Source organism: Motacilla alba, chromosome 24 (genome assembly GCF_015832195.1).
Source record: "Motacilla alba alba isolate MOTALB_02 chromosome 24, Motacilla_alba_V1.0_pri, whole genome shotgun sequence".
Lineage (NCBI taxonomy): Eukaryota > Metazoa > Chordata > Aves > Passeriformes > Motacillidae > Motacilla > Motacilla alba.
The window spans coordinates 5581036-5636996 of NC_052039.1; the positions used below are offsets into that span (position 1 = coordinate 5581036).

The 55961-nt window shown below is 49.8% G+C and overlaps 2 protein-coding genes across 4 annotated transcripts; one reads left to right on the forward strand and one right to left on the reverse strand.

Annotated features, from left to right (window-relative positions):
• Positions 1-1657: 1657 nt before the first annotated feature.
• Positions 1658-11504, forward strand: COLCA2 (colorectal cancer associated 2). The gene is made up of 7 exons (XM_038161233.1): positions 1658-1690; positions 4490-4572; positions 7100-7246; positions 7868-7937; positions 8799-8865; positions 10213-10439; positions 10890-11504. The coding sequence occupies exons 1-7, from the start codon at positions 1658-1660 to the stop codon at positions 11211-11213; spliced, it is 951 nt and encodes a 316-aa protein (XP_038017161.1). The 3' UTR covers positions 11214-11504.
• A 4192-nt stretch (positions 11505-15696) lies between these two features.
• On the reverse strand, positions 15697-42527 carry POU2AF1 (POU class 2 homeobox associating factor 1). Of its 3 annotated transcripts, none has more exons than XM_038161656.1 (12): positions 42095-42527; positions 32535-32662; positions 31563-31605; positions 31213-31484; positions 29604-29875; positions 26174-26279; positions 24892-25038; positions 22546-22597; positions 21501-21667; positions 20875-20991; positions 16751-16915; positions 15697-16549 (listed from the first exon to the last, which is right to left on the reverse strand). In XM_038161656.1, the coding sequence occupies exons 1-12, from the start codon at positions 42108-42110 to the stop codon at positions 16478-16480; spliced, it is 1557 nt and encodes a 518-aa protein (XP_038017584.1). In that variant the 5' UTR covers positions 42111-42527; the 3' UTR covers positions 15697-16477. The 3 variants fall into 3 exon arrangements, with proteins under 3 accessions (XP_038017584.1, XP_038017585.1, XP_038017586.1); XM_038161657.1 differs by lacking the exon at positions 42095-42527 and adding an exon at positions 41602-42066; XM_038161658.1 differs by lacking the exons at positions 15697-16549; positions 16751-16915; positions 20875-20991; ... (2 more) ...; positions 24892-25038; positions 26174-26279 and having other exon boundaries at positions 27739-29875; positions 42095-42508.
• Between the last annotated feature and the right edge of the window lie 13434 nt (positions 42528-55961).

Here is a 55961-nt window from a genome sequence, read left to right on the forward strand (position 1 = left end):
CCCTTTGGGCATTCCCAGGGATAGATATTCCATTGCCTCCAGGACAGCCTTTTGTTCCTAAGCGTTTTCCTTGCCTTCTCTCCCCGTTTCCCTGCAGAGAGAGCCCTGGGAGCAGCCCTCACCCGAGAGCCTCGGCCAGCCTGACAGCGCCTGCTCAGAGCCCCTGCAGGCGCTCCCTGCCACCTCCAGCTGCCTCTCCCTGCCCGAACCCGGAGCTGCTTCCCCGTTCCGAGGCTCAGGTTGGACCCCAACCCTCCCTGGAGCCCAGCCCTACCCTCTGCACCCCCTTGAAGACGCCCACTACTCCCCCAGCTACGCGGCCACCTCGCCCTACAGCTTGTCCCCGTTCATGGCCGCGGGCAGCGAGCCCTCCAGGATGAGCCACCTGTGCCCTGAGCAGCCCTCAGAGCCACCACACCTCCCCGAGCACTCTGCCTGGGCCAAAGAGGACGGAAGTGCCCTCTGGGGGACTTATGAAGGCAGGAGAACTTACTGAGCAGACAGAAGAGCTGGAGGAAAGAAAACCAGACCGTTATAAAGCAAATTTTACTCTCCTTCCTAAAACTGCTCCTTCAAGCGTGATGCTTGGTGCTCTGGTTAGAAACACAATCACTGGACACACCACATTTAGCTCAGGGTGCTGCCTTCTGATGCCTCCAGAAAGGGATTTCTCCCAGCCCCATAAGTAAAATACTCAGCCTGAAAAACCTCTGTGCTCTGCAGGTCTTCCCTTCCAACAAGGATCCCTCCTCAGGGGGCTGTTCCAGCCTAAATGGTCTGGGGGCTCTGTAGGGTGTGGGCACTGCCCTGCCTGCTGACCCGTGCCCGAGGAAGCCTCGCCACCCCTTCAGGGCACCAAAAGCTGACACCCCTTTTGCTCTGAATGAGCACACAGCAGATCCACAGCCACCTGGTGGGCTGCTCGGGGGGCATCCAGGTGGGCTGGCAGTGCCAACGGGACTGGTGGCTATCTCTGGGGGCATCCAGGTGGGCTGGCAGTGCCCATGGGACCGGTATCCAGCCCCTGGGGCACCCAGGTGGGCTGGCAGTGCCAACGGGACCGGTATCCAGCCCCGGGGCATCCAGATGGGCTGGCAGTGCCCATGGGGGGGACTGGTATCCAGCCCCAGAGGCACCCAGGTGGGCTGGCAGTGCCAGCAGCACAGGTAGCCAGCCTCGGGGGCACCCAGGTGGGCTGGCAGTGCCCATGGGACAAATATCCAGCCCCGGGGGCACCCAGGTGGGCTGGCAGTGCCAGCAGCACAGGTATCCAGCCCCAGGGGCACCCAGGTGGGCTGGCAGTGCCCATGGGACCAATATCCAGCCCCAGGGGCACCCAGGTGGGCTGGCAGTGCCCATGGGACCAATATCCAGCCTCAGGGGCACCCAGGTGGGCTGGCAGTGCCCATGGGACCGGTATCCAGCCCCGGGGGCACCCAGGTGGGCTGGCAGTGCCAGTAGCCCCGGTAGCCAGCCCCGGGGGCACCCAGGTGGGCTGGCAGTGCCCATGGGACCGGTATCCAGCCCTGGGTGCATCCAGGTGGGCTGGCAGTGCCAGCAGCACAGGTAGCCAGCCCCGGGGGCACCCAGGTGGGCTGGCAGTGCCAGCAGCACAGGTAGCCAGCCTCGGGGGCATCCAGGTGGGCTGGCAGTGCCCATGGAACCGGTAGCCAGCCCCGAGGGCACCCAGGTGGGCTGGCAGTGCCAGCAGCCCCGGTAGCCAGCCCCGTGGCCACTAGAGGTAGCTCTGCACCCACGAACGCCGCCGTGGAGCCCTCCCGGAGCAGCACGTCCTGCTCTGTCCCCCTTTGGCCCGGCTCGCCCCCAGCAGCAGCAGCAGGCTCTGGAGCCTTCCAGCCCCAGGGAATGTGTGGGGAGGAGGCACTTTAAATGGATGAGGTTCTTTCAACCCCTCCTCGCCTTTCCTCCTCAAATCCTGGGGCATTCGAAGCTTTCCCAGCCCCTTCCACTCCCACGGGTGGCAGCTGTGGAGCCTCTGCCCAGCCAGACCTGTTCCCCCCTCACCTCAGTGTGTGCAGCTCTCCTGGCCCAAACCTGAGCTGTCCCCCCTCACCTCAGGGTGTGTGCAGCTCTCCTGGCCCAAACCTGAGCTGTTCCCCCCTCACCTCAGGGTTTGCAGCTCTCCTGGCCCAAACCTGAGCTGTTCCCCCCTCACCTCAGGGTGTGTGCAGCTCTCCTGGCCCAAACCTGAGCTGTCCCCCCTCACCTCAGGGTGTGTGCAGCTCTCCTGGCCCAAACCTGAGCTGTTCCTCCATCACCTCAGGTGTGTGCAGCTCTCCTGGCCCAAACCTGAGCTGTTCCTCCATCACCTCAGGGTGTGTGCAGCTCTCCTGGCCCAAACCTGAGCTGTTCCTCCCTCACCTCAGGGTGTGTGCAGCTCTCCTGGCCCAAACCTGAGCTGTTCCTCCATCACCTCAGGGTTTGCAGCTCTCCTGGCCCAAACCTGAGCTGTTCCCCCCTCACCTCAGGGTGTGTGCAGCTCTCCTGACCCAAACCTGAGCTGTTCCTCCATCACCTCAGGGTTTGCAGCTCTCCTGGCCCACACCCAGCCCTGCTGCCCCGAACCTGAGCCCAGCTTGAGCCTTTTCCACTCTGCAGCTGACAGCACTGCTGGGCTGAGCCCCAGTGCCCATCTGAACAGGGCCACCAGGCCAGGGTGGCTGTGCTGCCCTCAGGCCCTGGGGGAGAAGCAGGGACAGGGTTTTGAGCTGACTTTAAGGTGTTGGACTCTGCATTCAGCAGGGTTTGCCTCATCCTGGAGAGGCTCTGCAGCCCAGGCCCTGCAGGAGCAGCCAGAGCTGCCCTTCCATCCTGCTCAGTTCTCAGCCTGTAGAGTGCCAGTGGCTGGAAAATGTTAAATTTGTCACCTGTGGAGGTGTCACAGCCAGGCTGAGCCCCAGTGCCCATCTGAGCTGCTCCTTCTGCCAGGGGCTGAAGGCCAGGCCCTGAACCAGGCCAGGGCGGCTGTGCTGCCCTCAGACCCTGGGGGAGAAGCAGGGACAGGGTTTGAGCTGATTTTAAGGGGTTTGACCCACTCAGGCATTCACTCCTAACCCAAGCAGGGTTTTCATCATCCTGGAAAGGCTCTGCAGCCCAGGAACAGCCAGAACTCTGCTGCCTCGTGGTTCCTGAGGGCATCCAGCTCCCCCAGGCTGGAGCTGGGCAGCCTGCAGGCTCTGCTCTCTGCTTTCAGGGGTAAACAACCATCACGCCAGCTCCCTGCAGCCTGCACCCACCCACAGCAGCGCCAGGAGGGAGCAGCTCCACTAAGGGAAGGGTTTCAGATCCCAAATTCCTCAGTGAGACCCCCTCCCTGCCCTGCAGAGCCCATTCCTTTGTGCTCGGGGCAGGTGGGCTCCTCTCCTGGTGGGACGTGTCCCTATAAAGCTGTCCCAGGCAAGGCTTGGCCTACCAGGAGCTGCAGGGGCACATTTCAGAGCCAGGAATGGCCTCCCTCCCTGCAGAAATCAAGTGTTATTTGTTCAACTTAAAGGGAAAAAAAAAAAAAAAGGATTCGGCTGTGACGACAGCCAGCCTGAGCTGCTGGTAGATGATTAACAGCCTGGCCTGCTCTCTGCCTCACTCCCTGCCCGTGGCTGAGGCTGTGGTCCCCAGGGAAAAGCTTAAAGGCAGGCTAAAAACCCAGTTCCAGCTCTGCTGGGAAGGGGTGGTCACCCCAAAAGTCTGAGCCACACGCTGAACCCCACAGCTGCAGCTCCCAGGGCAGGCCAGCACTGAGCCTTGTGGGGAAAAGGCCGATTTGTGCAGCGCAGGCAAAGAGCCTGAACTGGGGGAAAGCACAAATAAACTCCAGCGTGAGCCCAGCATCCAGGCAGAGGGAGGGAATGCTGGGGGGAGAAGTGGGGCTCAGGTAACTTCAGCCACCTGGGTGCCCAGGGCACCCTCTTTGTTAGGCCACACCTGCTCGCTGCCATTTTGGCCCCAAAACCTCAGAATTTGGCCTTAAAACGTGAAAAAATGCGCAAAAAACAAGTGGGGCCCTTGCAGAGTGCTCAGTGCAGGTAGCAAATGAAATATGAGAGGGCTGGAGGCCAGCCTGTGCATCTGAGGGGAAAACACCGAGCTGCTTTGGAGGCATCTGCTTCATTCTGGGAAAGATGGATAAAACCCTGCAAATGTCCCAAAAGCAAAGGGTGGGGAGGGCGACCCCAGCAAATCCTATTCCCCCAGAGCCTCTGCTAGATGGGGATGTGCTCGGTTTCACCAAAAGATAGCCCATTTTGTGGAGCCTTTGAATATTCAAATTGAAAGTATCGCGCAATCATTGATTGTCAAATCATTGGTTTCTAGAGGTTTTAAATACTTGGCATTAGGAGAGAAAAACTCAAACTTATACCCGTAGGGATAAAACAATAATATTGTCGGGATCCACCTGCCATTGCCACCAGGCAGGCAGGTCCCTTCACCCCCAAATTTCAAGCCTGACTCCTCTTGCCCCCTTGGCCAGCTTGTGGGGCCGGGGCCGGGGCCACCCCTGCTGCTGCACCGGGCACCTGGCGAGGCGCTGCCCGCTCCGGCTCGGCATGTCCGGTAAGCCCCGCTCTGTCCCCCCGCCGGCCCCCGCACCCCGCTTTGGGGCCGTTTCGGGGTTCGCCGGGGTCACTCCGCCGGCGAGGCGATGCCGCCTGCCAAGGCAGGAGGGAGCGGGGAGGGCGGGGAGGAGGGAGGGAGGAGGCACGGCAGGATCGGCTGCTGCCCGCCGGGTGCCAGCGCGGCCGGCTCGGGACGGGGCTCCGCGGGCACCGCCGGCCACCGAGCGGGGCTTCTGCCGGGCCGGCTGCGCTGCCACCCCCGCCCGGGGGGGCACAGGGGACCCCGCACATCTGTGTGCCCACCCCGCGCCTCTGGGTGCCTTCTCTGCATCTGTGCCCACCCCACACCTCTGGGTGCCTTCTCTGCATCTGTGCCCTCCCTGCATCGCTGTGTGCCCACCCTGCACCTCTGTGCCCTCCCTGCACCTCTGGGTGCCTTCTCTGCATGTGTGCCCACCCCGCACCTCTGGGTGCTTTCTCTGCATCTGTGCCCTCCCTGCACCCCTGGGTGCCCACCCTGCACCTCTGTGCCCTCCCTGCACCTCTGGGTGCCCACCCTGCACCTCTAGGTGCCTTCTATGCATCTGTGCCCTCCCTGCATCTCTGGGTGCTTTCTCTGCATCCCTGGGTGCCCACCCTGCACCTCTGTGCCCTCCCTGCACCTCTGGGTGCTTTCTCTGCATCTGTGCTCCCCCTGCATCCCTGGGTGCCCACCCCACATCCCTGGGTGCCCACCCTGCACATCTGTGCCCTCCCTACATCTCGCTGTGCCCACCCTGCGCACTCTGCCCCAGCCACGCTGCCCCTGAATCCCACCCCCACTCCCCGACCCCGAATCCACCCCCTGTCCTCGTCAGCCTACTCCCAGCCCACCCTCAGCAGCCTTTCCCTCCATGCCCAGCACCATCACTGTGCCCCTGGACCCCCAGCCCCATCACCCTGCTCCTTGACCCCTAGAACCCTCACTCTGCCCCTTTACTCCCCAACCCACTCTGGCCATCCTCCTCCCTGACCCCCAGTCCATCACCCTGCCCTCGACCCCAACCCCACCCTGTCCTTGCCACCCTGCTCCTGATTCCCCACCTGCCCTGCCCACCCTGTGCCCACCTTTGGCCCCAGAGCCATCACTCTGCTCCGTGCCCACCCTGCGCCCACCTTTGGCCCCAGAGCCATCACTCTGCTCCGTGCCCACCCTGTGCCCACCTTTGGCCCCAGAGCCATCACTCTGCTCCGTGCCCACCCTGTGCCCTTGGCCCTCCCACCTCAGAGCCCTCCCCGGCTGCAGGGAGCTCTGCTAACCGGGGTGTTCTCCTTCCATCTCACCCTTCCCTCCCCTCATTTCCCCCAGCTTTCGCTTGTTGAACAGAAACAGAACACCAAAACACGAGATGAATAATCCCCAGCTGGGCCCAGCTCTGCAAACCGCCCCGAGGGCAGCCCTGTCACTCTCTGGAGGGCCCCGGGTGCCTGTCCCAGCTTGTCCTCCCCCAGAGCAGCCCGGGGACGCTGGCAGGGCTGGCAGAGGTTACAGCCCAAGGGGACAGTGGCTGCAGAGCAGGATTCCCTGGCGGTGTGGGCAGACCCTGCAAACCCAGCGTCGTTTCTGTGCCAGGATCTCCTGGCGCTGTGCAGCTGCCTTGGAGAAGGAGTTCCGTGCCCAGAGGTGGCACTGGAAGGCCGGGTTTAGCTCTGGCACAGCTCTTCTCCCGCTGGGAGGTTATTTTTGGTGCCTCCTTCAGGGCTGTCTGCTCCCCGCTCTGGCATTTTCTTGAGTGTAGAGACCAGTCTGGGTGTGTTTCCTTTTATTGTGAGATTTCAATTAAAACACCAGCAGAAAGTGAGGACAGGAACAACTGCCAGAGGATCTGAGGGTTTTACCATGACTGCAATAAGTGAAAGTGGTTTTTCAGAAGAAGTAAATTATTTTATCATTTCCTGTCCTAAAAATCCCTCATTAGGTAGTGACTGGGTGTTTGCTGGCTGGTTTTGGCTGGATCAAACACACCCTAAATTCTTGTTTGAAATAAATAGGGGCTGTACATGAGCAGAATAAAGAGATAATCTAGGCTTTGCAAGAAAGCAGCCTTTTTATTCGTGTTTTGTTGAGCTCTCTGAATAACCACCCACATATTTCCATTGTTTTATTCCTGGGCTTCATCTGCCAGATGAAACACTTCCCACATTTATTTTCAGGTCCTGAGAGAGGCAAATATGTCAGGAATTTAAATGAGTCCAACAGCAGCACCAGATGGAGCTTGGTATTGGGAAAGCTGGAAGGGGGGCAGGGGAAGAAGGAGATAGATAAGAATAAACATGTGGTTTTTAAATATTATCAACAGCAAGATTTTCATGAGTGTCTGCTTGTCCCAAGCTGGAATAGCAGGTGTTAAAGAGACCCGTGAGTGTGACTGCAAACAGAGACTAAAAATTTGTTCATGTTAAGCCTAAAACTGTTCTCCACATAGAGCACACCTGAAAACCTGCTGGATTTGCTGTTTGCTCTGAGATTCTCCCTCCCTGCAAAGTGTTTTTCCACAAATTCTTCCAGGAAAGCCCAAGGTGTACCAAGGTGTGAGGGTGAAGATCACAGTCAAGGAGCTGCTGCAGCAGAGGAGAGCGCGACAAGCAGCCACTGGCTCGGCAGTGAGTAAAAATATTGTGCTGTTTGCTTCGTACCTTCTCTTTTAATGGTATTTTTTTTGCCAGGACTGTAATCTCTAGGCCAAAATCTGAGTGTAACAGGCTGGTGAGGATGGGGGAAAGGGACAATCAGTCAGAGTAGCTGCAGCAGGGACCTAAAGGAGGGAGAATCTGAGGAACACAGGGACAAAGCAGAGCTGCTGCTCCAGAAAAGTCACTCCTTCCGGGATGGAAGGCACACCTGGGCAGCCCCATCCGTTCTGGAGGAGGGGCTGGAGCTCTGTACACACACACACACATGTTCACATTCCCTCTCATTCCCTCTTCCAGCCTTTGTGGGATTCCTCCAGCTCCAGCCACTCAGGGGATTTGCATAAAGAGCTTGGCAAATCATTATTTCTTCCTGGTTCATGACATTGCAGCTCTTGGAGCCTTTCAGATTTCAGCTTCTGCGCTTTGTTGCAGCTGATTGCACAAAAATCAGCCTGAGATCCAGGGGCAGAGAGAGGTCTGGGTGAAGAGAATTGTCAGGTTTCGGAAACGCTGGGTCTCTGCTCCCCTGCAGCCCCAACAGCAGCAGCTTCTTCATCACAGCCAGGTGTCCCAGGGCTGCGTGGAACCGGTTTTCACTTCCCACCAGCACTTCACACAAGCCCTGTGGTGCCCACACAGGAAAAAGTGAAAAGTGGCTGTGGGGGAAGTCACCTCGGTGACCTGCACAAGGTATGGCCCGCCCCTAAAGCCCCGAGGCTTTGGGCTGGCAGGATGTGCGCTGAGAAAAGCTCAACCTGGGGACTCCATCTCTGCCTTGTCACGTCTGCACCAGGGACAAAAAGGCACCCTCAGCCCACAAGAGCCACTGTTGAAGGGATTAAAGGCACGGGATGTGCCAGGAAGCTGTTGCCAGGGAAATGAGCTGCTCACTGGAGAGCATCTTGAATAAAGGAAATGAAGTGAAGGGCTGTACGAGTTAAAACTGAGGGAAAAACCCCACCAGCATTGGTACTTGCAGAGTAAAATCCTGGCCCCCAAGCAGCAAAACTCCCGTTGCTTTTGGGGTGGATTTCTTCCTTCCAGCAGCTCAGGTTCCCAGAGGTGGTTGATCTGTCTTGCTTCAGCTTCCAGCATTCCTTAAAAAACGAAGCTGTCCCTTTTCAGGGAGCAGTGCCAGAGCTGCTTCTCAACCGACATCAATCCAGTCTGATGGGACACCTGCGGCGCTCTTTAGTAAATTACTCCTTCCCAGTAATATCCATCCCTAGGAATTCCTCGGGATTCCCTCCACGTTGGAATTCACGCTCCTGGAAATCAACACACGTTAGTTTCAGAGGCAGCTCTGCAGGATCGGGAGTGCAGCAAAAAGAGCCCCTCAGCACGGAGCTGATTCAGGGGCTTCACCCCGGGTGGGTGCTGTGCCCAGCAAAAATCCCATTATGCACATTCATCTAATGCTCTGTCAATGCCAGGGAGGTTTTCCCAGCCACAGCTAGGAGGGAAATAAGGTTTATTTAAAGAGTTTTCTCTGAAATCCAGACTCACCTTGCTCTGTGCTGCCGCTCCTCTCCTTCCCTTCTCTTTGCTCAGGTTCCCTGGGACAGCAGCAGCAGCAGCAGCATCCAGTTTGCAGAGTCTGTGTCTCCGCCTCACCCAGGTTGGTACCAAGCCCATCCACGCGGCCCTTCCCGCCCCATTCCCGATTTTTCCCACAGCCCCGAGCCTTCCCAGCCCTGGTTTGAGGCCGGCAGAGCCCGCGGTGCGGCCGATCAGCCCCTGCAGGGATGCAGGCGAGGAGCTGAGAGCGCTCAGGGCTCTCCTTCCCGAGGTTATCCTTCCCCTTCGGGAAGGGATGTTCATCCCGAGGGAATAGCATCGCCTTCCCCAGGCTGTGGGGGCCACTGGGGGTCAGAGAGCCCTGGAGCCTCTGGCTGGCTCTGTTCTGTCCTCCCTCTCCTGCCAGCATCCACAGGAGTGAGAGAAATACCAGATTTTCAACACCGCCAAGAGTTTCCTCCTCCTGCCTGTGAATATCCAAGGAAAAGGGGGAAGGGGTGAGGGGAGGGGAGGGGCACTTTGGGCTCGCAGATCCTTCAATTATCCCCAGGCAAAGCACAGGGGAAAGGCTGGGCAGGTGTGAGTGCACACATTGCATGGACAAGGAAATTGTTCAATCATCGATAGCTGGGAATCCATTTGCTTATGTTAATAAAGAAACGTGAGACACGCCAAAGCTGACATACCAAAGCCTTTTCAGGCTGGAAGGTCTCCATCAGTTTATGTATTTAGGGTGTTTCTCACTCCCCACAGCCAGCTAAACACTGCCACCTTTGACCCTGCAATGTGCATTTCAGACCTGTGCCCTTCACGTGGACGGGGCTCAAACCGTGTTTGAGCTTGGTGTGAAAAGATAATAATTCTGCAAAGCCAGACCTGCTGGGAGCTTTCCAGAAACTCACCCTTTGGCCAGCACCCCTACGTGGTCACAATGCTGCACCAGCCCTGCCTTGCTCCATTTGTTCTGCTCCTGTCTGGCTGTTTGGAGGATAAAAAAGCAAATTATCCCCCTGTCATCCCCTTTTTCCTGCAGGTGTAGCTGCCCCAGGTCTGGAGATGAGGCAGAGGCACATCTGCCAGGCTGGGAAGCACAAGTCACTGCCTGGCACCTTCTGGGGCTGCAAACAGGGCACAGAAGGGAGGCCAGAGGGTCAAGAGTCTGGGGGAGTTTCCAGCTGGATCCCTGTCCAAAGTGCCTGGGGCCAGAAGAGTTTCCAGCAATTAAAGAGCTTTCTAGCTGAGGGGGCTGCATTCCCTGAGTTATCCACATGCTTTTGAGCATCTCCCTCGTGGTTTCTGCTTCCCTACAAACTTCACCTTGCCCTCGAGAGGCCTGTTTAATGCCTAAATTCACAGGGCAACTGAGCCTAGGAGAGCACTGAAACCTGCCCTTTGTGAGGACAGACGCTGATTAATTTGCTGCTGTCTGCTTTCCTTTCTCTCCTAGAGCCTTTTGAAGCAGAAGCCATCCCTCCTGTGCCCAGCTGCTGCCCGTCCTGGCAGTTTTCCAGCTGCCTGTCCTGTGAGGAAAGCCCTGGATACCTGGAGCAGCTGATCGATTCCTGCCTGCAGGCAGATGCACCCTCTGAGCCAGCCTTCGGTGCCTTCCAGCCATCCCCACACTACACCCCTGACACCTTCCAGCCAGTCCAGCTCTGCTTCAACCAGGGCCTGGTGAGCTTTGGGACCCAGGGGAGCAGCCCCAGCTGTCCCCAAGGGGAGAGGAGTCACCTCCTGGGGCAGAACAGCAGCAATGTGGGAATCCGGCTGCTCCCAGGAGCCTGGGATGCTCATGGGCTCTGAATGCTTTCCCATGGGGAGCCCCAAATAAACTGGGAGAGGCTGCAGGATGGGGAATGTCCCTTCTTTTCCCCTGGGGAGCCCCAAGTAAACTGGGAGAGGCTGCAGGATGGGGGATGTCCCTTCTAGAGGTCCTGCAGATTTTGTGCAAATTGCAGCGCAGCTCCTGCTAGGGATTGTCCCTACTAAACAGAAACTGCCTTTGGGTTTAGACCTCCAGGATCTCCCTGGGCAGCCAGGTGAGAAAGGCAACAGCACAGGAATTCAGGCTGCTGGCCACATTTCCCTGAAATCTCCTTTTTTTTTCCCTTTTTCTCTCTCAAGCTCCAGGCTGCCAGCTCGCCCAGCTCAGCCGACCTGCCCAGCCCGTGGAACTCCAGCTGCTCTCCCCCTCAGCTCTCTCCCCTCACCCCGCTGACCCCCAGCCCACCCTACAGCTGCCCCATGGAGGAGTGGCCCTGCCACCCCCCGTGTCCCCTGCCCAGCCCTGCCTGCTGCTGCACAGCCTGTGGCTCGCAGAGCAGGGACAGCAGGGGCCAGCAGTGCCTCCCCTGTTCCAGCACGGACTGCACGGAATTCCTGCCGCCCCTGGCCGTGGCCGAGGACTTCTTCAGGAGGGACAGGAGCTGCGACATCTGCTACAGCTAATGGGGGCTGTGGTTTCACACATCCACTCTAGCCAAATCAGATTAAATTGCCCATGAACTATGCAAAGTTGTGCTGCCTAACACAGTCCAGTTTATTCTTCACTACTTACACGTTTTTTACACGATGCTGTCACTACATTGATCTACGGTCGGGGGGTTTTGTTGGTGGTCTGGTGGTTTGGTGGGGTTTTTTCCCTGTTTTTTTTTTTCATTGTTGCTGTTTTTGTAAAATAAATCTGAAGCTGCCTTATCAAGCACTTGTTAAACCAGCTCTTTTTGATACAAATAAATCATTCGGTGCAAATGCTGAAGCCTGGTCATTTTTCACGTGCTAAAGGTCGGTGCTTTTCTCTTCTGCTGCTGACCCTGCTCTCACAGAGGTGAGGATGAGATTTTGAGCAGCCTATTCAGTGACACAAAAGCTCTCACTCACCCCTTCCAGCAGATAAAAGGTCCCTCTTTAATCCAGCACCCAGCTTTTCCCAGAGAACCCCATGCATCACCCAGCTCTGAGCTAGAGCTGCAGCTCCCCACCCTCTGCTGTTGGTGACATTTCCCGGTGGTTCTGGCAGAGAAGAAAAGCTGTTTGCCACACCAGGGGTTAGCCCTGGCTCCTCAGAGGTAAAATCCAGAGCCAAACTTCTCAGGCTGCAGCTCAGCACCAGCTTCCCGGGGAGGCAGAGTCTCAGTGAGAGGCTGATGTTATTCAGCAGCCCTTGGTCAGGTTTGGGCTGTTGATAAAAGGTTTTCAGCATGATCAGCTGAACAGCAGCTAAATGATTTAATTTTTTAAAAGGGAAATTGTAATTCCTGAGGATTTCCTGCTGCTGGCATAAACCCAGACCTTCCTAACATTTTGTCTCGCCTCCTCTTGGTGAGGCAAACTCAGTTTCTCAGCTGAGCACCCAGACTGGGAAGAAAGAAAGGAGCATCTCTCCATATTAAATTCCACAAAAAAGAGAAATATGTGAAGAGAAATATGAATTCTACCCAGCTGTTTGCTCACCTCATCCAGACACTTCCACGTTGAACTGAAAACCTTTCCAGTTCCTTTACCTTATGTAAGGTACCAGGGTTTTTTTTTTACCAAAAAATGCTTTAAAAATATTCAAATAATATCTCCCCTTCTCCCCTGATTAATCTCAGCATTGGCCCAAGTAATAAATGCATGAGGTCACATAAATATAGATATTATTATTATTATTATTATATAAATTATAAAGAACTGTAACTTTGCAGCAGTTAAAGGCGTCATCACCCCTGCGCAGGGACACCCCACCAAGTGTCATTTTAGTAGTGCTGGCAGCTGCTTCAGCCCCTGAGGGATATTTTGGGGCACTGAAGGGCTGAAGTTCTGCCCCAGAGCTCAGCCAGTGCCAGCTACTCCTGCCTGCTGCCTCAGGAGCGGGCACGCCTCGAGCCACACGTCAGAACCCCTTATCAGCAACAAGAAAAAGCCAGAAAATAAGGCTGAGGCAAGAAACTGGAGGCTTCTAGAGGAAATGAGGTGCCCACATCCTCCCCATGGCTTGGCAAGGTGGGCATGAGCTTAGCAGAGCCAGGGAGATGCTCTCAGGGAGTGAAAGGGCACCATGAGATGATAAATAAGGGTTTAAGGATGCTCAGTAACACATCTTGCAGCAGCAGCCGAAGCGTGCACAGCAAGGAGGGCAAGTGTTGGAGTCTGACAGGATGTCTCTGACCTCCAGCCGAGGTGGATGTGGAATTCTGACAGGTTATTAGCAATAATTATTAATATCTTGTGGTGTGGATCCTCCCCAGGACTGCTCTGTGCAGGGGCTGGCGTTGTGCCCATCCCTGATCCCACTGCTGGGCACAGCCAGGTAACAACATCAGCCCTAAAACCACCCTAAATCCCATCCCTATCCTCTGATGATGCCTGATCCAGGCAAAAAAAAACCCTCCTCAGTGGAGGAGACAAAGATATTTCCAGCAAAACGTTCCTAAACTCCAAATCCCCCAGGCTGCATCAGCTTCCCTCACAGAAGCAGCTCCATTTCCATCCCTTACAGCTCCTTCCTCGCTCCCTGCTGCTCCTTCTCCAGTGGTTTTGCAATCCCACCGGTGCCAGACTGGAAACACGTTTGAGATGTCCCCACCTCGCTGTCAACAGCCCCAGGGACACGCTCAGGACAAGCAGAAGCTTGCTGGCTGTTGACACAAGGCCTTGTTGACACAAGAAAGGGGAAAAAAACACAACAGAGGAGCCATTCAAAGGTTGATGGTGAGTTTTCTGGCTGTGAGAAAGGTATTATTTCCCTCCTTTATGCCTCCCAAAAGTCAAAAGGAGTAAAAGGAAATACCTAAACCGGAGCTGGCTCTGCTGAAAGGCTGGCATTTCATCAGTGCCTGCCAGGTGAAGCCCTGCCTGCCTCTCTAAACACAAACCCGAGGATCATCTCGTGCTTACAAAGCCACGAATAACCCCAGGAGTCACCCACAGTTACAGGGAAGAGAAAAAGGTTCTTATTTTCAGCTTCTCTAGCAGAGAATTTGATCTAAAAGTTTCACTTGCCAACCGACTGACAGCTTTTCTACGGTGCCACTTCAGAACGTTTGTTTGGTGATAAGGAGCCTTTGTTATTAACAACTTATCCAAAGCCACAGGTAGGAAGAGATAAACTGTGCAAATAAAGGGATATCACACGCTGCCAGCAAGGCTGAGCTTTGAGAAGTTACATTTCCCCTGAAAGAGCAATAAAAAAATTGAGGGGTGAGCTGTGAACTGCTTAAATCAGTGAAATTCACCCCGGTAGAGAAGACACTCAGGACAGGTTGGAGATTTAAAAGTGATTTTCTTCGCAGCCAGGCCAGGAATTGGGAAAGGAAAAGGGAAAATTGTTTTCCACACGGGGGGAAGCAGCAGCTTCCAACAGGCTGGTGGCTGCAGTCCAAAGCCAACGGGAGCAGCCTGTGGATTGTGGCTGCTTTCAGAGCAGGCCTCTACTGGCTGAGCTTTGGGAAGCTGAGCACGGAATCCTGGGGCTGCCATGGGCTCTTCCCACTGCAAACCTCATCCATCAGCTCCCAGCAGCACCAGCTGCCAGGGGGATGCTCTAATTCCTCCCCTAAAAGGATATTTCCCCTGATATCCTGGAGACGGTGATGATTCCACACTCCCATTGACACTGCTTTGTATGAAACACCCAAGGGATGACACAATAAAGAGAAAAGCCACTCAAGGAAAGAAAGCTCCTGTATTTTTTTCACTGCCAAAGGATTTCGGTCACCTCACACACATTTCAAGGTGGCAGAAAGCTTTTTACATTTTCACTTGCCACGTGCTGCTCGCAGTTTGACAGTTCTGCTGCTGAAGGTTCCAGAAATTGATATTTTATCCATCATTTTGCCTTGACACACAGTGCTAACTCCCTGACAGAGTTCTCACTCCGTTCAGGGCTCCCTGTAACATCCTTCCAAGTGAGACAGCACAGGCTTTTGCTGGCCTGTGCTCAGATACATGAAAATTTATGCAAACACATGCAAATACACGTCTGCTTCTCTGTCAGCAGGATTGTAGGTACGTGTGGTGAGAGGCAATGGCCCAACAGCGGAGAGGAGGGCTGGAAAATCGAGATCTCTGCATTTCTTAAGAGCTTTTGTTCCTGTCAGTTGTTTAAACACTCCAGGCCTGCCAGTGCCTCGGGAAATCCCAGTGAGGCAGCAGCCAGTGGGTGCTCAAGGAAGTGGCTGCAGTGATTGAAGAGCTCTGCCCTTCATCTCTCTGCTCATCCCGCTGAGAACAGCGCCTGTGCACACCGAGAGCCAGCAAAATACAAAATACAGCTCAGAGCGAGCCCCGGGACGGGCAGCCCCTGCCAAAGCACGGCCCTGCAGAGCCGCTGATTGCACAGCAATCCACAAACCGTTTCACTGAAACGCTAAAAAGAATCTGCTGAGCCCTCTCAGGTGGGAAAGGAGCAGGAGAGCACTCCTGGCACACGCCCCACTCCTGGCACACGCCCACACGGGTTTGCTGCCCCAAAAGCTCTTGGAGAGCCAAAGGATTCTCTGTGTCCCACACAGGTGAGGCGAGCTCCCACCTGAGGGCTCCCAGAGCTGTTCTGTGCCACCAGAGCTGGAGACCGGGATGGGATGGGATGGGATTGATGGGATGGGATTGATGGGATTGATGGAATGGGATGGGATGGGATTGATGGGATGGGATTGATGGGATTGATGGAATGGGATGGGATGGGATTGCACTGGATGGGACTGATGGGATAGAATAGGATGGGATGGGATGGGATTGATGGGATGGGATTGATGGGATGGGATGGGATGGGATGGGATGGGATGGGATGGGATGGAATGGAATGGGATGGGATGGGATGGGATGGGATGGGATGGGATGGGATGGGATGGGATGGGATGGGATGGGATGGGATGGGATGGGATGGAATGGGATTGATGGGATAGGACAGGACGGGATGCGACGGGACGGGATGGGATTGCATGGGATGGGATGGGATTGCATGGGATTGCACTGGATGGGATTGCATTGCATTGGATGGGACTGCATTGCACTGGAAGTCTCCCCTCAGGAGGCACACCGAGCTGCCCCATGTCCTTGTTCTTCCAGCAGCTGTTTCTTCCCTTGGGCTGGCCGTGGGGAGCTGCTCCAGAGCCCTCCCAGCGTGCTGAGGATGGGCATTCCAGCTTGCAGGACCCTCCCCTGGGGCTCTTGGCTTTGGATGTCCATCCCCTCGGGTGAAATCCAGCCAGGGCCGACTCAAGTTCTCCATCCAGGTTTCCCCCTCAGGATCCTGCATTCCCAGGGGAGCAGGGTCAGTGGGAGCTGCACATCACGGAGGCTGCAGCATTCCCAGCAGTCCCGGTGCACAGGCCCGGCCACAGGCACAGTTTGGGGCTGCCTCAAGCAGCATTTCTCAACCTTTTACAGCCAAACTGTCACCCTGTGCTCTGTCACCTCCGGGGGTTTCAAAGCTTGGCTGTGCTTTGAACTTATTTGGAATATTTACTTATTTCTCTAGCAGCTCCTTGATTTGCTCACCTCCTTGCTGGAGGTTTACTTGCATTCTCTGATACCAAAATCGAGTTTTCAACCATTTGAAAGCTCATCTTCTGCTGTCTGGCGTGCTGCTCATGGCCACAGGCTGAGAACCACTGCCACCCCAGCCTGGCTGAAGCCTGGAGGAGCAGGGATGTGCTGCAGAGCCCCCCTCTCAGTTTTTACAGGAGGCAGAAGCTGGAGTCGAGGCTGTTCCATAAACTGCAGAGAAATCAGGATCTGGCATTTCTGTGGCAGGAGTTGAAGGCAGGCGTGACTTTCCCTTTCTTCAGCAAATTCCTGACCTGCCAAAAAATGTGGAATTTCAGGAAGCACCATCTGAGCCACCCGAAACACTCACACACACACGATTATTTACAGGTCCATGTGCAACTAAATAAACATCCAAACTCATCAGGAATATTTTTATATTCACAAGCACAAAACCCAGCTGCCCCTGGGGCGTGCAGGTGAGTCAGGGGAGAGCAGCAGCGTGGATCCCATACCTGCTCCCCAGCTTTTCCAGGAGGGGCCATGTGGATTGGCTGGTCATTGTCCAGATTCCTGATGCTGGGGTCTGCCCCGTGCTCCAGGAGCAGCTGGATGATTTCCTCCTGGTTCTTGTCACCAGGCAAAGCAGCTGCCATGTGCAGGGCTGTGTTGCCATGGGCCTAAAGCAGGGGGAAGGGAAAAAAAGGAGTAAAAAACCCAGATAAACTCCCTGGGGAGCTGTGCCATCTCCCCAGAATCATCCTAGAAATGAGAGAAGAATCCTCATGGGGTTTGTCATCAGGAGCTGGGGGAGGATCTCTGCTCTGTTTCTCCCAGGCAGGTTTGTGGATTTGGGTTTTTTTTTTTTTCTTTGCTAGAGCATCACAAACTGGGGGGCTTTGATAGCCCTGAAGCAGGAACATTCCCTGGTGGCTGAGATTCCCCTTAAATCATACCCTGGTTGCTCTGAAATCACTCCCCAAATCACAGCCTCATGTGTGATTGCTCTGAAATCCCCCTAAAACTGCTCTGAAATCCCATCAGAATCCCAGCCTCATGTGTGATTGCTCTGAAATTTCCTCCCTAAATCTGCTCTGAAATCACCCCTAAATCCTACCCTGGTTTTTCTTAAATCCCCCCTTAAACCTGCTCTGAAATCACCCCTTAAATCACATTCTCATGTGTGATTGCTCTGAAATCCCCCTAAAACTGAAATCACCCCTTAAATCATACCCTCATGGAGGCAGAGACCTGGGGAGTTAGTGGGAAAACAGAAAGCTGTAACAGGCATGGAACTATTTCCCCGGGGAGCATTAAATTGGATTATAGACACCAAACACACCCCACTGCTGCCCACCACACAAAGCTCCACACCACCAGTCCCACTTGTGCTCCACAAATCCCCCCTTTCCCAACACTTCCAAGTGCCAGGAAGATTCCAATTCCCAAATTCAGGCACGGCTCGCCTCCAGGGACAGGACTGGCACAGGAGGGACAGAGCTGGCTGCCAAGCCAGGCATGGATGGAGGGGGCTGCAGAAGCTCTGGTGCCACCAGACCGTGCAGAAATCTGTGCCCTGTCTGGTCAGGTATGACTGGTAACGGTTGGAAATGAGAAAAAAGCTGATAAACAAAAGCACAAGGTGAGGTATTTTTAGGCTGCAAGAGTCTCATTGAGGCAGCTGCTTGTTTTTTGGGTTTTATTTTTCTCCTCTCAGAAACAATCGTGGGTTTGTCCTGGCATTGGGATGGTTGGGCACAAATTGCAGCCCGTGTTAATGTTGCAGTGGTTCAAATGTGAAAGGAAAAATGTGATTTTTCAGCTCCTGTTAACCACTGAGACATCAGGGAGAGCTGAAGCAGAAAACAAAATTGCAAAAAAAATTAACAGTTTTTCTCAGACAAGGCATGTTTTACAAGCCCTGAACAAGCAGATCCTTGTCAAGTTTATTATCCCAGAAATTCAAGGGATGGTTACAAGCTGTTTACAGGATTTCTTGTTAAAATGAAAAAATCTGCACTTGAGAGCTTCCAAATCCAGGCATGGGCTGAGATAATGAGGCAATCTGATAAGGCCTGACCTCGAAGCCTCAGGCTGACTTTAATAGGTCTCACTGGAGACAAAGTGGGCTCCAGGACTCCTCCAGATGGAAAACACCTCCAAGGCTTCAATATTTTTCTCACTGCGAAAATGCCATGGAGACAGATTTGGAGTGAGACAAGCACAAGCAGTGGGTGAGCCAGGGAAACCTAAACGCTGCTGTTTCCTTGGCTTCTTCAGGCTTTGAAGAGCTAAAAATCCAGGATTTCTCCCTGCCCCAGACAGCTCAGCAACAAGACTGAAGACTCCGAGTGATCCTATCACAGGAGGAAGCTCTCCCAGGATTGTGATCAAGAGACAACAGAGACTGCCACGGACAGGCTCTCGCCTGCCTGAAGGGTCTTTAAAGATACAGATGGAATGCATGAAAAGCCCTTCACAGGACAGAAAAACACCAGCCCGGCGCCATCACCCACAAACACAACCCAAAATAGGTTTTCTCCAGTCCAACAGAGATCTGGAGGGGTAAAAAAAATAAAGTGAAGCTGCCCTTTGTCTGCCTTGGTGAGCAAAGGATTGACAGAGAAACCCAGTTCCCCCCTGAGGGACACAAACTCTGGGGGGCAAGGCTGAGGCTGCAGGTGCTGCAGTGAAACAGGGACCCCCAGCCTTGTCCCCTCCTCAAAGGAGAAGGGCAGGGCACCCAGAATCATCCCCACAGCCCTGCTGAGAGGGGCAGCCTGTCCCAGAGCTCTGCCTGCTGGGCAGTGATGGCTCAGCTGAGGCTCCCGGGAATGTCAGGATCTCTGTTTGGGCAGTGACAGCTCAGCTGAGGCTCCCAGGAATGTCAGGATCTTGGTTTGGGCAGTGATGGCTCAGCTGAGGCTCCCAGGAATGTCAGGATCTCTCTTTGGGCAGTGATGGCTCAGCTGAGGCTCCCAGGAATGTCAGGATTTTGGTTGGAGCAGTGATGGCTCAGCTGAGGCTCCCAGGAATGTCAGGATCTCTCTTTGGGCAGTGATGGCTCAGCTGAGGCTCCCAGGAATGTCAGGATTTGGTTTGGGCAGTGATGGCTCAGCTGAGGCTCCCAGGAATGTCAGGATCTCTGTTTGGGCAGTGATGGCTCAGCTGAGGCTCCCGGGAATGTCAGGATTTGGTTTGGGCAGTGATGGCTCAGCTGAGGCTCCCAGGAATGTCAGGATCTCTGTTTGGGCAGTGATGGCTCAGCTGAGGCTCCCAGGAATGTCAGGATTTGGTTTGGGCAGTGATGGCTCAGCTGAGGCTCCCAGGAATGTCAGGATTTGGTTTGGGCAGTGATGGCTCAGCTGAGGCTCCCAGGAATGTCAGGATTTGGTTTGGGCAGTGATGGCTCAGCTGAGGCTCCCAGGAATGTCAGGATTTGGTTTGGGCAGTGATGGCTCAGCTGAGGCTCCCAGGAATGTCAGGATTTGGTTTGGGCAGTGATGGCTCAGCTGAGGCTCCCAGGAATGTCAGGATCTTGGTTTGGCAGTGACAGCTCAGCTGAGGCTCCCGGGAATGTCAGGATCTCTGTTTGGGCAGTGATGGCTCAGCTGAGGCTCCCGGGAATGTCAGGATCTCTGTTTGGGCAGTGACAGCTCAGCTGAGGCTCCCAGGAATGTCAGGATCTTTCTTTGGGCAGTGATGGCTCAGCTGAGGCTCCCAGGAATGTCAGGATCTTTCTTTGGGCAGTGATGGCTCAGCTGAGGCTCCCAGGAATGTCAGGATTTGGTTTGGGCAGTGATGGCTCAGCTGAGGCTCCCAGGAAGGTCAGGATCTTGGTTTGGGCAGTGATGGCTCAGCTGAGGCTCCCAGGAATGTCAGGATCTTGGTTTGGGCAGTGATGGCTCAGCTGAGGCTCCCAGGAATGTCAGGATCTTGGTTTGGGCAGTGATGGCTCAGCTGAGGCTCCCAGGAATGTCAGGATCTCTGTTTGGGCAGTGATGGCTCAGCTGAGGCTCCCAGGAAGGTCAGGATCTTGGTTTGGGCAGTGATGGCTCAGCTGAGGCTCCCAGGAATGTCAGGATTTGGTTTGGAAGGAGGGTGGAGCTGCTCAGGATCTGCTCCCAGGTGAGCTTGGGGCAGCACTGGGGGAGGTTTCCAGCTTGCTTCACCCAACCTAGGGATGGCTGTGCCAGAAAATCTGCAAATAATGTCTAAGGCAGAAAGAATGCCCAATTCCCGTGACAGAAGCAGGGACTTTGTCCTTCCTGTGGTGCCACATCTGACAGCAGAGATGGATTGATACCTGGCTGCCCTCAAGTGCCACCTCTCAGTGTCATGCTGCTGTCAGACCTTGCATCACTGCAGGGCTGTTTGCTCAATCCTCAGCCTAATCTGAAGTTCGTGTTTCTCCTCAAGCAACCACTTCCCATGTTCTTCCTCCTCCCTGCTTATCTCCTCCTCATTCTCTCCTCTCCTGTGGGAGAGGGCCCCGCTTTTCATGACAGAGCTCAAGCCAGGTGCTGCTTTCCTGTGAGCTGTTTACTGGAAAACGCACTTTGGGGTTGAACAGAAGTTCAGATTAGCAACTTTTGCCCTTTTCCCTCTGTAAAAAAACCCTGTTGTTGATAAAAGTTACCTTGCTGTTGACAAAATCCTTGCACTTGAAAGCGTTCAGCTCCAGGAAGTACCTGAGCAGGGAGACATTCCCGTCCTGCACTGTGTAATGAAGAACTGTCTTGTTGCTTTTCACATCCTATTCAAAAACACACAAAAAGAACATAAAAAACCCAAGCCAAATAAGAAATGTTCTGCAGGACAAGCTGGAGAGATCCCACAAAGCCACCAGAGGAAAGCCAGGCCAGCTGAGCAGCTGATGGGGAGCATCTCCTCCCTCCAGGGACCCTCTGAGTGTCCAGGAACTCCAAAAGGCAGCGCCTGTTGGAGAATATTTTCTTCTTGACTTAGAGATGGGGTGATTGAGAGGTGTTTTAAAAGCTTTTATTTGATTTTTAGTCTTATGAGAAGGGTGAGATAACACAGATGTTATCATTTATGTTATTACAATTAGAAGCTAACTATTTTTAAAATTATAATAGCAACAATAATCATATACCAAGCACCCAACCCTGCCAGCAGTCCCTTGGAAGGAGAACAGGCTTGGCCCTCGTGCCAGCAGCTCATTCCTTCTCCAGTGCTGTGTTTTGAGCAGCAGAGGGGGGAGAATTCCCAGACAAACCCAGGGATGACTGAGCCCCTCCTCACCAGGCTGTAGATGGAGGCTCCGGTCTGCACCAGGAGATGGATGCAGCATTCCAGCTCCCTGCTCTGCTGCTGCAGCTCCCTGTGCTGCTCCTGGGACACTGCCTGGCTGCCCTGGTCCCTCAGCAGGGTGTTGTGGGCCAGGACAGCGCAGTGGAGAGGGGTATGGCCTGGAAAAGAAACATGGCATGGAGGTGAGGACAGTGCCAGGAAAACGGTGACGTGCAGAGAGGAGGCAGGGCTGGCACAGAGAGCATTCATTCCATCACTCATTCCATCACTCATTCCATCACTCATTCCTTCACTCATTCCTTCACTCATTCCATCACTCATTCCTTCACTCATTCCATCACTCATTCCATCACTCATTCCTTCACTCATTCCATCACTCATTCCTTCACTCATTCCTTCACTCATTCCATCACTCATTCCTTCACTCATTCCTTCACTCATTCCATCACTCATTCCTTCACTCATTCCTTCACTCATTCCTTCACTCATTCCATCACTCATTCCATCACTCATTCCATCACTCATTCCATCACTCATTCCTTCACTCATTCCATCACTCATTCCTTCACTCATTCCATCACTCATTCCTTCACTCATTCCTTCACTCATTCCATCACTCATTCCTTCACTCATTCCATCACTCATTCCATCACTCATTCCTTCACTCATTCCATCACTCATTCCTTCACTCATTCCATCACTCATTCCTTCACTCATTCCTTCACTCATTCCTTCACTCATTCCATCACTCATCCAATCTGTGCAGGTGTTGAGGCACAAGCCCTTCCCAGCTTTCTTCCCTGGCTCTCTGGACATTTTTGGGGCATTCCAGCATGTTCCTAGCTCCAATTGAATCCCCCCTGAGCCATCAGCACCTCTGAATTTCGTGGCATTTGAGCGCCCAGACACAGCTCTGTCTGCCCCAGGCTCTCTCTCTGAGCCTGCTCTGGCCTCCCAGCACCCCCCAAAACCCAGCGAGCATCAGGCAGTGAAATATCCAACACAGGTTTTCACACCACTGTGCAAAGCTTTTTACCTTCAAAATCCTTCAACTCCAGATCCAGAGGGAAACCCAGGGACAGGATGACCTGGAGGCAACAGAGAAATGCAGAGTTTTAGCTCAGCAGAACACTAAAATCAGCCAAAACTAACAAAATGTAAAACCAAACGCCATCAGATAAGGATAATTCAACCCCAAACCAAGCCATTCTTTGACACTGGATTCCAGTGCTGTGAATGCTCATTCGAGGTGATCCCATTCCCTGGTTTCCCAACTCCCACCTAATTATCCTTCCAGGACAGTAAAACTCAGTCTCTGCCCTCAGCTCAGGAGTGCCAGACTCCTCACTTTCACCCTGGATTAGGCAAAGCCACCAGTGACACCAGGACGTGTTTATTCCGAGTGATCCTTGACAAGGACAAATGAAAATCTCTCCTTGACAGGTGTAGCCAAAGTTTATGGCCTAAACCTCTGCCAGCACGGACAGTTCTCAGGCTGGATTTATTTACTTTTTGTTTTCAGTGTGCAGCAGTGTGTGAAGTCAAAGCCTCAGCTTGTGGCAGTGAGGCTGCAGAAACACCAGGAATTGTGATCTGGAGATGAGAATTTCTTGGATTTAGCAGAGGAGCAAAACTTTAAAACTCTTTAATACAAGAAAATTACAGATTTAACACGATGGAGTTAAATAGCTCCTTGTCTATATTATTACGGGGAGTTTATTTATTTATTTTGATTGAATAAAGCAAATTGTTCACATTAATGGCTGAGAATTTTTGCAGTGACTCATCTGTGTCAAGCCAGACAAGGCTCTGGACAGAATCCTCCCACTGAAGGATCACCCAGAACGGTTAGGGCTTGACTTATCATCTTCTTAACAAAAACAAAATATGTACAGATCAAATATTGACAGCTAGCTCTGAGGTGCTTATTAGAGATTAGATAGTTAATCCATTAGGAAAAAAACCACCCCAATAAAATAAACAAACAAACCATAAAGCCTTTCATGGCTCTGACCACACCGAGGAGCGAGTCTCTGCCCGTTGTCCCTTTTTATGTCAAGGCAAAAAAAAAAAACCCAACAAAAACCAACAAAGAAACCCACAAAAGAAAAACCAAACAAAGGAACTAATCCAAAGCACCACAAGGCACTCTGTGAGGCTTTGTTGGCATCATCTGGATGAAACCCCTTTTTCCTACTTAAGGAAACACCTGTTTTCCAGAGAACTGGCTGTGTTACACATTAACTGCCCGCTCAGGGCTCAGCCTGGGCACAGCTAACGACTGCTGGACATGGTGCCAGCACCACAGGCACCCCCTGGCACCTCAGCCCTGTCCCCTGCCCTCAGGGAGCTCAGCAGAGCCACCAAACTCTGCCTGCGCTCAGCCCTGGCATGGCTCAAGGCAGGTTTCTTTTATTAATTTCATTTTCTGGGCACCCCCTGCCACCTCAGCCCTGTCCCCTGGCACTTCAGCCCTGTCCCCTGCCCTCAGGGAGCTCAGCAGAGCCACCAAACTCTGCCTGTGCTCAGCCCTGGCATGGCTCAAGGCAGGTTTCTTTTATTAATTTCATTTTCTGGGCACCCCCTGCCACCTCAGCCCTGTCCCCTGCCCTCAGGGAGCTCAGCAGAGCCACCAAACTCTGCCTGTGCTCATCCCTAACACAGCTCAAGGCAGGTTTTTTTATTAATTTCATTTTCTGGCCCATAGAGGAGCATTTTAGACTCACGGGGGCTAATCCCTGCTGTGGAATCCCTTCCCAAAACGCCCACAGGGGCTGTTTTAAAGTGTTAATTTGCTGGCCAGGGCTGGCACAGAGCTTTGGTGCAGGCTCTGTCTGCAGAGAAATCCATGAAGAAACAGGGAAGCAAAGATCTTCTTGTATAAGTCAGGTTTTGAAGGAAAATCTGAAAAAAATGTGGCTCGTTTTGAAGGCTGCACCTGTCTGCAGGGTCACTTCTCATCTCTCTTCTGCTGGCTTGAGTCTGGACACAATTTTGTGCCCCTGTGTGGAGACAGTGACCCCAGGGAGAGGGTTTCACCCTGGTTTTAGAGCTCCCTCTCCTCACACCTCATGGCTGGGGAACACCCTCCAATGCTGAGCCACACTGGGGACGGCCACCAGCACTTTTAGAGCCACGACCTGCAGAAATATTTCCTTTCCCCCCACAGAGCCACTAAAGGATTTTCCTCTGTAACAGCAGGCTGCAAGCACGGTCCTAAAACAGGGATAAAGCCCAGCCTGGGAAGTCAATCCCTGACACCAGGAGCCTTTGCTCAGCCTCCATCTCTCCCTGAGCTCTTGCCTTTACTGAGAGACACCAGCATCAACACTTTATTGTAGTTTTATACTGCCAGCGATCAAAACCAGCCAATTTCCCCTACCTGGAGGACTTGGGTGTAGCCGTACGTTGCAGCAAGGTGTAAAGCTGACTGGCCCTTGTTGTCCACGGCGTTGACATCTGCTCCTGCCTGGATGAGGTCGTGGACGATGGCTGCCTGCCTGGCAGTGACAGCCACCAGCAGGGGAGTCTGCAAGAGCAGCACAGACAGCTGTGAGAGCTCAGACCAGCTCCAGAGCCTGGCAGGGATGCCTTGGAGTGGCTGCCTAAAACAGAGGCTAGACAAGATTAACAGAATAAAAGCGGGTGGTTGTTAAACCCTTCAAGAGGTACACCTTGGGCAGCCAGAGCTGCCAGAGCCACAGCCAAGGTGGTCACGAGTTTTTCAGACAATTATAAGTTTGGTCATATCAGGGGTTAATCCTCCAATTACAGCTTTGGGTAATGAAGTTATTTACCCCCAGTTTGCTCCCCCCCAAACTCACTTTTGTTTATACTTGGTCATATCAGGGGTTAATCCTCTAATTACAGATTTAGATAATGAAGTAATTTACCCCCAGTTTGCTCCCCCCTAAACTCACTTTTCTTTATACTTTTTTAGGGCCTGAGACAGTGAGGTGTCCTTGAGTTCCAGGCCTACAGGGGAATTGTTGTCTGAATAAAATGGGAGAACAGTAGCTGACAAGCTATGGAGCTTTAGAGTTACACACTAAAGAACTGCAGGATTATAAATATAGGAAAAATATAAAAGCTAAAATCCTGAGGCAGCAGCAGCAGCAGCTGCTGGTGTAAAACAAGGAGTGGGGAAAGTGCTGGCTGGAATCCCAAGGATTGTGGTGCCAGGAATGAGCACAGCCCACAGGAGGGTTTGGAATCCCACGTGAGATGGGGATTTCCAGCTCTTGCTGGACTCTCTCTGGTGTTCTTCAGCCCTTAATTTGATGGCAACCCAAGCCCAGCATTTTTTAAACCCCGGCTGCAGCAGGTACAGGACAAGTCAGTTGGCTGTAAACCCTTCAGCCTCGGAGACTGATGCCAACACACAAATATCTTGCTGGACCTGTGTTTTCTCACATCACTCATGGGCTGAAAAAAAGAATGGGCTCATTCTCATCTCACCTGATTTATGACCATGCCACTGAATTTTACAATCCTGCCACTGAATTTTACAATCCTGCCCCCGAGCGAGGCCCATCAGTGCCAAGCTTTCCTGGCAGGAGCCGAGGGGCAGAGCTGGGTTTTTAGGATATCTCGCTGTCTGTCACACCAAGCCTGTTCCCATCCCAAAGCCTGCTGTCTGCTGGAGAAATTGGCCCCTTTTTTACCTTTCCTCTGTGCTCCTTGGCATCGAGTCTCCTCAGGGCTTTCATGCGCTCTGCGGCTGCCAGCGTGTGGGCCCGCAGGCCTTTGGCTGCATAAATATGCAGAATTCTAAGACAGCAAATAAATAAAGACACCCATCACTGATGGACCATGGACCACGCTGGGAGCAAACAGTTTTACAGGGTAGCACTGCCACTTTTGGGGTTTTACAGCCAGGGTTCCACAAATCCACGCCATGAGCCCCCAAAATTCCCATTATTATGAGAGGGGCTTCATATCTCCAGCAGGTGCAGTGTCCAAGAGCCCTCAGCACTCCTGAGCTTTGCCTGCTGCCTCCTTCCCACTTCAGCACCTTCTTGCAGCTGAGATTCACCACTGGGAGCTGTCAAAGTCCTCCACCATTCCCAGTTTGGGGAATTGTATGTATAAATCACTTTTTGGGGTGATGCAGCTCTGGGTGTATGGGTGAAACCTCACCAGCAGGGGTAACAAGCTCTGCCTAATTGATGTATTTGTAATATTCAACCTGTTAAACTCCCTCATTGATATATTTGTAATATTCAACCTGCTAAACTCTCTAATTGATATATTTGTAATATTCAACCTGTTAAACTCTCTATTGATGTAATTGTAATATTCAACCTGTTAAACTCTCTAATTGATATATTTGTAATATTCAACCTCTTAAATTCTCTATTGATGTATTTGTAATATTCAACCTGTTAAACTCTCTATTGATATATTTGTAATATTCAACCTGTTAAACTCCCTCATTGATATATTTGTAATATTCAACCAGTTAAACTCCCTCATTGATATATTTCTAATATTCAACCTGTTAAACTCCCTAATTGATATATTTGCAATGTATCAACCTGGTAAACTCTAATTTCTATCAAAGCTCCTGGTGAGAGGGACACAGTCCTTACATTTTGCACCAGACAAAGAGTTGTCACAGCCCGTGGGAGTGCTGGTGGCCCTTGGTGATGGGGAGAACACTTCTCTGCTTCACTTTGGCCACCTGGCTCTGGCTGGAGCCACTTCCATTCCCCCAGGTCCTACCTGGAGGAAATTCCAACCCCCTGAAGCAGGAGGAGCCCACCCCACACACAGTCACAGGAACCCCCGGCTTATTCTGCTCCAGACAGAAATGTGTGATGCTTTTCAGGCAGAGGGTGGTGGGCAGCTGTTTCTCTCCAGGGGTAGTTTTGTTCCCCTCCCAATCTCAGGAAGTGGAAATACAATTTTCTGGCTAACCTGATTTTCAGTCAAGCTCAGCATTAGCTGTGGCTGCACGCCCACACATCCCAAGGGTGCCAGGAGAGGATAGAAGTGATTGAAGCTGAACTGCAGGAGCAAGGACTGCTGCAGGAAATGCCTCCAGGCCACAGCTGGATCAAGGAATTCCTTCTTAGTCTGCTTAATGTGCGAAAGTAGCACAAAGCCTGACAGCTGATCTCTGGTTCTAGCCTGTACATATATTACTGAACTAATTGATTGCTAAACCAACGCTTGAGGATAGGAAATAAAACACTCTAGGCATAGCAAAGTTACTGTAGATCTTTATTGAAAAAAAAAAAAAGAAAAAAAAATTGTCTTTTTTTCTAACCAGAACAACCCAGAAAGAAATGATGAAACAGTTTCATCTTTGTTTTTATGTTCACACACAGAATTTACATACATTGGAGTGAAAGGAATTGAAAAGCAATCAGAGCGACCACAGGCTTGATCCACAACTGCTTTATCCCAGTTTCACCTAGGGAACATCTCTGAATTTCATAAAACTGGAGGAAGCAGTGGTGAATGAAGCTCCTTTGAATTAATTTCTTTGCTGGGTTTTTCTGCAAATATAAGCCGCTAATTTCAATGCAAACCTCAACTACTGCTCTTTTCCAACAACTTTATGATCACTTACATGATCTAGGCCTCGTGTCTTCCACATTTGTCAATATTCAATTAAAAAATACTCTTGGAAAGTCTTTAAGACTTTCAGCCTGGGTTTTCAAACCTCACCAGGCATGAACTCTAAGGCCACTTCAAATATTGCCTGGGTGGCAGCTGGACTCCAGGTAATAAAGAGTACAAGAAATTGTTTTTGCAGTTAGTCTTGCAAACAACAAAACCATCCAACAATCCTGGGCTTTAGAAAGCAGAAAAACCCAGAGAAATTGTGTTCACCAGCCAAGAGCCTCTTGTTTGTCAAGAAAGCAATAAACAGGGTTTGAAGGGGCTGTGTCTCCTGAAATAAATCAATATATTTGCCTGTGCCATGGCACTCCAGAGCCTCAACCGAAATATTTACACTCTCATCAGGGGGAAAAGTGAAGCTACTCATTCTCCAGGAAAGGAAATCAGAAAGCCATAAAGGAATTGTGAGCACCTCTGGGCCTGGGGAGCTTTCCAAGGGCAGGTCACTAAGGTTCCCTGGCTCAGCACATCACACTCAAACGCTGCAGAAAAGGGAAAACACTGCCAGATAACAGGAATGCCCCCTTGCTGGGCTGCAGTCCGGGTTCTGGAAATGCCAGTGCTCTCAATGATCTGTGATCTAGGGCCATGCATGGCAGTCCTGACTCTGACAAAACCCCCAGACTTCAGTGGGACAGGATCTGCCTCTGGCAGCGTGACCAGCCAGCCACCAAACCAGCCCCACACCTCAAATCTGGATATTTCAGAGCCCCAAACCCCTCTGCAGCTGAAAGACACATCCCCAATCCTCTGCTCCACTCCTGCAGGGCTGGGCTCAGGGGCAGACAGGGGGAGAGCTTCCAGGGACGCCTTGGTGTGAATTCCTGCTCTGCAAACAAGGATCTCTGACTGCTCTGGCGTTTAGCTCAGCTTTATTTTCACACCACTGCACCGACCTGCACCAGCAGAACAAAGCTACACTTCATGTTTTCCTGATTTCCAAAGGAATAGTGAAATTTAGGAGAGAAAAATGTCAATTTAGGCCCACCCCAATGTTTTCTGGTGGCCTAAATCTGGTGAGAGTTCCTCCCTGGACGGCTCAAAGACACACAAACAATGCATTACACAAAAGCAACCCTATGGAACTGGGTGTGCCAATATTTAGAGGCAATTGTACCCTCACCAAATGCTACAGCTGGCTGTGGCTACGCTGGAATCTGTCACTTTGAGGCCATGAGGGTGAAAATCACCTTGTGGTGGTGCTGAGCACAAGTGTGCAGCATCCAAACCTGCCTGGGAGAGGCAGCAGGAGCTGGAACAGCAGAGGAACCTTGTGCTGGGCGCCAGGACAAAGCAAATTTCCCTCACCACACAAATCACCGTGCGCTTAAAATTCCCACCCCACCCTGCCTGCTTCTCCTCCCTACTCAAAACCCGCGGAGCTGCCGGATGGAGCACTGAGCAGCTGGCTCCAGATGTGCAAGCTAAAGCCCTTCGACAGAGAGAGCATGGCTCAACACGTACGTATCATTGTCTTCATCTTCCAGCAGCAGCTTCTCGATGGGCAGGGCGCCGATGGCTCGCCGGGCATCCTCCAGCTCCTGCGGGGCTGGCTCGGGGATGGAGATGGGCACGGGCACCAGCTGGGGCCCGGGGAAGGAGGAGGAGGCTGCAGGGTACTGCAGGCTGGAGGCTGGCAGGGCAGACAGGGGCTGTGCCCACGGGAAGTAGGTCAGGGGCGGCTGCTGCTCCGTCACCTCCAGCGGTGGCACCACGGCCGGGGTGCTGCTGCGGGGCTGGGGAAGGGACAGAAACACAGCAAAATCAGACAGGCAGGGTGGTATTCACGTATCTCTCTGAACAGAGGGAGACGTAATTCTCTCTCCCAGGATTTCACCTGGGGAGGGCAGTGAGAAAGCTCAGAGAAAGAAGAGAAAACAATTCTTATCTCTGTTCGCTGCTGCTGCTGTTTGGCACACGCGGAATGTGTTATGGAGATTGTTCACCAAAAGGGGTTTGTTAATTGGCCTGAAAGGGGTTTGTTAATTGGCCTGAAAGGGATTTGTTAATTGGCCTCTGGTTGTTTGGGATTGATTGACCAAGTAGGTCAAAGCTGTGTTGTGACTGTCTGAAAGGGTCACAGGTTTTTTTTTAGTATAGTATTAGTATAGTATAATATAGTATAGCTTAATAATAGCTTATTCCCACATTGGGGTCGTTCAGAAACAGGAAAGCAGCCTGCTGGGGCAGGGGGAGGATGCAGCACAGGATGGGGATGCTCATCCCACTTCTGACATCCCCCATCCTTCCTCTCCGGGTGAAGCTCTGCCCTGAGGGTGACATTTTCCTGCGCCCAAGTCACGCTCGCCTCAGTCTCCCTCCAGCTCTCTGTCCCCATTCCCACCCTCCCTGCCAGCCTGCCACACCCTGTGCTGGCAGCTGACGGCCCCAACTTTGCTGCCACCCAGGCTGAAGGCAGCTTGTTGTGGCCTCTGGAGCAGCCCAGGCAGAGCCGCATCCCAAAGCCAGCCCATGGCCCTTCCCAGCACCAGGGGACACCAGGACACAGAAATGGCCTTGGGGGTTGGCTGGGTCTGCCTGAGCAGCCAAACTGCACCAGGGGAAGGAAAAGCAGCTCCTGAGGCCCATTGGAACAGAGCTCCCTGGTCCCCTCTAAAGGGAACCACATCATCTTGTGTCAGCCAAGCAGATTTGGTCAGGCCTGAAGCCAAATATTTTGCTGTCTTTACGTACTTTTACCTTGCTGTTTTGTCCTTTAAATTTATTATTAATTTATTAAATTATTTCCAAGTTTAAAAAAAAAAAAAAGTCAATGTGTTTCCTGGAACCCCACTGACTTTTTCTTTTTAAACTTGGAAATGAAGAGTGAAAATCCCTGCTCAGTCTGAAAGAGTGAAGAGAGCTGGGGAAAAGGTTGTGAATTTTGCCTGATTCCAGTACAACCACAGCTTTTCGCCCTTCTCAAACCATGTTCCTGTCCTGGGAGCTACGTGACATGGATGCAAAGACACACAGCATGACAGTAATGAAACAAATTAGCCTAACTCCACCCCACAGCTCTTGCTAGAAGGTGGGAATTAACATAATTTCCGCATTGGTGCTTTTGACTTACTGCAAAATTGGTGATGAGAGGCTGGGAGGTGTAAGTGAGGACAGAGGAGGGTCCCACCAGGGTGTAGCTGGGACACACGGGCTGGACGTACATATCCGCTGAGTAGGGACAGCTGCCAGCCTCGTGGGACACGTAGTCAGGGTAAGGGCTCCACTGAGCCAGGGGCTGCAGGGGGGTGCCGGAGGGCTGGGGGATCCATCCAGAGGCCAGAGCTCCTTCCTCTGGGCCAGGCAGAGCAGGGGCAGCAGCGTCCATGTCAATGCAAGGCTGGCCTGGAAAACAGCACAGGATTAAAGCCCGGCTCAGCACAGTCTTCCCTGGAGAGTCCCGGAGAGTCAGGGATACTTTACCCATGGGGGAGTAGGAAGGCACTGGCTGATGGGGAAGAACAACCTGGAAGAGAGAAGAAAAAATAAAAATCAGAGGTGAAGCCCCTCAGCATTAAATTCAATCCCTTAGAGAAGCACAGAGCACACCAGGCGTCGTCAGCTGGTTATCAATGCCAGGGGCTGAACTCTCCCACCTCACACAAGGGCCAGAAGAGCTGAACCTGGCAGCCAGGACACACCACCCCAGACACCCTCACTGTCCCCTCAGCTCAAGGGGACCTCAAAGTGTGTTTAAGTCTCGTGTAGCAGAGAATTCTCCTCCAAAGAGGATCCAGCTGTCACTATAGGACACGAAATGATGACACGCTCACTGCTGCTCTCAAGGTGAAGAAAAAAGGGAAGTTTATTTTCTGACTCCAATATTTATAGTTTTCCAAAATGACAGTGGTGACAGTGCCACCTCTCCAATGACACTGGACAAACCAACAGTCCATCTAATCTCTCCTCCTCCATAAAAGAATAGAAAACAATAAGTTATTTACAGAAAGTGTGTGAGAAAGTTTGTTACAAGAATGCAAATATCAGAAAGCTTAGAAAAATCTTAAAAAATCAGGGCGACATCCAGCCAAGCTGCTGCCTGCTGGGAGGGCAAATTCAGGCTGAAAAGAAGCAGCAAACAGCCAGGGATGGCTGGGGATGTTCTCTTTCAGACTCCTGAACAAGCTGCCTCCCTCCCAAGCCACTTTCAGTCCTGAGCAATCAGATCCTGCCAAGTGCAGAGCACTTCCCCTTTCCATTAAGGGTGGAAGGGCTCAGCTCCCTGAAAGCACCCCAGCTGAGGGGATATGCATGGCCTTGCCAGGTAACGCCAGGCTGCAGGGCTTCAAAATGCTTTAGAGATGCAAAGGTTTCTTTCATTGGCACAGCGGGGCTGGGGCTGGGCAAGCACTGAGCTCCTGGGGGAGAATTTTCCTGCTGTTTGTTTTTCCCCACCGTCGTGGCTGCAGTTGCACTGGAATTCTGGACATTCCCCCTTTTCCTCTTCAGCAGCTCCTTCACGGGCTCCTTCACTCGGACACCTTGGTAGGGGCGAGGCTGTGGCTGCTGGTCTGGGGCAGAAGCTGAGGGGAAAAAAAAAGAAATTAAAATTTTATGAAACATTTATTTTCCTCTCGGGGACCTCAAATCCCCACGGCAGCCTGGTGGCTGTACCAGAACACGTTTATTTTATTCTTCCTTTCCTTTTCCTCAGTGCCACTGACCTGCAGAGCAGCTTCACACACTCCCAAAAGGAAAAATCAGACCAAATATACCAAATATACCCAAATATACCAAATATACCCGAAAGGTGATGCACCAGAATTGTTGGCCAGGCAGGGACATAAAAAAGCAGAGATTAGATGTTCAAAAGAAATATATTCACTGTTTAGGTAGAAGGCATAAAACCAGCCCAAATTAGGACAACATCCTCACTTGAAAAACCATTCAAACATCATTAATTTGACTTAAATATCTCATTTTGAGATCAGGCAGGTGCTGAAGTCCCAAGCTAGACCAGAGTTGTGTTCCAGTTCTGAACTAGTTTTGCTCCTAGTCTGGCCAGGAGGTTGATAAACAGGAGACAACACATCACAGATCTTACACCCAAAGCCTCCCAGCTCCCACCCATAAATTCTGCTCCATTTTGAAGAATTAAGTTTACGGGCAGAATTAACTTTTAATTTAATTAAGAATTAATCTGAAAAATGAAGTTTACAGCTCCAAAAGCCTCTCCCGGAGCCATGTGAGCAGCGAAAGCAGGGGAAGCACGTTTCTGCCAGAGCCAGCATTAACAACTCATATTTTACTGGAGTGTTTGGAGGGAATCGATAGCAGAAGGAAAGCAGGGGATATCAAAGCTGCTGCTTGTAAAGGCGCCGATAGCAGAGGTGGCTGCCTGCCCCTTCTGCTGCACGTTGACGTGTAAATACAGAAATTGATACGTTTTCCATTTTTGACGATCAGAACTGGCCCTTGGTTTTGAGGTACAGGTGGTGTCCAGCTCCAGGGTGGATTTTAAACTATTATTCCACCCCAGGAGCATTTATTTCGATTCACATCCTCCGAGAATGAATCATTTCACCTCAGATCATCTCTCCCAGCTACATTTCATTCTGAGCACACTGAGATGTTTCCGTTGCACCTTCCTGGGAGGAGAAAAATGGAGTTCTAAAAACAGAGATCATAAATCCACCACAAAAATTACTTAATGGAATAAACTTTTCTTCTCTAATTTCTTGTCAAAAATCCTTTCTTTCCCTTCAGCTTGGCTCTTCTATCAACACATTATACATAATTTAATTATGAAATCTTGATTGGCCACTATAAATCCTTTTAGGACAGACAGAACTCCATTTGTGCACTGAACTGTTGCCTTTGTTATGCACTTTAAGGAAATATTTTACTTTTAAACAGCAGTTGAAGCAAAGATGATTTTCCAGCCTTTGCCTGATCTACCTTTGCTTTCTGTGGACATCCTTTGTGGCTCTTTAAATCAGGTTTCTTGCATTCCCGTGAATCCTGTGGCTTTCAAAATGAAATTTTAAAAGAGAATAAAGGTTCTTTATAGTCTCCATACAAACATCCACAAGGGCTTTTAATACAATTCACCCTTTGCTTTTTCAATTTAATTGGTATTAATTTATTTTAATTGGTATTAATTTATTTGAGTGCAAATAATAAAGAGTTCTGGTGTTCTTGGTGCTGTGTGAAAACATCAACTCCACAAATCTGAGCTCTGCCAGGGCCGCTGGGGTGGCAGAAATGAACATTTTGGGGAGTTTCTCATCCCCAACTCATCAAGGCCCTCCCTGCAGAATTAGGGTGGGGAAGGATGGTGGTTTCTGGCTCCAGGTTTGGGGGATGGGAAAGAAGAAATTTACTGTAAAAGCTGACAAATATACCTATTCAGAGTTTCCGGTGTAAGTAAGCAGAGTAACCAAAAAAGAAAAAAAAAATAAAGAGAAAAAAAATTTTTAAAAACCAAAGTCTGCAGATGATATTTCGGTTCCCCCAAGCTGACCTCCAGAAATAAAAATAATGTGAGCACAGCTGCTTTTCCACTGCTCAGGGGCCTGTGGGGTCTGAGCATCACAGACAGACCACAGCGCAATGGCTTTGGGGCTTCAGGGTGCAATTCCTCATCGAGCTAAAGACACATGGCCATTTACAAATATCAGCATTTGGAGGATTCATGACAACTAAAATATCTTTGTAAGGGAAGAACCTGGATTTAGTCATCCTTATACAGAGCTTTTAACAAACTGTGAAGCTCTACTGCACCAGGATTCCATTTTATTGTCATTTTAGTCATGAGATCCCAAGTTCCATTCAATATACATAAAGTTTTTAAGAAAGTATGGAGCTGTCTTGGAAAAGTATGAAGCTGTCTTGGACCAAGATTCCATTTTATTTTCATTTTAGTCATGAGATCCCAAGTTCCATTCAATATATATAAAGGTTTTAACAAACTATGAAGCTGTCTTGTACCAGGATTCCATTTTATTTTAATTTTAGTCATGAGAGCCCAAGTTCCATGCGATAAAATGGAACTAAAGGAGATAAAGGAGCAGCAGCAGTGTCCTGGCTCGTCTCCTGCAGTCCCAGGACCACAGAACACCCACGTGCTGTGGGCACATTTTGATTTGTGCCTGCTCCGTGGAGCTGAGGCAGTTTGAGACATCTCCAGTCGAGGAAGAAGAGGAGGAATCCAAACCCAGCCACTTTGCAATGGTTTCCACATTTCACTTGGGCCCATTTCAAAGCTTTGGCCAGGCTGCCTCCCCAGCCCTGGTGTGTGCTCGGCCCAGGCTCCCTCCATCAATGTTATCACCTGATGTGTTTGCTAAAAGTCCACAAAAGCCTTGAAGAATTGTGGGCAATGTTTAAAAGCGGCTGCTGAACACCGGAGCCGCTGGAAAGGCACCAAACGGCTCGACACATCGAGTGACAGCAGCAGGAAGATGCTGGACTCCAGACCACGCTGCAGCTCAGCCTGGAAGCATCCAAAAAAGGTTCCAGGGGATCTGTCACCCTCAGTTTATGCAGACACAGACTGCATAAAGATCTCAAAAATATTGATCTGTATCACTGAAGGGACAGCCAAAGGTGATACAGAGACTGCATCATCAGAAGGCATGAAAAGCAGTTTAATTAGACACCTACAGTTCCTACAGAAACAATGGTGGACCTAAGGCCTGATTGCCCTTCAGGAGTCTCCTCTCACACTGTTGGTGAACTGTGAACAGCACACTCTGGAGAAGCACATAAACAACGGTTTAGAACGATAAACAGTTCCAGAAACAGAGACAACAATTGCTTCAATTCCTTCTCTGAGCTTTCTCACAGCTTCCCAGGAAAATCCTGAGAGCTCCGTCTCTCTCTGTTCAGAGGGTTTGCGATTACCACAGGTCTGAGGAAAAGGCCAGGCAGGGAAAGCACGCCAAGACATCACCAAAAATTCAAGCTCTGTGCCCCCCTGCATTTTGGTTGAACCACGGCAGAAACGGGAGGGGAGAGAGGGGCAGAACAGCTGCGGGAAGGGTGCGGGCAGCGAAGCGCGCGAGTTCCAGATCGCTGAGCTTCCCCTCAGGCTGCCCCTCGCACACTCGCACTCACACTCACACTCACACTCACACTCACACTCACACGGAGAGGAGCTGCAGCTCCCTCTCAGCCTCCCGGCCAAGGCACAGCAATTTCCCAGCAGGCAGATTTCGCTTCGAAGCACCCTGCTGGCCCTGCCCCAGCCCTGCCAGCAGCAGCGCCCCACTGCATCGGTGCCACGGTGCCTGACGGGGGGGATGAATGATGTGCAGAACTCTGATATCAGAAGGCTAATTAATTACTTTATTACACAAAATTATATTATGCTAAGAACCATCACTAACTAACTGGAAAACCAGTGAGTCCTGGCCCAGAGTCCTGACACACACACACGTGGAACTAACTGGTCAATGAATCCGAAACAGTATCACCAAATCCAACCAAAACTCTGTGATACCAGAAGGCTAATTAATCACTTTATTACACTAAATTATACTGTATTACGCTATATTACACTAAGAACTATCAGCCCCAGCCCCGCCGGCAGCAGCGCCCCACTGCATCGGTGCCACGGTGCCTGACGGGTGGGGAGAATGATGTGCAGAACTCTGATATCAGAAGGCTAATTAATCACTTTATTACACTAAATTATACCATATTATGCTAAGAACTATCACTAACTAACTAGAAAAACAGTGAGTCCTGCCCCAGAGTCCTGACACACACATGTGGATCCAACCAGTCAATGAATCTGAAACAGCATCACCAAATCCAACCAGAACTCTGATATCAGAAGGCTAATTAATTACTTTATTACACTAAATTATATTATATTATGCTAAGAACTATCACTAACTAACTGGAAAACCAGTGACTCCTGATACACACACATGGCTCCAACTGGTCAATGAATCCGAAACAGCATCACCAAATCCAACCAGAACTCTGATATCAGAAGGCTAATTAATCACTTTATTACACTAAATTATACCATATAACACTAAGAACTATCACTAACTAACTAGAAAACCCGTGACTCCTGCCCCAGAGTCCTGACACACCTACATGGATAATATTGGTCAATGAATCCAAAACCCCATCACCAAATCCAACCAAGCAACCAGAACACAATCTCCAGAAGACATTCCCCGTGGGCACAAACAGCAGCAAATGAGGTAAGAATTGGTTTGATCATTCTTTTCTCTGCTTCTCTCGCAGCCTTTCTCAGGAGAATCCTGAGAGAGCAAAACGTCTCTCTGCTCAGAGGGCATGTGAACACCACACCCCTGCTCCCTCTCACAGATTTCTGTGCTCACAGCCACACGATAAAATAATCCATTGATCAGTGTTAACACAGCAAATGGCTTTCCCTTTTTTTTCCTCCTCTCACCCTCCAGTGTAATAAATAATTGAAAAGAAGCACAATAGTTTCTCTTGTTTGCAGTAACACCGAAAAGCAATCGCTGACTGCAAATGACAAGAAAAGTTTAGATTTCAGTTAGCAAAGCCCTGAGTTAATGGCTTGGATCTTGGAGACCAAGTCACATTTTTATCACACACAGTGAACTTTGGCTAATAAAAAGAAGAAAGAGGTTTCGTTTCATAGGCTTGTGGGTGCTTAGAGTCAAATCAAAACCTTTTTACCTCCAAGCCCATGATGGCAAGGGACTCAACATTGGTCATGATCCTGTCCTTATTCCCTGGCTAATTAAAGTTTCCCTCAAAAAAAACCCAAAAAATAACCAGGGTGAACTTTATCTCTGCTTTGTGGTCAGTCCAGGGCGGGAGAGCAAAGCTCTGAAATGCATTTAGTTGCCCCAAATCCCAGACAGTGACATGACAGGGAGTGACTCAGAAATCTTCATTTTAACTCCATCCCCATCTTCCACTTTTAATGAATATTTTAATTGATCCAACCAACAGTTAAAGGTGAAACTCTGACACGACCCACCTGAAACTTCAGCCCCTCAAACAAAAATCCAGTTATTTCTGCCAAGATCCATCTGGCCGTGTTGGTGGCCACAGGCTGGGGTGGCTGGTGAGCACCTGATCTAAATTAATTAATACCCACCTGACTGATAATGCTCTGGCTGGTCCTGAGAGCGAATAACTTCATCAGTGCCAAATAAATCATGAAACAACTCCGAAAATGTTTATCTGAGCTCCATTTGGCCGTTTCTTGCTTCATTATCTTTTCAGTCCCAAAGGACACATCCCAGGCTTGCACATCCCTTTGAAGGGCTGGACACGCAGCTTTTTGTGCATTTGACACAACCCAAATTTCCCTTCAAGTTGCAGAGAACAGAAGGAAAATTGGGCTGGAGAGGATTAATACAATTTGCTTTTTCAATTTAATTGGTATGAATTTATTTGAGTGCAAGTACTAAAGAGTTCTGGTGCTGTGTGAAAACATCAACTCCTCAAACCTGAGCTCTGCCAGAGCTGCTGGAAATGAACATTTTGGGGAGTTTCTCATGCCCAACTCATCGTTTATCCTGTTCAATGCACTGTGGGTGGGGAATTCAATACAGATTTTTGCCAATGCAAAGCACCCACCAAACATCTGGGCAGAGAATCTGCTGTAAAACAAGCCCGGCTCGGAGCAGGGGCAAAAAGGGCTGAGTGATGGTTGATTGCTCAGCACAAGGAAATGAACTCAGGAGGGTCCCGGGCACAATTCAGCAGCCTCGATGTTTCCTCTGCTTACCAACTCCTCAGAATCCTGCTTGGCCAGATCTCCTACACTGCATTGTAACCACCAAAGTCAGTGAAATGTTCATTTGACAGAAGAATATTTTAGATTTATGACCAATATCTTCATTTTCAGGCGTTGGAAGATTTTCCAGGAATCAAAGGAGCCTGGGATTCAGGCAAATCCATGCCCTATGCTGTTCTTGAGGAATGCTTTTGACAACTGTCCTTTAAAAATTATTTCCTTCACACCTAAAAGGATCTAAATGAGGGGAGAACACCATGCAGAGCCTACATTTTGTTCCCACACAAGGAAGGAATTGCAGATGAACAAATACAGAGTGGATTTTAGATTTTTCCACTTGGATAGAAACCAAAATCAAGGGCAGACACAAAATGCTGGCTGATCCCTGCAGCTCTGATTATTCTAATTAAAAAAACTAAAAACTTTCATGTGCCAAATGAGAGTTGGATGCCTTGGCCACGCAGTGGTGAGGGCCACTAAAAATTCTCTGTTTCAGAATAAGAGGAGCCCTGGTGCAAAGGGGAAGCTGAGATAGACAGAAAGTGCCTTTAACCTTAAGTCTCACCCTCAGGTCCTAATTCCTCCCAGCCCATAATACTCTTTCCATTTTAGTAATGCAAGCTTTCCATTTAATTGCTGCTGTGGTCATTCGTAGAGTGTGACACCTGCTTTGCAAAGCATGGATGGGCTCAACTTTCGTGCTATCCCTCTTTCCTGGTGGGGTTTTACCAAAATTAGCCCTCACAAGGTGCAGAATGTTGCAGTTTCGCCTCTCAGTCTCATTAGCTGATACTTTCAGGGCGGCTCTGTGCAGCCCCACATCTGTTGTGGGCAGAAAAGGTTTTTTTTTATTCGCTTTAAAAGCTTTTGGGAAGGGATTTGCAGAGGTGTGAATTCACATCTCTCGGTGGTAAAGGGAATCTGAGCAGCTCAATCTCTGCCAGTGACTGAGCACCCAAAAAATCTTGGGCAGAGGCAAAACCAGCACCTAAACAGGAGATTCCTGCAGAATTAGAGTTAATTAGGCTGGAAAAGGCCTTTGAGATCATCAAGCCCAAGCTGCTCCCAGGCTTTGCAGAACGCAAACCGTTCATGTGGAAGGAACGTCTGGGTGGGTTAAAAAAATTCCCTGTGGAGGTCACAATAAAAGCAAATTAAGAGGAAAAAGCTGGTGCTGCCCATGAATTCCCCATCCCAAAGGGGCTGCTGGGGCTGCTCCTGTTCAGCAGAATCCTGGGGAGCCCCGACCAGTCACTTCTCCTGGGCCGTGGGAGGGGAGGCTTTCGGGCTGAGCCGCCCTCGGGGTGCTGAGCGGAAGCCCAGGGCCCCAGTCCTGCAGGGGAGTCACCGTGCCGTGACCTGGGCACCATTCCCAGCCTGCAGGGCCAGCCTGGCCACGCTCCCTGCTCAGCAAAGTGGCCCAGCTTGCCTTGTGGTCCTGCAGAAACGTCCCTGAAGGAGCAGGAAACCAACCCTGAGGCGCCCTGAGAATGGCCTCAGGTGAGGTCACCTGCTGCTGGAGGAGTTCTTGTGTCACTTCTGGGTTTTCAGAGATTCACAGAATGTTCTCAGCTGGGAGGGACCCTCCAGGATCACCCACCCTGAAGTGAGGGGCCCATGCAGGGACTGAACCCAAAATCTTGGTGCTGTCAGCCCCAAAGGAGTCAAATCTCAGGGTTTCGTTCTGGAAAGTTCCCAGGTCACCCGAGCTGCCTCTGCCTGGATTTCTGTTCCAGAGCAAGGCCACGGGTGGGGACATCCCAGGGGTCCCAGGTGGCCTGAAGCAGGTGTCACAGGAGCCGGTCAGGCTGACAGGAAACAGAGGTGACACCAAAGGGGACTCGGAGCTGCTGGGAACTGCGGCTCCCACTGAAACCTGCGGGGTCGGGCAGCTGGCTCCCTGCCCTGAGCTCAGGGCCACCCAGGGGTCTCCCAGCCCTCCTCCTGCCTCCAAAGCCAGCACGCTGCCGTGGCTGGGAAGAGCAGCAGCAGGAATCAGATTGCCAGCTGGGAAAGGGGATTTCCACGTTGGGAAAGGGAATTCTGATGAAACTACAAAAGGAGGGAGATCCAAGCATGAGCAAGCTCAGGGGACACTGGCCAGGAGCTACAGACTATCACCAGGAAATGACTGACATGATTGGACTTGTAATTCCTGCAAGTGTCAAAGGCAAAAAGCAAAATAAAAACACCAATTCAGCTCCCAATTTCCTCCTGCCCAAAGCATTGTTGTTAGCATTGCTTTGTCACTGCAGGAATAAAAGAAAAACAACCTAAATAAAGCATTCAGGGAATTCTGAGATGGAAGATTAGAATCAGGATTTGGATGTGATCATCTTGCAGTTTTTCCCCGCGTTTTCTCCTGAAAACTGCTCAAGGTGAAGGGGGAAATACAAATAAAACTTCCCAAATACACATTTGAGCTTCCAAAATGTTCAGCTGAAAAGAAAGAAGGCAGGGAGAAGAACAGAGGAAACGGATTTCAAAGCTCACAAGGGCCCATGGTTGGTTTACTACACGCAGTAGAACAACCTACAAGCTGAGATAAAGGATGAGTAATGGCAGATAAGTCACTGGCAAGGGTTTAAGAAATTAATTTTTCCGCTCAGGTGTGCTGTACCGTTCTGTGTTCATGGAACAGCAGGGTGAGAGGCAAAGGGTGGCAGCACGGGCGCCAAAATGAGCATCCCCTGTGATGACAAGTGAGATATGATGGTGATAAGAGTGAGAATGAAAGCCTTGCAAGAAGCAAACACCTACCTGGAGCAGGATCAGTAAACTACTCCAGCAAAGGTGGGCCCAGAGGAGTGAAATTATCTTGAAAACAAGAAAACTGATTTCCTGTCAAGTCATAACTGTATTGCCCTCAACTGCTTCGTTCCTTATCTTTTTTAATTAGCTGAAAGGAGTACATATCAAAAAAAAAAAAAAAAAAGGCACAGAAATAAGATTTCTCACAGGTTTCACTTTTCAAAAGGAAAATTTTCTGCTACGTAACCACCGTAACCTTTGATATAATACCTGCATCCTGTTATTGTTTTTATGAATCATAGTCTTCCACTTGATTCATAGTGATGAAAGCCAACGAAGCAGCCCTGAGCTCATATCCCTGCTGGAAAATGAGCATCACACCTCAGCCCTGGCCTCTCTCAAGCCATTCCTGAGCATCCCCTCCCCTGCCACTCTGCTGATTTATCCCTCACCACCCTCAGCTGCCACCAGAGGTAGGAGAAGCAAATCAGAGCTCACTTACATTTTTGCCAGTGCATTCTGTGGTGGGATGGAGCTTTTCCCCCCTTCTTGGCTGAGGATAACTCGGCTCTGTGTGTGTGTGTGTGTGGCTCCTGGGTGGGGATGTGACAAGTGAAGGTCAGGATGTTTCTTTCAGCTTTTTAAAAGCGCCGTGTTCCCGCTGAGCCCGGTGACATCATCACCCCTCCAACCACAGCCACTTCTACATTTTCCCTTTGCTCTCTGCTGCTTCTTCTTCTTCTTCTCCTTCTCCCTCTCCTTCCCCACGCTCAGCAGCTCCTCCGAGGAGATGCTCTGCATAAAAAAGGTGTCACCAAGACGGGTTTGAACAGCCAAAGGTGGAACCTGCCTCTCCTGGGATTTTCACCACACATTTGCAAAATCGGGGCAAAAGGTTGGGCAGCAGCAAAGGTCTTTTAGGAGGATTTTGACCTCTTGTGGCACTAAGGATGATTTTTTTCTCACTTTCTGCTGCTCTGGATGGCACAAAGTCTTCTCTTCACACAGCCAAAGCAGCCCCCCGGCCATGCCAGGCTGGCCCTTTAAATGTGCAACCCTTCTAAAACCCAGAATTGGAGTGTTTGCTCCTGCCTTATGAGAATCTCAACTCCCCGGGGCCACTAAATTTGAACTTGTGAGGAAACACCTGTAAACACTTCAAGCCCCATTAAGCCAGGGCGTCCTTCATTTAAAAAAGAAACCCCTTCTTTTTCTGTTTTGTTTCTATCAAAATACAACGCTTCCTAGCCAGGGAGAAGCAGCCCTTCCAAAGGAGCCTGCAAAGCTGGGGGAAAGCCATGGGAGCCTGGAGAACTCCTTGGCATCAATGACACCGTGAACACAACCCTCTTCCCTCTGAAAATCAGACCCCGGGGGTCAATTTTCAGTTAACACTGCCTCAGGAGCTTCACTGCCAGAGGAATGTTTGTTGGAGCGGCACAGTGAGGTCAGGATCTTGTCATTCCCATGCTGCTGTTCAGTTTTGAACCATTCCCCAAACATTTGCTCTCCCAGATTTCTCTTTCCAGAAAGAGCAAGGTGGGATCTGCTGGGGTTTTTTGGCCAGAATTCTGCTAAAGGAATTTGAGGTTTTCAGGTGTTTCGGGCAGCTCTTGGGAACAGATCCATTCTGTGAACCGTCCCACGACGCACCAAACTGCATTTAGGGGGGAAACACAGATCAATCAGATGAATCCTTAATTGTACTCATTCTGCTTCAAAGACTCGTCCAAAACCCAAACAAGAAGCAAACCCCAGAGCAAGCGGAGTGGAAAGAATTAAGGGATGTGCCTGTCTGCCCTCCAAAGCAGCCCCGAGCTGCTCTGCTCGCAGGCACGAGGGCATTGTTCAGCCACATTTTGCATATCTGAATTACTGCTGAGTACCAGCCCCACGCCGGGACATCCTCCCTGCTGCTGAAGTGCTTAGTAACAGCTGATACTGCAAAACCAGACAGCTAGGCTGGGCTTAAACTCCCCGCAAAGCCAGGAAAAGCGTTGAGGTTGGTTTCTCCGGAATTTTAGCCGCCCCAGGGCACAAAGGAGCCGTGGGCTCTCCTATCTGTGAGATATCCAAGTTGTATTTCTCCCTAACCCAATGAAACTGCGTTTCAGAAAGCTCCTGCGTGTGTAGAATTAAGATAATGCAGCGGCACAATCTCTTCCTGACAAATTCAAGCTGAAAGCCAGGGCCCTGAAGGACAGGGCAGTGCCAGGGAGCACTGGGGGAAGTTCTGGAGTGTGGCTGGAGCAAAAGCAGCATTTGGGGGGGTTTGAAGTGTTCTCTGCTGAAGTTTCCTTGTGGAAACCTCTGGATTCTGACAGCACAGAGCCACTGGGACAGAGCAAAGCCCAGGATGGAAGCCTGGCCACAGACGCAAGAATATCTTTGTCCCCGTTTCCTCTTGTTTTTCGTGTTTCCCAGCAGCACAAGTTCCCAGCGAAACCCTTTGTGCTTCACTGTCCGGCTTGTTGGAGGGGTTGTGTGGGGAGAAGAATCTCGCTGACAATGTTTGTCAGCCCTGAGCTCCCTGCTCCTGGGATGTTTCCGTTCCTGGAATATTCACTGCTCGGCAGCACAACGCAACCATCAGTTTGCAGGATCTGCCCAAACAGAATTGCTCGTCCTCAATCAGCACATTTACTGCTTTTTCTATTTACCAATCACTTCATTTTCCTCCTAGCTGGCCAGAACCTGGAATCAAAGGTTCAGGCAGGACCCTGGGCTGCTTTTTCACCCCGAGAAGCCCCTCTGTGCACACCTGGGCTCTGCAGAGCGGCAGCAGCACGGGCTGGGGTTTGTACACAGCAGCTCTGAGTGCAGATTGCTTCACGGCCCAAAGTAAATATACAGACTCATAGTAAAAGAATCCATATGTGCTTATCATCCTGCCCTTAACTGGGCTTTAATTGAGCTTAGAAAAGCTGTGGGTAACATTAAATAACTCAGGATTAAACCGGTTTTCAGGTCTTTACATCGATACTTTAAAAATACAGAGCCAGGCAGATAAAGTCTTATTGTAATAAACATCTAAAATGAGGAAGTTGCAGAAAGGGGGCATGTTTTCCTCAGATAAAACTGTTTTGGTGGCTGATAATAATCCATTTCCATATTTTACACATGGTTTCTAGATTAACTTTTGAAGGGCTTAACAAAGAATGGCTCTCCAAAAAGTAACTTCAGTTGTACATTAAGATAGAAAGGGCCACATCACCCCACACCAAGCAGAGTAAAAATGTGAATTTTTCCTCCTTTAATGCATTTTATAAATGCAATCTAGTTAGGGACCATTTATTTATGAGGTGAAAAGGAAGAGAGAAAAGGAGAGAGAAAGATCAAAACCATCAAATCTGCCTCTTCCTTTGAAAACTCTGCAATTCATGATTCAGGTTTATAAATGTGAAAGTGAATGTTTATAAACTATCAACTTCAGGTCTATAAATAAGTCTGGAGCCTCAAAACTGTTGCAGACCATCCATCCTTCCCTTTTTTTCATGGCAAAGCCTTTCTCCACCTCCCATCCCTCCTGCCACCGCCTCTCCTCAGCACAGCAGTGCAGATGAAGGCTGAAATGATGGAGAGAAAACAGATTTTTGGTGATCTTGCAGCTAAGCTCTGCAAAAAAACCCTGTTTACACTCTGAGCTGATGCTGCTCTTAAGGGGAACTAAAACCAAGAGCTGGCCCTGCTCAGTCTGGTCTGGCCCTGCAAGAAATTTGAGTGACAAATAGAAATATCCCAATGATTTTCCATCAATCTGAACCTGAGCTTTAATTCACCCCCTCGTCTCTTTGGGGTGTCTTTCCAGCCCAGCTCAGGGAGCCAGTGATTTTCTCCCCAGAGTGGATTCATGCTGTTGACAGAAGTGTTGGGTTTTGTTGTTGTTGTGGGGTGTGGGGTTTGTCCTCCTTTGTTTTTGAACAAGTCAATATTAGTGTTTCAGTCCTTATGAGAGACAGGAGTATGTGAGGAGTAGTTTGATACTTCAGAAAGCTTTGTGGTCTGCGAGCACAAACATTTACCTTTGAGAACACAAAACCCAAATTAACAAGTGGATCTTTGGATGGGTTTAGAGGACAATCATGCCTAGAAAAGGTTCTCATACTCCTTTCCTAACCAAGAGCGAGAACAGAAGAAACAGAAATCTGAGACTCATTTAAGGCAACAAAATCTGACACAGGACCGGGAAAAATTTCTTATTTCAGGTCCCAAATTCTCCAATCTGTGCCTTTACTTTGTAGCTGGAAATTGAAAGGGAACAAATTCTCCAATCTGTGCCTTTACTTTGTAGCTTGAAATTGAAAGGGAAAATGTTGCAGGGAAGCAGCCAGAGCCAGAGCTCAGAGAGGCTGGAGGTGTTCCAGCCAGCTGATGTAAATCCCGTGCCCTGAGTTAGGAGCATCACCGTGCCCTGCTGAATTCCCTGAGCACGGCCCAAATCCCTGCCCTCATTTCTCCTGGCAGGACTCGGAGCAGGACTGAACCAGGCTCCTCACTCCGGAGCTGATGAGGTGAGCAGACAGCAAAAGTGCTTCGCTCAAAGTCACCTCAGAAATCTGTCCTAGGGCCAGGATCTGAGGCCAAATTTTGGGGCCAGCCTTGTGAGCAAGGTCCTACCGATCCTGAGCTTCCCAAGAAGTGCGTCGCCTTTTTTCGGTCTCGTAATTAACACTGAAACGAGCGCGGTGCAACAAACTCCGCTTTGTTGGGTTTTTTCTTCTTCTTCTTTCGTTTTTTAATATCGATATCAGCCTCACACCTCCCACTGCACCCTCTGAAACAAGCTCTGATTCATTCCTCAGCTTTGATAAGGAACAAATGATGCAGCCCTGGTGTGTGTTCAGCACTGGAGACGAAGTCCTCGGGCAGAATAAACCACCAGAGCCCTCGCAGGCAGCCAGCACCTGATCCTGGCACATTCCACGTCCCCTCCAGGGTTATTGCATGGATCTTTTCCCGCAATTAATTATTCCTCACATCAGGCACAAAGGAAATAATGTGAATTTTTAACGGGGAAACCCTTCAAAACTCTGCCCGAGTGAAGATATTTCTAAACATCCTCAAGAAAATTCTGAGTTCTGGAGTAAAAAGTTCTGGAGTAAAGAGAAAATATAAAAAAAATCCAACTCAACCATATTTGTCTGCACTTAGAGAGGTGAGAATTTCCCACCAGCAAGCACTTGTGGGGTTTTTAACACACACACCAAGTACTAGAAGAGCTTTTCCCAGGATTTATTATCCTTCGGAAATGATCTGGTCCATCCCTGAGCTCCAAGATGCCACCAGTTCACCCCCTTCAGTGTCCCCAGATGGACACAGAACCACCCCAGCACTTCTGAAGGATTTAAGAATGTAGAAATATTTAAGAAGATAGAAATATTTAAGAAGATAGAAAGATTTTAGAATATAGAAAGATTTAATAATATAGAAATATTTAAGAAGATAGAAAGATTTTAGAATATAGAATGATTTAAGAAGATAGAAATATTGAAGAAAATAGAAATATTTCTGCTGCTGTTTACTGTGATCACCCCCTCCTCTGAGCTCTCCCTTCCTGCTGCTCTCACAGCCCAAGCCCAGCATGGCCTCGGGGCTTCATCTCAGTGAATTCTGTGACTCCCTCAGAGGCTCCTAAAGCACCTGGGCTGAGAGGAGAAGGGGCAGCATCTCTGTGACCTCCCCACCTGCACCAGCATCACCCCGGAGCTTTTGTGGCTTCCAGAGCACCCATCCCAAATGCTCTGCGGGGAAATCACGGGCGCAGAGCCGCCCCCAAAACAAACAGAAATGACAGAAATCAATCACGGCGATTCACAGTGGGAAAACAGGATTGAAGGTATCACTGAAAGGCTCTGGGAGCTGCCAGGGTGAGTCCTCAGGGGAGCCTGGGGTTAGCCCAGGTGGGAAATAAACCCAGCACAAAGTTCCACCCTGCTCTGGGCTGGCGGAATTTGCCCGTCCTGCACTGAGTGCACGGAAGATTTTTTTGCCCAAAAAGCTTTGCTCCCTCTTTGCCGAGTCTGCCAAAGCCCAGCAGGATTTTCAGGGGTTTTTAATGGGCTCTTTCTCCTCTCAGAGCAGAGCTGAGGGGCAGGGAAGGTGTGTAACATGAGCTCAGGGCTGCTTCTCACGCCCTACATTCACCATTCGCAGAAGAGGCTTTCATTCCGAATTCCTGTTACTGCTGACATGGCTTCAGCTTCTGAGAACAGCACTTTTGACTGGATGCACACTAAGGCAAGTCCTGGGAGGGCGTTTTAGAGCTCACACAGTGCAACAAACCCGTCTCAAACCCTCCTAGAAAAGCCACATTCAGCTGAGCCCTGTGCCCAGCTCAGCGCAGCAACCCAAGGGCTCCAACACCTCCTTTTACACAGATATTGGCCCAGCCTTGCCAAAACTCAGCACCCAGCATTTCCTCCAGCCAAAGGTGCTTGATATTTCACTATCAGGTCAGAAAATCAAGCTGCTTCATTTAGCACGCCAGCCTTGACTCTGCCAGCAAGGCAAAAGTTCAAACCCGAACTGAGTCACAAAGCCGAGTCCCCTTTGTGTGGCACCTTCTGGAAAGCAATCCCGTTGAGAGCACTCTCTGAGCACGTTTGCCCCCAGAGTTTCGAGGAGGAAGGGGACCCAGCAGCTTTGGCAGCATCTCCTGCCTGCCTTGCCCCAAATCCCTGCAGAGGAGTGGGCAGAGAGAGAGAACAATAGCGAGCTCGGAGTGTACACAGCAGCTCCCCTGCTCCATTTACCTTTCTGTGGTCTCCTCCAAAGCTCTGGGAAAGCCCCCTGAGGGTGCAGCTGCTGCTGAAAGCTCGGGAGGTTTACTTTTCCCAGGACACGAGGAGTGTGAGGGCTTGGACAGCGCTGCCTGGGGACTGACCCCAGAGCTCAGCTCATCTCTGCTGTCACGTTAATTCTCTGCTTAGTCCATTAGGGCTCCATTAGGAAGGTGGGGGAGAGGGGAAACAGGAAAAGTTTTGTGTTTCACATACTCCACTGTGTTTTACTCACTCCACTGTGTTTTACTCACTCCATTGTGTTTTACTCACTGCACTTTTTACTGACTGCACTGTGTTTTACTCACTCCATTGTGTTTTACTCACTCCCCTGTGTTTTTACTCACTCCCCTGTGTTTTTACTCACTCCATTGTGTTTTACTCACTCCATTGTGTTTTACTCACTCCACTGTGGTTTTACTCACTCTACTGTGTTTTACTCACTCCATTGTTTTACTCACTGCACTGTGTTTTACTCACTCCATTGTTTTACTCACTGCACTGTGTTTTACTCACTGCACTGTGTTTTACTCACTCCATTGTGTTTTACTCACTCCCCTGTGTTTTACTCACTGCACTGTGTTTTACTCACTGCACTGGGTTTTTACTCACTCCCCTGTGCTTTACTCACTCCATTGTTTTACTCACTCCCCTGTGCTTTACTCACTCCCCTGTGTTTTACTCCCTCCCCTGTGTTTTACTCCCTCCATGTGTGCTCCCTTCCATTTCTGCTGTTTCTGCTGCGGCACTATTTGATCAAACCAGCAAATTCTTGGCATCAAAAAGCAGCCACAGCCCTCAGTCAGCAGTTTCTCTGCCCTGCAATAGTCAGAGAGAGAAGGCAGAGGGGCGCTTTGGTGTTTGACACAGCTCCTGCTCTGCGCAGAAAGTCACAGCTCCCTTCCAGGGCTCGGGGAAATGCGATCTGCAGCTCCCGAGGGCAAAGCTTCCAGCTCAGAGCCCCCGAGCCAGCCCAGCCCCGGCTGCAGAGGTGTTCAGCAGCACTTCCAGCACCCGACTCGATTGCCACGGACAGATTGCATGAAAATCCTTTCGTTAGGATGTTCTTCCCTTGAGAAGCTGAGAGGCCTCGAGAATAAAATGTAAATAATAATTATCTGTTGCTGTAGAATGCAACAAGTGCATTTGTGATTGGTCTCATGTAGTTGTTTTTAATTAAGAGCCAATCACAGTCCAGCCGTTCAAACCTTTTAGTCAGTCCCAAAACTTTGTTATTCATTTTATTCTGTTCTTGTTTTGCTTCTTTAATGATTCCTTTCTGCCTATTCTTTTAGTGTAGTTTTAGTTCAGCATCCCCCTGACCCCATCCACCATCTCCTCCTCCTCCTCCTCCTCCTCCTCCTCCTCCTCCTCCTCCTCCTCCTCCTCCTCCTCCTCCTCGCTGTCACTATCCCCAAACCCCAGCCCCAACAATAAAAAACTCCAAATGACAAATAACAAACTCCAGAGCTCAAGCAAAAGCCATAATTTGGCTGAACCCAGAAGTTCCGCAGCCGGCATTTATCTGTAAATTTATTTATCTGGACAGAATCGCATTCCTTGGGGGAAGCTGCCACCTGCTGGTGCCCTCCCTGCTGCCGCCGATGAAGTTATAAAATCAGGGGAAAAGCCAAAAAAATATAAATCAGAAACAACCTCTTTCCCCCTCATTCCATCCAGTAAATCACGGTTCTAAAGAAGGAAAGTGCAGGAACGGGAAGCGTGTGAGGTAAGAGCAGCGAGCGGAGAATTCTGCTCTGGTTTTTGGTCAGGACTCACAGGCAGGTTCATCCCACTTGATATAAAATACCCCATCAAGCAGAAATTCTGTTTGCAGACAGGAATCTTCTGTTAGCCAGCTCTGCCTGCAAACTTTTCCTTTAACCCAAATTGATTTTTAATTTAAAAAAAGGAGATACAGAACACAGCAGCTGTTGAAAAGTTTCATCATCACGGCAGTAACATCAGCAGCAAAGAATGCATTTGGGAAAAATGTTCAAGCCAGGTATTGCCATTTAAAATTCTGATTGCTCCCTACAGATTTCTGGATAATCTGGATAAAAAAGTCTCCCTCCTCTCTTGCAGGGCAGAGAGAGATAAGGGTGTTTTCTTCTACTCCAGATGCACAAAAATGATAAAAATAAAGGGGAAAAAATAAGGGTTTTCCCTCTGGAGCACTCAGCTGTGAAAATTCCCCCCTCGCAGTGTCTGGAGCTCTCACTGGGTGACTTTTAATTGTGTTTAATCGAGGCAGAGAAACCAGCTAGAACTGAGCTCGGCGATTCTGCTGCAAGAACCACTGAGGGCATTTAATTTTCCATTTAATTCCCCCCTTTGTTCACCTGTCAGCAGCTCTGCACACTCTGCAGTTATTTATTTTCCACACAATTTCACCTCTGAAGGTGCTTCGAGCCAGGGAGAGACTAATGAGGGAAGTTTACCCTGCCAGGGAGTCTGGCCTCAGGAATCCTCACCTGCAGCAGGAACTGCCAGGATTCCTTCAGCTCCTGCTCTGCAGTGCCCCTCCTGCCACCCCGGGTGACCCAAATCTCCCAAAAATCAGAATAAATTCAATTATTGCGCTCAGTGGGAGGTAGGGGAACCTCAAGTTGTTGCTCATTTGCACTCTCGGGTGGGTTTTTTGTTGGAATACACAAGTTCTGCAAGGAGAATTTGGGGGTTTCCCTTCACACAAAATGCTGAATAAGTAAAAAAACCCAATAAAAAAGACTGGAACAAACCTGGTTTAAATGATTTTGGTTTTTTCCCCCACTAGAAAACATCACTCCTAGCAAAAAACCCACAAATTGCAGCAATCCCTTCTGCCTTTCCATGCTCTACAACGTGTCAGATTTACAGGGATACCAGAAAATGCGGGGAAATTAAAATGCACGTGGGCAGAAGTGGAAATAAATCCTGCAGGCTTTAAAAATGAGGGTTTTTTTTAATTTCTTCCTTGTAATTCCATGCCCTGATGTCACTGAAAAAATATCAACATCCCCATGAAAATCCCAGATTTCCCCTGGAACCCAGATTCTCTTTGGGTGGTGCTGTGACCTGGCCACAGCAGCACGGGTTGGTAACTGCAAATGTCACATTTTGGGAGACCTAAACCCAAAGATTAAACCATGTTTGTGGCTGGTTTTTGGAGTCTTTTTTTTTTTTTCCTATTCGACAAGGCCAGGCGACTTCCAAAAAAAGGATTTTAAGGTGGTTTTCTCTTCATAGAAGGGCAGAATTTTGTAGAAAATAAAAGGGAATTTATAGAATTTTCCTGTGGGGTCGGAGCTCCCCGTGGTTTGGATCACACCTCAAATAATGTTAAAATCATTTATTCCCCCCCAGCTGCAGGCAGTGAGTTCAAGGGCACCACAAGTGCAGGCAGGTGAATAAAATCAGGATAAAAAATAATCAGTTTTTTGGGGGAGAATTTGCCAAATCTTGAAAACGCTTGGTCCTAGAACACCAATTTCCCATGCCTGCCATCCTCTGTGCTCCTGGAGAAAGCAGCACCTCGTGCTCAGCTGCAGAGGGGATGGAGCAGAGCAGCTTTTCCTCGCATGGAAAAGGGGAAAATCCCCTAAATCCTGACAAGCAGCAAAAAAAAAACCGACCAAAAAACCCCAAAAACTTTACCTGTTTTCAGCAATAATGAATTTATCTGCAGCCTTTGGGAGGTGCGAGGTCAGGGCACGGGTATCTGCATTCTGCCGAGGGCTCCCCAAAATTTGCATGGAGTTTTCTGTTCTGATAAAATCAGAGGAAAAAATTTTAAAAAAACAAAACAAAACAAAACACCAACACAAAACAAACCAAAACAAATCAGATTGTGCAGTTTCGACCCTCGGTGCTGCTGCAAGAGAGGTAAACGCGGAATTTCCCCGCTAAACCTCCCGAGATTGTGAAAATATTGTGACTCATTTATTCTGATGTTTCCTCTGGCTTTGCAACTTCGAAATGAAACCTTAGGAGCCGGCACACAAATGAGCCGAGGTGCTGAAGGTTTTCAAAGAAGGAAAAATGCTGGTTCTCGGTTTCCCCTCCAAGCTTTGCCAACACTCGATGGATTTTCTCGGCAGCCCCAGCAAATGGAACGTTTCAGATTTTTCAGTGGGGCAGAAAGAGCCCAAGCACAGCGATAAATCCCATCCTGCCATCGAACCACTGAGTACTCAGAAAATCAACGAGCTTTTGGATTTTTCTGTCTGAAAAAAACCAAAAAAAACAACTGAAATAAACCAAAGAAAGCCAACAAACCCAAACTGCAGAGCAGCCAGGTCAGGGCTCCGGGATGAGAGGTCCCTGCTGCTCCCAGCCTTGGTGAAAATGTTCTTTGTAATATTGCTGAATATCTGCTTTGCAAAATTCTGTCAGAGATTTTAAAATCTCTCTGAAAACCTCAGGACTCAGGGAGCAAAAATTCTGCTTTTTGTGAAAGCCAGTCCCTTGTGAGATAGTAGAAAATGCAATTATTTACTCACGTAACAACAAGATCAACAAAACACCTGAGGTTTCCAAATCAGTTTGCTCCTGTGACAGAGATGATTCCACAGAGAGCTCAGTCAGAGTTCATTTCTTTGGTGCGTTTTAACCCAACAAATTCCATCCTGCAACCCTTCAGGAGCTGGAAGAGCCAGTGCTGCTGCGTGTGGTTATAGGAACAGAGGGACTGAAAGGCACCAAATCCTGTGTGAAAGCCACCAAATCTTATTTGAAAGGCGCCACATCCTATTTGAAAAGCACCAAATCCTATTTTAAAAACACCAAATCCTATTTTAAATGCTCGAAATCCTATTTGAAAGGCACCAAATTCTATTTTAAAGGTACCAAATCCTATTTTAAAGTCACCAAATCCTACTTGAAAGGCACCAAATCCTATTTTAAAGTCACCAAATCCTATTTGAGAGGCACAAAATCCTATTTTAAAAACACCAAATCCTATTTTAAAGCTACCAAATCCTATTTTAAAGTCACCAAATTCTATTTTAAAGGCACCAAATCTTATTTTAAATGCCCAAAATTCTATTTTAAAGGCACTAAATCCTATTTTAAATGCTCAAAATCATATTTTAAAGGCACCAAATCCTATTTTAAAGGCACCAAGCTCTCCAGGGATGCCTGGCTGAGCTTTGAGCCATTTGACTGCAGGCACACAGAGATTTCAGCCAGAAGCCACCTCTCCAAGCTGGCACAAAGCTCCTCCTCGTTAGGCAATGAGCTAATTAAAATTAGCTCTAAAATTAAAATTAAAATTTGCTCCAAAGGCTTCAAAGTCCTCGTCCCCATCCTCTGTAACCAGCAGAGGTTTCTGGTCGATGGGAGAAAAGGTGAAAGAGAAAATGCAAAAGAGAAAATTTAAAATTGTTGCCCTGCCTTGGCTGCTTTGGGAGAAAATTTAAAATAAAAACTCTCAAAGATTTGGGAAAAGACAGAGCCAGGCACGGCTGGACCCTGGGAATTGCTCGGGAGGATGTTAATTTATTAATTAAATTCATTTCAAAGCTCTACCTGGAATTCCTCCCCAGAGGAGAGCAGGCTTTGGCTCTGCCCTGCGTTTTCTGCGGGGGAGCAGCGAATCAAACCTGCAGTGATGTCACCCCAGCTCCCAGGAAACACAGAAAACACAGCAAATAATCCCATTTCCCAGCTCCTGCGCGGACTTTCACCCCGCTGAGAGAAGAGAGCCCTGCAGGGAGCGAGCTCAGCGTGACGAGGCTCCGCCAGGCAGGGCCCGGCGTGTTTCGCGGCGTGTTTCACGGGCCCTGCTTCGTGGGGACCATCCCTTCCTCCTGACCCTCGGGATGTGCCTCCAGGCAGGAGCAGCTCCCGGCTCACCCTGAAATCCCCACCTGTCCTGCAGGATTTGCTCAATCAGGAGCAAATTACCAAGCGGGTGAAAAACTGAAATATCTCTGTGCTGCCTCATTGCCAGGTCTGAGGTGCCAAGATTTTTATTTTATTTTCCATTTCCCCCTTCCAACTGTTCTGGTCGATTTTCAATTTTTTTGCCGTTTAAGCACCTGCAATCGAGCGGGTGAGAGCATTTCTGTAATTAATTTACAAAAAAGGCAAATTCAGCTGCAGGGAAGGACTTGCAAACACGAGCTCGAGTGTGTTTGAGGTTTAACAACAGACGAAAAAATATGAGAAACACCGAGGTTTATTTAATCCTGCTAATCTCAAGCCGATTGTTGAGGATCAGATTGGGGAATTTGAAATATTTAAGATAATTACACGCGGTATGGCCTGGTTTCCCACGTCTGAGCATCCCTGAAAATGGCACGAGAAAGCCACAGGAAAACTGCTCTGAAATCCTAAATTCAGGTTCTTAAAGGCAACGGAACAGCTCCCTCTGTGAGCTCTGCTGACTTCATCGCTTCCTGTCTGCTTCTGGAGAGGAAATGCAAATTCCAGCGGGCTTCCAGAGAGCAGCAGTTTCTCTCTGAGGGTGATTCCCATCAGTGCAGAGTCATGAGGAGCTGTCACCCCCTCAGGTGACATCTCCCAGCGCCAGGACACCGTGAGCTGATGGGGAGAAACAGCACCAGATGGACACTTTTAATTATTTCTACATCAAAGTAGGGGATTTAGGGGGAAAACAAATCAGGGGGGGAAAAACCCCAAATATTTGAGGGTTCTTCTCACCTGGTTGTGCCCCTTTCAGGGCTTGTGAACCACCCAGAGATCTGGAAATTTCCTCCCGAAAATTCCTTTAGAGCATCGTGTTGAATACAGGAAAAAACCTTTAGGTTTTGGTGCTTCTCAGGCATAAATCCCACATCAAACTTGACCTGGACCAGGCCAAAATTGGGGTGGGAAGGGATGGAAACAATGCCAGCGTTCCTGGGGTCGCTGCTCTCCAGGTGGGCCAGTCCCTCTGGCTTTGTCCCAGGTATTTGCTCCTCCTTCAGCTCTGATTTTTTGTCCTGGAATCACAGGAATGATAACAAAGAACCTGCATATTTAATCTGGCAATTGGCATTTCCCTCGCTGGGTAAATATTGGATTCTTTGCCTTTTTTTTTTTTTTTTTTTTTTTTTTTTGCCTTTTTTTTTTTAGCCAAGATCCCCCTTGTGCGAGCTGTGTTTTCCATCAGCCTCTTAACCCTGGATAAAGAGGAGCAAATTCCAAGCAACACCTGCATTTTTGCATTTTTCTCATTTCCCTGCCCAAACTCACCCTCTGCCAGCTGCGTATCCCAGAAGCTTGCATCATCTTTCACCTCAGCTGAATGAGAAATGCCATTTTTTTGGGAACAAGACGCTGCTTCCTGCAGGAATTCAGCCCTCAGTCCATGGATCAGTTAGCAGAGCCCTGCTGGAATCAGTGATTCCTTAATTTTAACAGCTCAGCCTGTGGTTTGAAGTGAGAGTTAGGAATCTTTTTTATAAGAACGAAGCTTTTTTAGGGGGTATTTTTTATGGGTATTTCCATCTTCTTTTTTTTTATTTCCATCCCAAATTTTTTTAATGGGTATTTCCATCCTCTGGCCCTAAAACCCTCAGGTTTCCAGGGGTGTGCTCCCATTTTTTTGTGCCTCAGGTCAAAGGATTTTGCTAAAAAAAAGCTAAAATCTCCGCTGTTAAAGAG

Excerpts from the sequence above, each read along its gene's own strand:
- COLCA2 (XM_038161233.1), top strand. The coding sequence starts at position 1,658 with ATGGAACCGGTAGCCAGCCCCGAGGGCACCCAG. Across the intron at positions 7,938-8,798 it reads ACCTCGGTGACCTGCACAAG|GTTCCCTGGGACAGCAGCAG; the intron begins GTATGGCCCGCC and ends CTCTTTGCTCAG. Across the intron at positions 10,440-10,889 it reads TCTGCTTCAACCAGGGCCTG|CTCCAGGCTGCCAGCTCGCC; the intron begins GTGAGCTTTGGG and ends TTCTCTCTCAAG.
- POU2AF1 (XM_038161656.1), bottom strand. Across the intron at positions 26,280-29,603 it reads GAAGATGAAGACAATGATAC|AATTCTGCATATTTATGCAG; the intron begins GTACGTGTTGAG and ends TTGCTGTCTTAG. Across the intron at positions 25,039-26,173 it reads CCAAGGAGCACAGAGGAAAG|ACTCCCCTGCTGGTGGCTGT; the intron begins GTAAAAAAGGGG and ends CTGCTCTTGCAG.